The 60,948-nt window shown below is 39.3% G+C and overlaps 4 protein-coding genes across 5 annotated transcripts; all 4 read right to left on the bottom strand.

The window, feature by feature from the left end:
• Nucleotides 1-422: 422 nt before the first annotated feature.
• On the bottom strand, nt 423-9,342 carry LOC129411619 (trichohyalin). Its single transcript, XM_055162971.1, has one exon. The coding sequence runs from the start codon at nt 9,278-9,280 to the stop codon at nt 608-610; it is 8,673 nt and encodes a 2,890-aa protein (XP_055018946.1). The 5' UTR covers nt 9,281-9,342; the 3' UTR covers nt 423-607.
• Nucleotides 9,343-17,022: 7,680 nt separating this feature from the next.
• drgx (dorsal root ganglia homeobox) lies at nt 17,023-21,017 on the bottom strand. The gene is made up of 6 exons (XM_020921123.1): nt 20,960-21,017; nt 20,283-20,383; nt 19,823-19,924; nt 18,309-18,481; nt 17,564-17,673; nt 17,023-17,396 (listed from the first exon to the last, which is right to left on the bottom strand). Exons 1-6 carry the CDS (start codon nt 21,015-21,017, stop codon nt 17,023-17,025), a joined length of 918 nt encoding a protein of 305 aa, XP_020776782.1.
• Nucleotides 21,018-22,460: 1,443 nt separating this feature from the next.
• ercc6 (excision repair cross-complementation group 6) lies at nt 22,461-33,900 on the bottom strand. Of its 2 annotated transcripts, XM_020921435.2 has the most exons (22): nt 33,823-33,900; nt 32,966-33,174; nt 32,660-32,888; nt 32,309-32,429; nt 32,117-32,234; nt 31,323-32,031; nt 30,146-30,277; nt 29,851-30,009; nt 29,034-29,169; nt 28,756-28,926; nt 28,499-28,675; nt 27,422-27,538; nt 26,916-27,011; nt 26,050-26,268; nt 25,429-25,539; nt 25,018-25,137; nt 24,787-24,881; nt 24,212-24,357; nt 23,736-24,131; nt 23,510-23,672; nt 23,359-23,437; nt 22,461-23,290 (listed from the first exon to the last, which is right to left on the bottom strand). In XM_020921435.2, the coding sequence occupies exons 2-22, from the start codon at nt 33,156-33,158 to the stop codon at nt 22,856-22,858; spliced, it is 4,122 nt and encodes a 1,373-aa protein (XP_020777094.2). In that variant the 5' UTR covers nt 33,159-33,174; nt 33,823-33,900; the 3' UTR covers nt 22,461-22,855. The 2 variants fall into 2 exon arrangements, with proteins under 2 accessions (XP_020777094.2, XP_055019006.1); XM_055163031.1 differs by lacking the exons at nt 22,461-23,290; nt 23,359-23,437 and having other exon boundaries at nt 23,516-23,685.
• A 19,071-nt stretch (nt 33,901-52,971) lies between these two features.
• Nucleotides 52,972-58,385, bottom strand: cxcl12a (chemokine (C-X-C motif) ligand 12a (stromal cell-derived factor 1)). The gene is made up of 4 exons (XM_020921483.2): nt 58,266-58,385; nt 57,136-57,253; nt 56,143-56,226; nt 52,972-54,727 (listed from the first exon to the last, which is right to left on the bottom strand). The coding sequence occupies exons 1-4, from the start codon at nt 58,330-58,332 to the stop codon at nt 54,700-54,702; spliced, it is 297 nt and encodes a 98-aa protein (XP_020777142.1). The 5' UTR covers nt 58,333-58,385; the 3' UTR covers nt 52,972-54,699.
• Nucleotides 58,386-60,948: the final 2,563 nt, after the last annotated feature.

The raw sequence follows: 60,948 nt of genomic DNA, 5'->3' as shown, positions 1-60,948 counted from the left end.
TTTTTTAAGTGATCATAGTGTACGTTTTTATTCCATTTTTAGTCAGCCACACAGACAAAAACAAGAAAGGAACTAAGAAATGTAATTGTTCAAAACTGAATTATTATAATCACATCATTTCTTACACTGTGTTATATTTGAACAGTGCTTCGTACCATTTCCAAACTTCTTTTTTGTTGGACACTCTTTAAAATGCCATGCAGATCAAAAATAAGTACATTTGTGTGTCACTATAGCTTTCAGTATAGGCATTGCACTCACATACAACCTGCTACAGAATACAATAAAATGTAGCTTCTCAACATTCATAAGTCAAATGGAATGGTATTTTTTCTGTAAAACAATAAATAGCATAATAAACTCAAAAGCAGCAGCATTAAATATAACACACCAATGCAATTTTTACTAAACCATGTATGGGTTCCGCAGCATAAAATTTTTGAAGGATACTAAAAATCCATTTTGACCTTTGTGCCAGTTTTATGGTGATAGGTCCAGTAACATCTGCATTTTGATGTTGTAACAACAAATTCACTCTTCCAGCTCACTTTTAAGATATTGTCCCTTTAAAATTAGGAACGCAACCTTGTCTTTTATCAAACTCCTCTCACCAGTCAGAAACCTCCATAAAATCTTCCAGTTCACTCATAGTAATAATATCACGTGATCCATATCTTGAGTTTACTAATTGCCTGTCACCTTCTGTTATTGCCCCTTGAGATCCCTGTGTGTTGTAATCTACATGGTGTGCTTTGTCCGCTTTATTAACTGTATCCATATAAGGAGTCTTATCTGGGCTGTAGCTAGTTTCAGAGCCTCCCTGTCGGTGGGCCATGCTTGATCTGATTGTTTGTTGGTCCTGAATGACAGTCGCTGGTGTCATTGACTGGCCAGAGGAGGTGGCAGCAGACTGGTTGCCTTTGGAGTTGCTAGAATAACTTTGATATTGTGCATTGCTTGAAGTGTTCGGTTGTAGGTTGGCATGTAATTTAGCTTTTAGGTGAGGTTGTGGGTACCCATGGAGGGGTTGTCTTTGGGGGGCATTTCTACTGGACTCACGTACATTCAGCTGAACATACTTCCCTGTTTCTGGGTCAAAGAATGTCTTTGTTTTTACCTCAACGGGCACATCCACAACATAGTACTGACCAGAGCCTATATCTTGCATCACTCTTCTTTGTGTATAGGATTGTGAAAAGCCAGATTCGACTTGGTACTGTGTGACTGGTTTTGGAGCATGATGGTGAGTAGGAGAAGAGGGGACTTTAGGAATCGACCTTGGGGCGGCAGAGGTGGAAAAGGAGCCAGGATTTTGTAATGAAGGGACAGATACTGGAGTAGAGGTATGTGGGGGTGAATTGGGAAGTGAAATAGGCCCGGTAGCATGTGGAGTATGCAGAGCACGCTGGTGAGAAGGCTCTGAGTGTGACAAGGACACACTTGATCCAGCAGGGGGAGCACGAGCTATGGAAATTGGAGGTGTAAAGTGAGGAGAGGCCACAACATCAGAGTTGGCAACTTCTGACATGGAAGCCTCATATGAGTCCTCTGTCACATCTTTGGACAGTTCCTTTTTGAATCTCCTAGTAGCCAGTCTTTTAGCCCGCCGCAGGGCCTTCTCACTCTTTGGGGGAACTGCAGGAGGTTTTCCAAATGAACGTGATACATCGCTGCTAAAGCTGCATGCCGATTCAGGTCTATCTGAGTCATACAATGCCCTTATATCTGCAAGGTCGGTTGCATTGGTGGCAAAACTCTCCATGTCCTCCGACATATTGCTGATGATGGAACGTGAGTCTTCATCATCTAGAGCAAGGCTTCTTCTTGAAAATGGCCTGTACTGTGGAAGAGGGGTAGAAGGAGTTCGGCACCTTAATGTATCTAGATCACCCTCATTTTTCTCCCAAACTCTTTCCATTGGCGAACCAACCCTGAATTCATCCCCAAAATTCTTATGGAAACGTGGTTTGATGGACTTGGTGAGAGAAGATCCTCGGAGGGTGTTGTCTTTAACTTTGAACATGGAGGGTTTGGTTCCAAAAGCTGGGGAGGCTGTGGTGGAGCGGGGTTGAGAGTGGGCTGGAGATGCAGGAGCATGTGGCCTGCTGATGTCATCTACCATGTCAGGTCCGTTTGCATTGCTTCTTTTTTGAGGAGATGAGGGTTTCTCTGCTTCTGCTGAGGTCAAGGAGTAATATTGGAGAGCTTCTTTATCAGAGATATTTTTTTGTTCCTCCATTTGAGCTGTTTCCTCCTGATTTACTGCTTTCCTTGTGCTTGAATCCTTCTGATTCCGGGGTAGGTCCTGGCCTCTGAAGGGTCTTGTATCTTTTCCTTTGTGTGTTTGATTTTGCGCAGAGCTTTGATGATGCCTTGTCATTTCCTCTTGAAGTTCAGCTTCCCTCTCTTCCTCAATCTGTCTTCTGATTCTCTCCTCTCTAATATAGGCCAGACGCTTCTCTTCCTCCTCTTCTCGAGCGCGTTTTTGCTTTTCTATAAGGGCTTCTTTCCTCCTCTGTTCTTCTATAGCAGCTTTTCTCAGCTGCTCCTCGTGAGCTTCTCTTCGTTGCTGTTGTTCAAGAGCTTCTCTCCTCTCTTCCCCGATTATAGCAGCTGTTCTCTGCTGCTCCTCTTCAGCTATCTTTCTGCGCTGTTCCTCGTGAGCTGCTTGTCTTCTCATTTCTTCAATCTGAGCTAGTTTTTTCTGTTCTTCTATAGCAACATTTCGCTTTTGTTCTTCTAAAACCTCCCTTCTCTTTTGCTCCTCAGTCTCAGCAGCCTTTCTCAGCTGCTGCTCTTGAGCCGCTTGTCTTCTCTTTTCTTCAATTTGAGAAAATTTTCTCTCTTCTTCCATTGCCACTTTTTGCTTCTGTTCCTCTAATTTAGCTTTTCTTTGTTGCTCCTCCTCCAGAGCTGAAATTCTCTTTTGCTTCTCAATCTCAGCAGACATTCTCAGCTGTTCCTTGTAAACTGCTTGTCTTCTCATTTCTTCCATTTGAGCTATTTTTCGCTGTTCTTCTATAGCTTCTTTTCTTCGCTGCTCTTCCTCAACTATCTTATTTTTTCTCAGTTGTTCATCTAGAGCATCTCTTCTCTGCTCTTCTTTCAACACAGCATGTCTCCGCTGTTCTTCAATCAGAGATTCTTTCCTTTGTTGTTCCTCAGCAGCAGCTTTTCTCTGTTGTTCTTCAATAACAGCTCTTTTCTTCTTCTCTTCCTCAATAATGGCAGCTTTCCTTTGTTCTTCCTCTGCCATCTTCCTCTGCTGTTCTTTTTGAGCAGCTCTTTTTTGCTGTTCCTCTAGAGCAGCTTTTTGCTTTTGTTGTTCCATAGCAGCTTTTCTTTGTTGTGCTTCTTGTGCGAGCTTTCTCTGTTCTTCAATAGCAGCTCTTTTCTTCTGTTCTTCAATGATGGCAGCTTTCCTGTGTTGTTCTTCCTCTGCCTTTTTCCTCTGCTGTTCCTCTAGAGCAGCTTTTTGCTTCTGTTCCTCTAGAGCAGCTTTTCTTTGTTGTGCTTCTTGTGCGAGCTTTCTTTGTTCTTCAATAGCAGCTCTTTTCTTCTGTTCTTCAATGATGGCAGCTTTCCTGTGTTGTTCTTCCTCTGCCTTTTTCCTCTGCTGCTCCTCTAGAGCAGCTCTTCTTTGCTGTTCCTCTAAAGCAGCTTTTTGCTTCTGTTTTTCCATAGCAGCTTTTCTTTGTTGTGCTTCTTGTGCAAGCTTTCTTTGTTGATCTTCAATAGCAGCTCTTTTCTTTTGTGCTTCAATAAATGCAGCTTTTTGCTTCTGTTCTTCCAGAGCAGCTTGTTTTTGTTGCTCTTCATATGCAAGCTTTCTCTCTTGTTCTTCAATGGCAGCTTTCTTCTTCTTTTCCTCGATTATTGCGGCTTTCTTTTCCTGTTCTTTCTCTGCCATTTTTCTGAGCTGTTCATGTTCAGCTGCTCTTCTTTGCTGTTCCTCTAGAGCAGCTTTTTGCTTCTGTTCTTCCAGAGCAGCTTTTCTTTGTTGAGCTTCTTGTGCAAGCTTTCTTTGTTGATCTTCAATAGCAGCTCTTTTCTTTTGTTCTTCAATAAGTGCAGCTTTCCTTTGCTGTTCTTCCTCCGCCTTCTTCCTTTGCTGTTCCTCTAGAGCAGCTTTTTGCTTCTGTTCTTCCAGAGCAACTTGTTTTTGTTGCTCTTCATATGCGAGCTTTCTCTGTTCTTCAATGGTGGCTTTCTTCTTCTGTTCCTCGATTATAGTGGCTTTCCTTTGCTGTTCTTCCTCTGCCATTTTTCTGAGCTGTTCACTTTCAGCTGCTCTTCTTTGCTGTTCCTCCAGAGCAGATTTTTGCTTCTGTTCGTCCAGAGCACTTTGTTTTTGTTGCTCTTCATATGCGAGCTTTCTCTGTTCTTCAATGGCGGCTTTCTTCTTCTGTTCCTCAATTATTGCGGCTTTCCTTTGCTGCTCCTCCTCTACCATTTTACTCTGCTGTTCCTTTTGAGCAGCTCGTCTTTGCTGTTCCTCAAAGATAGCAGCTTTTCTTTGCTGTTCTTCCTCTGCCAACTTTTTCTGTTGTTCTTCAAATGCAGCTTTCTTCTTCTGTTCTTCGATTATTGCTGCTTGTCTTTGCTGCTCTTCCTCTGCTATCTTCCTCTGCTGTTCCTTTTGAGCTGCTCTTTTTTGCTGTTCTTCTAGCAATAGTCTTCTTTTTTGCTCTTCCATCTGAACAGCATTTTTCTGTTTTTCCTCTAAAATGGCCTTTTTCTGTTCCTCTGCTTTTCTTTGCTGCTCTTCATTGGCTCTTCTGGTTTGTTCTTCGAGGGCAGCCTTTTTCAGCTGCTCCTCTTTAGCAGCTTTTCTTCTCTGTTCTTCAACTTGAGCCACTTTTTTCTGTTGTTCCTCTAGAGCAGCTCTTCTTTGCTGTTCCTGTGCATCTGAAGCAGTTTTCTGTTGTAATGTCCTGTCCTGTCCATCTGGATTTGCTTCTATTAACAGCTCCCTTTCTGACAGTTTTTGTTGCTCGTCATTATTTACAGCAGACATCACATTTTGCCCTAGAAGACTTCTTTTCTCTGCCTCCCATTTGCCTTTATCATGTTCCTCTGCATGCCTCTCAGCCTCTCGTTGTTTCTTGCGTCTTTCACGGATCTGTGCCACAATGGCCTCCCTCTCGAGAGCACGCTGCTCCTCTTCTCTCTGAGCAGCTCTCTTCTCTTCTTCTGCTTGTTTTGCCCTACTCTTCTCCAGCATGTCCTTAATTTTATCCTCTGTTTTTTTCACCCCATTATTTGCTTTGTCTTTTGATGTTTGGTCCATTGGACTCTTTTGTACCTCTGCATTTTCTTTGGCTTCCAGTTTAAACATCCCAGTTCTTTGGTGTTGTTTATCTGTGATGGGGAACACAACAGGAGTAGGTTCTTTGCTCACTTTAACTTGAGTGCTTGGCTGATTTTGTGAACTTTTCTCTTTCACAAGATCCTCTTGTGAGTCCATTGTGAACACTGGACGTCTGCTATGACGACTCTGAATAAGTGGAAAAAAGCCTTCCTTTTTATTTGGGGGCTGTTCCTGGAGAGTGTCTTCATCGTCTTTAGAAACAATCACTTTAAGTCTGGCATAGTCCGCAAGTGCCGATATCTCAGGTATGGGGACTTTTGGTTTTGGTTTAACTTCAACCTTACTATCGGTACTATCTGGGAGTGTTGCAAAACCTCTTTGTCTACCTTTTGCCATGGGATGTCTTCTGATGTGATGTGATTGGCCAGCTCCTGGTTTCTCATCTTTATCACTTTTATCGTTTGGACTATTGTCTAATTGTTTTGAAGTTTTAATATTCTGATCTTGTCTGCTTGCTGAACTAGGTTGGTTTGGCAGAGATCTTGGGGGTTCCCTTTCCTGAGCGACAGCTTCTGAACTTTGTCCCACGTTTGTGCTGTTATTATGTGGTCCAGTATCTCTTTTGTCAACCTGGAAGTAACCCTCTTCCATTGGAGGGTTTTTGGTTTCATCTTCATTTGTATCATTTGTAGTCTTTTCATTTTCACTACTTTGACTGGTTGTATTATTGAGATTTGGTTGATTTTTCAGTAACTGTGCTTGCTTTCTAACACTGGATAATACTTTTTGAACATCATCATTTGTAGTTTGTGTGTTGCTTTGAGTTTCTTTCTCAATAACAGAGCTATTTGAAGCATTTCTTTGTGTAGCTTTGTTCACATCTTCAGTTACTGCTGGCACAACTCGAATAGCAATGCTGTCAATATGCAAGACATCTTCAGTATTATCATTGCTTGTTGTAGATACAGATATGACTCTCTTCATTTCTGTTGTAGGCAGTACCTGAGGAGCCTCAGGTTTTGCTCTTATCCCAACAATCTCCTCTTGACCTTTGATACCAGTGATTTCCAGGACAGCATTAGGAGGTCTGTTTGCATTGACTTTAGTTTCTTCTGCTATTATGTCCTGTTTGTTGGCAGGGGGTTGTGTTTCAGCCAACACTTTATTTTTAGCTGGTACAGTAACCGTGGGGGGCACAACTTTTTCAGCCAGGTGGTCAGGGAGTAGTGTTTCCCTCTGGGGTCTGTCATTTGGTGAAGAGCTTTTCTGTTGGCTAGTTTTCTCAGTAGTGCTGTCAGTAAAATTCTTGTGTGTCACTGAGTCAGTTTCTTTCATAAAATGCTTGGTTTCAGTATAATCCTGTTCATTTACACTGAGTTTCTCAGAGAGGATGTTTGTTTCAACATGTGGACCATGTTTATCTGTATTATGGCACCTTACACTAAGAACATCTTGCTCTTTGTTTTCCTCCCTCTCTGAAGGATTTCTTTCTCTCACTGTCACCATTATTCCCATGATTGATAAAGAGTTGTCTTGTGCAGAGATTTCATTCTCGAGTTGAATAGAAGGTGCTGTGTTTTCAATATTGACATTATCTCCTTTCCTCAAATGATCTTGTTTTACTAATTTGTCCTCATGTTGTGACTTCATTTTCTTGTCATCTGTGGGAGAACCAAATTTTTTATCCTTTTGAACTGTGTGATTCTCTCTCATTTTAAATGACATTGTACTTGTACGTAACTCTGTATTTGTTACTGTTGCCTCTTTTTCTTTTGCATGCTCATTGTTTTTCATCTGTTTCTGTGGAATCTCTGCAGGCTGGCTTGTAGCTGTAACTGCAGCAGACACTGTGCCATCATTCATTGTCCGTTCTTGTTTTTTGTAGACCTCCTGTGATGGTGGCTTCTGTCGTATGGTCATATTCTGACCTATACTCGAAGGCTTTGTTGGATTTTTAAGTCCATCTTTATTGGCGAAACCTTCTTTGATTGCAGATATTTCTTTTTCAGCATGAGCCTTTATCTTTGACGTCAGAATCTCCTGTTTTGTCTGAGCTTTCTCTTTATGGGTCAGGCCTTTCAATGATGTTTCTTTACTTGAACCTGTCTTTTGATCAGTTGACTTTGTCTTTCTTTCTATAGGAACCTGTTTTGTAACATCTTTTTGTTGAGAAATGTCATATTTCTCTACTTTCTCAACAGGAACATCGTTCAGCTTGCATGCATCATTTTTGAGGACAGTCTCTTTAGTTGCATGATCAGGCAAATTACTTTGTGACATTGTACAGTTGTTGATGAGAAGTTGTTTTGTATCGTCTCTCGGCTGAGCCCCACCTGAGTTTTCTACTTTTTCAATTGGGGCATCTTCTTTGGTAGAAACATTTTCACTAACTTTCTTTGAATCTTCATGAGCTGGTACATTACTAACAACAGATAATTTAAAATCTTTGGATGATTCACTATAAACATATTGACTTCCTGTTGGGTCATCATAAGAATTCTTAGATTTTTCATTGTCATCTCTTGTGTCAGATATTACGTCACTGTTTGTCTGTTTATCCTGGTTTGTGTCCACCTTGTTTTCTGTTACTTCATCTTTTGTGTCAGGTACTGTTGACTGTTCATTGACATTGTCTGTGGTAGAAATTGTGTTTGTAGCAGTACCTTGGCTGTTACCATATTTTTCTCTTATGTGCTCTAAGTCATTTGCTCCCCTGTCTGCCAGGTCTGCGCTTGTGACTTGTGGCTCTTTGGCTAATGTATGAGCACTCTCATTTTCCTGCTCAATAAGTTCATCTTCATCTTTCTGAACCTTCTGCTCTCCCTTCTTCTCTTCCTTTATTTTGGCTAACTCCACATTGGTTTTAGCTAATTCAGTCTTGGTCTGTTCCACTTTATCTAGTTCACATGTTGCTGGCTGTTGACGTTCAAATTTGGATACATTTTCTACATTATTCACATTTGTTGCATCTTCTTTGGGTATTTGTTGTGTTTTTATTTGTTCCTCACATATGAGATTATCAGTAACTTTAACTTTTAATTCTTTTTCATCTTTTCCTTCTTGTGATTTTGGTACTTCAGTTTCAGGTGTTTTATTTTTAACATCAATAATTTCTATGTCTTTACTTTCTTCTGGTTTTGTATTAGCCTGACTCTCCATTATCAGCTCAGTTACAGCTTGTTTGGCTTCGTTCCTGTCTTCCTCTATCATTCTCTCAACATTCTCTGCTCCTACTTGCTTCTCTGTGGCCTGTTCAGTTGTGACCCTCTCCTCACCACTGGGCTCAGGTTTAACTTGCTCTATTCTGGCCTCCTCGCTACTCGCTGCCAGTTCACATTTTATGAGCTCCTCTTTTAGCCCCTCGGTGTTAGCATGTTGCACTATGGGCTGCTGTTTCTCTGGCTTGGGTCTGTGGAGCTCATTCTCCATCATGCATTCCTGTTTGTCTGTCACCTCCAGTATTTCAGGGTGATCTGAATTTGAGTTTTCTCCTCGTAGCTGTTTTATAATTTCCTCTGCTGTGGGGAGGTCCTTGTCTTGAGCATTTCTGTACTTTGTAAATGCTTCTTTTTCCAAATCTTCTTTGTGTTGCTGTGAATTCGACTTTGATCTTTCTTTTATTTCATTTATCTCAGCTTTATACAAATTTGACTTATACTGTTGAGAAGAGACTTGCTCGTTAGTGGCCTGGTCTGTTTTTGAAATATCCTTTACTTGTATTTGTACTTGTTCTTGTACTTGTTCTTGTTCTTGTTCTTGTTCTTTCTTTTCCTGTTTGCTATTTTCAAAGTGTCTAGCTTCTTTCGACTGCATACCTTTCATCCCATTCTCTTTTATGGCCTCCTCTTTTCTTTGGCCTAATTCCTCTGTGGATATAGGCATCCCTGCTTGACTAGAAATGATGGTTGGTTTTTTAGACTCTTGATCATAATATTTATGATTGTCTTGAGGAGCATAATTTTCTTTCATTTTGATTTCCTTATTGAACTCGTGGGATGATGAAGGAGCATAAATGTCTCTATATGTTCCAGGCTGTTGTTGTGTATTATAGACAGCATTACCTGTATTTGCCAGATGAGGTGGGGCATACTGTACCATCTCATTTGAAACATTTGCAGTCCTCTGTGGTCGTGTGCCATAATTTTCCATTACCTTTTGTTCATAATTGTAGTTTTGGACATTTTCCTGCGTGTTTGTTCTTGAATAAGCATTTATATTTTGATAATTTTGTGCTGAGGGAATTCCTGGCTTCTGTATTTGTTGGCTATTGGTCTGCCCCCACATGTCTTGGGAATAAACATTATTATAATCATATTTGTTCTCTTTTAGTTGATTATATCTGTCCACCCCTGTATATTCCCCACTTGCTGCTTCATTAAATTGCTGCGTGCTATTATCTGTAGTTACATAGTCTCTGCTCTGGACGACTGCACCAAACCTCTGCACTTCTGTGCTCTGCTCAAGGTTGTTTACATAATTCCCTCCTCCTTTATCACTCATGCTTTGCTTATATGGAGCAAAAGATGATATATTTTCATAAGGATGTTGTCCATTAGCCAGCTGAGGATTTGCGTAATACTCATGTGTGTATCCAGTAAACCCGGGATGAGGTGCCACTTCACCTTGCATCTGTGCTCTATAGTATTCACTGGAATTTTGTCCCGAATAGAGCTGTTGGGAATTCTGTGTGCTTTGAGGAAATTGTGAGAATTGGATATTCTGCTGCATCCCTGGACTATGAGGCTGGTATCCATATTGACCCACATCTAATCTGTTTCCTCTGTCTTCCATAGGATTTACAAATTTGTATTGGGAGTTTTGCATGTGTTGGGAATTCTGTAGCATTCCTGGACTGCGGGCCTGGTATCCATATTGTGGAACATTTAATTTGTTGGTACTGTTTTCTACAGGATTTACAAAGTCTGGTTGAGAATTCTGCAGGTATTGAGAATTCTGTAGTAATCCTGAATTATAAGCCTGGTACCCATATTGTGGAACATTTAATTTACCCATGTCTATGGGATTTTCAAAAACAGGTTGAGAGTTCTGTGTGTGCATTCCTGGACTATGTGCTTGGTATCCATACTGTTGAACATTTAACCTATTACCTCTATCATCCTGTGAATTGAAAAGTTCATTAGAAGAACATTCTGGAACATCTATAATAAAGTCTTTTGGTTCCTGCTTGTATTTCTCCTGTGCTTCTTGACCTTTAAATGCATTAGGACTGTAGGTTGCCTTGACTCTCTTCCTATTGTCTTTTAGATTGTAAAGCAGGCTAGCAGCTTTTGATTTGTAGTTAGACATTTTGATGTCTGGAGTTGCCCCTCGGCTTTCTGCCCTGACAGGTGCGTGCTCTACTGGTTGTGGTGAAACTGAATGCTGCTGCAATAATTGTTGTGGTTCAGGATGCGCGTAGGCTTGTGACTTTTGTATTTGATATGGGGCTGTGTATGGATAAGAACTCATAGTATTAGGCACCATTGAATCATATGAGTTGAAGTAGTCATTGTTATAAAACCCATCTTGGCTCTGAGTCTCTATATTCTGTTCTGCCATAATCTTGATTTTTTGCTGGAGGGATTTAACTGAGTTGATTGTGTCCCGCACCCGCCTGGACATCTCACTGGAGGGGGAGGCAGTGGAGGGCCGCTGTGGTGGTAGCCTGTTAGCACCCATGCTCTGAGCACGCTTCCTGTATTGTCCTGCAAGCTCCGACTCACAGCGTTTCTCCACTGCTGAAGCTCTGGGCATCGTCGTAGATGCAGAGGTTGAGCGTTGAGGATTCATGGGAATAGCAGGGGCAAATGTGTTCCTGTGATACCCTTGAGAAAACATAGAGGGATGCTGTTGTGGCTGTAATGAGAGTTCTTTGTACATAGGCGTCTCGTACCATTTCTGAAACTCTGAATGGGGCATGAAGCCAGAGACCTGACCCCCGTGGAAGGGAAACCTGTTTTGGTCCCTCCAAACTCTGAAAGGACTAAACTCACTGTGAATGAAGAAGTTAGAGTTGACCTGTGTGGATAGGCTGTGAGAAGATCTCATAAAAGAGGAGGCAGAGTTCATTTGGGAAATGGCTGCCACCTGTGAGGAGTAATAGTTTGTGTTTTGGGAGGAGAATATTCCAGTGGAGGGGAGATATCCTGTGCTCATGTTTTGAGGATAAGATGAGAACTCAGACAGCTCCCTCTCAATACTCATTAGTGCAGACTTATCCCAGCTTGTCTCATCATTATACACTGTCTCGTCCCCCTGTCCCTCTGAATTAAAGGCCCTGATCAAAGAGGAGACTCGTGAATTGCTGCGGCGCTGCTGCTGCAAGCTCGCCTCTGTCATCCCATTGCTAAAAAGGGACAGTTCTCTGGGGGGATACGGCTGCTGAGGGGGCTCTGGTGCCCCTGTCTCCCCATAGACCCCCCACTGCTGACCCTTGTGAATCTCTGCTCCATACGTTCCTCTGTACATCCAGTCCTGTCCATATTGCTGTACTCGAAGGCTAAAACTCTCGTGTGCAGTCCTCTTCAAGCTCTTGTCTGTCTGAGTCCTTCTGTGCGCAGGGCGACACACACAGGTCGGAGTCGTTGTACACAGCCTCATCTCCAATGCATAGGCTCCTGAAGGCCCTGTCCGTCAGACTGCTCACCTCACGATCTGTCTCTGTGTCACTGTAGCCGCCATCATTGTGTTTGCGATGGCCACTTTTCCGACTGGAGCGGCGCTTCTCCACTGTCGCCATGACGCAGCTTCTCTGGAGCACAGAGCTCTGGCCTCAGACTTGGTCATTCAGACCCAGGAGTGTCTGAGGGGGGTCAGTCCTGGGATCAAGCTCCCGGCATTGTGGCCCTCTCCTTAGTCCTCACTGTAGGAGTGTATTTGGGTTCTGGAAAGAAGAGAAATTATTGTTACATCTTTAGATGTTGTAGAAGCCTTCTGACATATGCATATTATACTGCAGTAACTCTTAAAACAACATAATTTCATCTATAAACATTATGCTCCTTATGTGGGAGTAGACCTCTTTTAGAGATCCCTTCTTTCTGTATTAAGCCTGAATGTACCTGATGCAGTTTTGAGAACAGCCTGTAATCCCTATTCTCAATCACTGTGACCTTCACGATCATGTTGTGGATAAAACCAAACTGTTGCTAGGCTCAGTGAAGACAGCCTCACGTGAGTTATTTTGAGAGCAGAGGATGCACCAGTGCAATCTTAGATCGCCACTCACAAACACACATGTCCTCTACAACAGCTCTACAGCAAAAACCTTATTAATCCATTCACATGTGGATTTGTGTATTTGTGGTTTGTTGAGCTGAACTTTGATACAGAAAGCATTTGTGTAGTATGTTAAAAAACAACTCTTAAAATGAGGAACTGAAATATTTTGGTTTAATCCAATTAAAAATGTTACATTTTAAGGTGATAAGGTAATGTCACAGTTAAATCCTGGTTACATTCTCTGCAGCTGCTGTCACTTAGTCCAGAATATCCAGTGATTTATTAATACCTTCTGACCTGGAGGCCATTCACCTCATTTGTAAAAAGTTTGACAGTCAAACTTGAACCTTTATACTGATTTGGTCACAGTCTCAGATTATAGGTAAAACAAATGTTACTTTACAATGTCATGAAAAATTTTTTAATCTACATTAAGTGTAAATTTTTTATTAATTTGTTGACTTGAACTGCCTAAAATTTTTAACACCTTGTATGTGTTTGTACACTATTAGGAGAAAAAATTCTGATCTTTTTACTGCACACTAATTCCTTGGCTTTTTGATTTCTTTTCAATCCTGCATGTGACAAGTTTATTTTTGTCCAGTGACAAGATGCTAAAACATGACACCAAATAGGCCTTGGTTCACAGCGTTTATCACCAAAACCTGAGAAACCAGCAATTCTATCAGCCGAAATCTTAAAGGAATCTAATACAATACCTCACATTACAAGCAACTAGAATGAAGTTTACTAATATATTTTCAGGTTTGAAAACAGTTTTTTGCTTAAACTAAATACATTTGCATCTATTCTAGAAAGAACATATACAGTACTTTGACAGTTGTAACTTACATTCCCACTGTCAAATCCATATAATCCAAACACCAATAGTACAATCCGTCTTCAGTGTAGCCTCTCTTTGAGTCTTGACCAGTCGGGGCAATAATGGAAAAACCTCAATATAGTCCTGGATCCACTGTTTGAGCATTTGACCGATGCAGAGACTTGGGACCAGGGATCAGGGACAGAAATAGAGGAGTCGTCCCAGAGCAAGCGGTCTACCATGTAGGCCAGAATGAGTGTGCGACCAGCATGTGTGCCTCTGTGAGATCCTGGGTGTCAGGTGTCCGACAGATGAAACAAACAGCCTTACACCACACTATTTTTAAATACAAACCGAGTTAACCACGTTGACAGTTACGTATGGGAGAGTAACTGTCAGCAATATTGGAGTTCAAAGATAGAGAAAAGATTTTGAGAAATAAAATACTTTGAGATGTATGTGTGGAGGGGATAGGGTGTTAGGGGGTGCTATTGGGCCTGCAGGGTTCATAAATTATTCTACTGCCCCCCACTAAGATCCTGCCCACAGCACAGACTTGACAAGTACTGTATATGTACAATAACACGTGGCCAGTGGTCTCTGATTGCTGGTATGGAAAATCTCTCAAATTCTTAACTTAGTCTTTAATACTGTGCATACTGTAATCTGCTTGTAAGAAGTAAGCAGAAATTCAGTTTAAATAAAATATAATTATGAACTGCACTTGGTCAGTCTTTTGTCTAGATACAGTTTAACTTGTTATCTTTATTTTAATTTTTGTGTGGAAAAGTGTTGTATCTTTGTATGTATTTTTTGGTCTTGACCATCAATCCATAAAAACTGTAGTTGGACAACCAAATATGCATGTGATGTAAATGTATTTTAATTATTGTACTCACAGACTTCTGCCATATTCTAAACGTTGCAGAAAAGGCCAAAAAGCAGAGGGAGTGTTGACCTCCTCCCCTTGCTCCTCCTGTAGTCCCTCCCCTGTCCCGGGCCACTGTTGCTATAATAAGAGATTGCTGGAGCAGATAGGGTGCTGGCGGGTGCAGGGCTGGTCTGGCTGAATGATGGACACACGCACATGCAGTTAATGGAGACACACGGCTCTTCACTATCCACACACAGATGGAAAAAAGCTCACCGTGTCTGTGGAATCACATTTCTTGAATCACCTCTCACTCAACTTTTACTCCTCTATCAAAGTAGATCTATGTTTAACATCAGTGATTGATATTTTTGTTCTCAAACTATACTAATCCTTCATAGTTTTTAATAATCATAACTGATGGAAAAATAATTATGTTAGTCTACTACATCATATTAATGTGAATGGCTAGACCACTGTGTTCTTGCATGGAGGTTCCTACTGGTGAGCAGGACTTTCTGGCTCACCTAGCCCCCCTTGTGGACAAACATAATATATGCCATTAGTTGTGATAATTAATTTGGGGAACATTGTTTGGTTTGTGTTTTAAATAGATGGGTTGCATTTTTTTCTTATTTGTGTTTTAAGTGGAGCACACAAGAAAAATGTGGTTGCATAAAATATATTTTGTAGTTTGCACTTATTTTCCATTCATAAATGCTACTGAATGATTCTAAATGAAAGTGTTATTGATCAACTCTGTGCAAAGCAGTGATGATATTGTGTCTTTGAGTCTGAATGCTGTGGTTTGGCTAAAGCCTGTCCATAAAGTGTGCAAAGTAAAGAAGCCTGGGGCCCGCCTCTGTCACACCACGGCTGTGTATCTTGTCTATTTTGTTTGTGCTGCCTCTGAATGGGTGAATGCGCTCCGGCCCCTGTTTCAGGACATATTTCCCCACATCGCTGCAAAAATATTTCATTACTGCAACAAAAGAAGCCCATTAACTGCACTGTAAGAACAGAGTTCAACTGCTGTCCCCAGTATTCACCATGTTTGTCTGCTTTTCTGGCTGCTCTCCAGCTAATTTGATATAACAATGCTCCACAAAACTGCCTCAGGACTTTTTTTAGGTGACAGAAAATTATCAATGATGCCACATGCACAGCTGAATGTCAACACCAACTTGACTTGTTTATGAAATATTAAAGCCGTGAATTATGGGCAGCATGCAGAACTTAATGATGATCGGAGTCATTATAACTTCAGCTTCTTTTGTTTTGGCTAATGATTAAATTCCACGACTACTGTATTCAATTTTGAGGAGATTGAATGTGTTTTCTGTATCTTTTGTGCGACTTGGCAGCGTTTGCTTGTCCATAATAGTACATTTTTGGAACAGGAGACAATTTGTATAGGGATATTACGTTATCATTAGCTGCCATGTCATAAGGCTTAACATCTTTACTCCAGGACTCTTTCATGCACTGAAACACAGATTATGATATTATAGCAGATGATGTATTTGTTATTTTGGGAAACGCATTCATACAATAGGACACCTGGATTATAATGGGACTAAATAATTCATTGAAGGAAGATTTTAAATGATTTCTTGAGGGGACATTTTCAAACTTTTTACTGACAAAATGTTTAAATGTGTACTGTATTTGAGTACTTTTTTTCCCCCATTTTTGTTTATGTTTAAGGATATTTTGAAGATGAGCTTGTTGTATACGGGAGGATGCTGAATCTTGGACGACTTTACATGACATTATCCTCCTCTGTGTCACTAGGGTGTTTCCTCATCAATTATTGATCCACTACTTCATGGTAATACATAATTTCCTATTTATTATTTATGATAATGTGTGTGTAGTTTACTTAATTGCATTATTGACTATCAAAAGTAATTTCCTGAAAATCCTCAAGGACGCAAATTGAATCAAGCCCAAATACTACCCCTAGCCTTTGTGAGTTGAGCGGCTAACGATCTGACCAGCTGGAGACTGTGAATTGAATAAAAAAAAAGATTACTTAAATTCAGTCTTAATCAATGAATGTATTTAAATTTAAATGTATTTGAATTAACATTTATAGCATTACAGTTTAAAGGAGGAATCAGTGTTTTTAAGGAAAATAAATAGGGTAAAAGTCACACAATTGGCCCAGTCTCTGCGTTTAGAGGAAGCTGATAAATAATGTATCAGAACAGATGGCTGAAGCGAGAGGCAACAGGAGAGGAACATGAGCGGCTACATCTTTAATTGTTTTAAAGAACGTGTCACAACAGGACTGGTGTGCCCCTGTCTGCCGGCGCTATGCTAACAGAGGAGAAATATACACCAATCTGTCACAACACAACTACTGCACACAAGAGCCAGTAAAGTGCACTCCATAACAGACTCGAGCTGATGCCATAAGCACAATGTTACTGCACATATAGTCAATAAATAATCAGTGTCCTGCATTTAGCTGTATACAGTTACATGCAATAATATTCACAACAAACTGCTGTCTTCAGTGAAAACAAACAGTAATTCACATTATCAGATGGGTGCATCTTAATCAGTCCTTCAAATGGGTGAATAAGAGTGCATAAAAGATCCAAAATACACTTGTGCTTTTTTGGGACATAGCCCCAGATATTTCTCACAAACAATTTAAATTAATTGATAAATAAACATTTGAGTCCATAAATACAGTACGTCCAGTTCAGAAGTCTTTTTCCAGTGGTTTCCTCAAGTCCTTCAATTGTGCTTTGATTTTCAGAAACAAATCATCACAGTTTGAGTTCTTCACTTCTTTTCCAAAGCGTCTTTAGAGCAGTGGCCGTGTTTGTCTCCATGGCTGCCCAAAACTTGCACCTTCGACACAGGACTGGTACTGGAGCTGTCTGGACCCCTCCCCACACTGCTGGGCACCTCTATGGGAGGTCCCACAGCGGGCCGGGGCAGAGAGGGTGCCCCTACACCTGCTCCGGACAGGACCCCAGCCCCATGGCCCACACCAGACCCCAGCAGGTTAGCGGACTGCAGCACGGCCTCGGAGTGCTCCCGAGCCTTCATCCTCAGGGCAGCTACACTGGCGGTACGGTTACCCTGGCAACCATAGGGTGGCAGAAAGGACAAGCCCATCGGGTCTGGTACACAGCAGGAGCACAGACCATTTCCTGTAATTAAACATTCAAAACAAACTTTGATTAGAACTTAAACAAACATCTGACATCAAAACATATTCTAGATCTGAACTGCGAGATTCATAATATTTTGCATACTTTTTGTCTTTAAATGTGCTCATAAACATATATTAGAATACGTTTAAACAATGGAGAATTACCTTTTAGTGTGGCGACCTGAGACAGAGCCTGGGCATATGTGGCTGAATTGAGAAGTGTTCCCGGTATACATGATGGAAAGAACGGACCGGGCCCTACCGTCCTGTTGATACTGTAATAGAAAACAAATAACAATAAAATACAACTCACATTTGAAAACAAAACATACAAAAATAAAACATACATGTCTTGTTTAATGGTTTGTATTTTGAATATTCCAAAGGAGTGGTTCTTAAACTTAGCACACCACCGCCTAAAAATTATTTTGCTTTCCAAGTCAACAAATCTAAACCACATTTGAAACAAGTAGGTCTAAACTGGGGCTAAACCAGGTCTAAAACTGAACCACACCATCCCTGTACTATTGATCAACAAGAACTAACCCAAAAGAGGACAGAAATGTACATTAAATTGACCCTAAATTCAGCAGAAATTTTAACTGCAGAAGAATTGGCATACAGTGTGAAAGCTTGTATACTACAGTTTGAGAACCACTGGTCTAAGGAGGTTGATAAAGGATCTTCTTAAATAGTCAGTAGTCAAGTTAGTAGAATAATGCCACAACCACACTTGTTGGTGAACCACACATTTAAAAAACATATTTCAGACATTTATTTTTGTGACCTAAAGACCTTGTACAGTTCCACATTATAAATCACTTCCAAATTCATCCATTAAACCTGTTTGCGCTTTGAAATGAAAAACACAAAGTCACACAGTGGTGCTCCTGTTGGTGTGTTTGCCCACCTCTGTTGCATCTCCAGCGGCTCCTTCTGCTTCCGGGCCTGGTCCACGGGGGACTGGGAGTTGATACTGCGGGACGGAGGAGAGCCCTCACTCAGAGGCTCTTTACCTCCTTCAGGATCTGCTCCCCCTCGCTCTGTCTTCCTCCATTTAGCTCTGCGGTTTTGAAACCAAACCTAAGGAGAAAACAAAATTATCAGATTGTATTAATTATGTCTTGTTAGTGATGTCAAACCTGTGAGCTTAGATTGTGACAGAGCAATTTCCCCATATTATCCAGAAAACTAACTAGGCACTGAGAAGAGAATGTAAAGCCAAGTTGTGGTATCTTAATCAAATGAAGGTCACTGCCTATAACTACATTTAATTGAGCAATTTTTCATTATCATATTTTAATGACTTCCCAGTGACAGTTGTGCAGCGCCGGCTATGATGAAGTCGTTTATTTCCCTATTTAGTGATTGTTTGACAACATCAGATTCGATTAGGACCAGCTTCTTGTGGGCATTAATCATGATGTGTGTGAATGGAGAGTGGAATTGTGCCGCTCGTGCGCTGCGCTATTGTGGCAGAGGTACAAATGATGTCAACAGCGAAACAAAACCATGTGCATTCATTCGGCATAAAGAAAAGACAACATTTTGGTGGCAGGACAACAATACCAGCTATGGACTTATCTCACCCTTGCACCTTCCAGCGAGAAGTCGCGCCCCCCCATACACACGCTGCTCTGAATGGGCTATAATTGCTCCATTAATCTCAATTTGCTGTGCTCTTAATGCGGGGGAGGCCCATTGACACTTTACAAAAAGGGGGGCACAACACTACAACAGAAAGGAAATTTATTTTCTAATAATAATGTAAGTTTAATATCCCTGCATACTGCTGTGGATTCATGTTCAGATTTAATAATAGGAATGTGGTAATCGGATTACGAGGGGAATAATTTGTTTACAATCCCTAATTTACAGCGCTGGATTCCATTATCAAGCCCGCCATTGGGTTTAAGCAATAGTAAGATGACCCTGGGGAACAAAAGGCAAACTATTATATTTCCCACAATTAGATCTGCTCGCACAACAAAACCCAAAAGCAAATCTGGAATGCAGGAAATTACATACAGGACACATAACTTAATTACATCTGGCCAAGTTTATAAACGCGCGCTTGTGCAGGGCAACAGCAGAATATAAATTGGCAAATTTAAGGTACAGTATATGTGGGCTGTGTACTGCTAGGCTGAGTGTGTTTAAGAACTCCAGATTTGTCTCATTTTTCCTGTTTTGGGGACATGATGTATTCCTACCTTTGAGACGCGGACAAATTAGCGAGGAACATTATCGCTGCTTAATTATGAATGACCGATTAATCAAGCTAATCTAATATTCACCATTATGTTGATGTTATTAAAGTGTATCGCCAGAATGACAGAGTGGCTTAATTTACCCTCTGTCTCGCACGTGGATACACGTGTCTGGGACGCACTGCGCGCCACTGCGCTCCATTCCTGTTTTTACCTGCACTCTGGCCTCGGTCAGGTTGATCTTCATGGCCAGCTCCTCTCGCGTGAACACGTCCGGGTAGTGTGTCTGCGCGAAGACGGCCTCCAGAGCCTCAAGCTGCAAGTGCAACAAAACATTCCTCAAAAACCTAACTGCAAATGGTTCATCTATTGCACGTTTGCTTACTATTTCTGCAGAGCAGTGTGCATCCCACTGCTGTTCTGGAGTCATTTACTTATAATCTAAAGTAAATAAAACATTTGTCTCTTTTGAAAACCTCATGTGAAATATGTTTCTAACTCGGGTCTAAAAATTAAAAGGTCATTGGACCATTTTGTCCATCGAAAATTTTTGAGGGTAGGCCTGCTGCTGTTTAACTTTTAAATGAATTTAAGGCCTTCAGATAATTCAATAATTTGGTTGTTCTGAATTTTAATGTCTTATATATTTTTCTTTAGCTTCTTTCGTAACTTACCTGTTGCAGAGTAAATGTAGTTCTGTTTCTACGTTGTTTTCTGCGTAAAAATCCGTCATCAAAGTCTGTCGGTGGGTGGTTCCCAAAGCCACTTGAATTTACTAAAAAAACAAAAAACAAAATAGTGTTATTCATATAGACTACAAGTGACTTTTCAGATTAAAGATCTGCGAATTTAAATAATTTAGCACGAGATTGCTCCCTCATATGTGACACAGTTGGACTGAACCGTGATAACTTATCTTTGGAATTAGACACACACTCTGAGTCCAAGGGAAAGTGTGGTTAAATAGGAGCTGTGACTTTCGACATCTGTGCGAGCTGGCCGGGACCACCAACCCGCTGCGCCCCGTGCAGCCCCTGCGCCCTTGGGCAGTGTGGGTTTGAGCCAGTAAAAACACACACAGTGACACGAGAAATGATTGCAGAACATGCGCTGATTTTTAAAATGAGACTGGCAGTTATATTTAGACATTAAATAAATTATCTAAGCATTTTTACTTGTCTTTTTTTATCTTTAATATATAGAGAGTGAGAGATGGATTGAAATTTTACAGTCTATACCCTTTGCTACTGTTCTAAAAGAAGGTGTAAAAAGTAAGGCGGAAAATTATTTTTCTTTGGCTTTATTTTTCAAGTGAACAAACATTAACAGTAATAAAAAAGATTGCTCTTACTCGTGTTAGTGCGGCAGCATTCTCCATCCAGCTGCGGCGGACAGTGGAAGTAAAACATCCTGGCGCGTGGAAAAGTTTGAACGAGAGCTTCAGAGCGCGCGGTGCCAAAGAAGAGCGCGCGGTGCCAAAGAAGAGCGCGCTAAAGACGTCAGGTTCTGTGGAGGACTCAAGTTGAAGTGTTACTCCTGACTGTCGTCCCACACACCGCGTGTGTGAGAGAGCGGGATGGGAGGATGCTGTTGATGTGGAGCGGATGCTGCACTTCTTCCTCTCACTGCGCGCGCGCGCGTTTGTGTATGGGAGGGTCCACAGCCTTTTACCCCCTCACACGCACCCACACACACACTCGGATGTCACTCTCTCTGGGGTGTCCAGATGTCTCCATAACTGTATAACTGTCTACACAGTGTTAAGGCTTTCAGCGAGCGTGAAACAATCTCATGCCTAATTGGTCTTAATCGGATTATCAAGGCTTTGTCTCACCCCGAACCCTCGGCCAGTGCTTGTGCGCGAGAGTAGGAAAGACAGAGGAAGGGGAAGTGCACCCGGGTGGCGGGCGGCTGCTCTACTTCAGCTTTGGTACAACAATATTCATCACAAGTGATTGTTATTCCAGAGTCAGGCATATTCCCTGACCATAAACACACGCGCTAGGCCGGTGCACTTTTTATTTGGTTCTTTCATATATTAAAAAAAGCTAGATGACTTCTTTTGGGTTTTAGATTGACTGTCGGGCGCGTTAATGGCTCGTCAGGGTGTGTTAGGGCTCCGCTTTACAGGAGCTTGCGTATGTAGAACACTCACAAGGCCAAATTTTTGATTTTGTTCACAGCAAGGGGTCCCGCGATTTATTTCGCTTCCTCAGATAAATGATGTGCTACGGGACCCTTTCAATTAGTTTTAAAGCGCATCTGGGACGACAGAGCGCAGACGCCATGCGTCTCTAAGGTGAAGGCAAAATGAGGCTGCGAGAAGCTGCTGAAATTTAGAAGAGGAGTGTGGGATTGGACTAAACCACATAAAGTGCAGAAAATCCCTTCTAATGGCGCGTAATTGGTTCTGTAATATCATTACAGGCGTATAATGGCCAGTTACAGGGCCCCGCGCTATTAAGGCTTTCCCTGGCGTGCAGCGTTTATGTTATTAAAGGGGGAATATAATGATATTTTAGTTATTAAATGCGCGTAATTAATTTATGCACCACTGAAAATAAAGTTGTTATTATGACCTCGGTGAGGTACGTGTAGAAAATTGAAATCAAATAACGGTTGATAACTTTATCCTAATATTTGGTCTAGACAGCTCTGACAATGCAGGCCTGAAGCGCACAGTCCGCGCCTTCTCCATTGTCTTGTGAAGTAAACCAAATCGTGAATGAACAAAGTTGGGCAGCTGACTGTGGTCAGCATCACTTTAACACCACCTAGCCTTTTGTTTTAAGACTTCTTTCCTCACAGTTTTTTAGTAATTTACAGTAAACAAAATCACTACATCAACGCAAAAACTCTGAATAGTTTATTGCAAAATATCACATTCCAAATTCCTCTTGTTGTGACACTTCAACAGCCACTTAAATAACATCACCTTATATTTCTATCTATGACAGACAAGTTTCATGAACAACGCTGAAAACCACATAGTAAAATATGGCCAAATTGAGGCATTTATGTTAAAATTAAAGTAGTGAGTATAGAACTACTCAAATCAGTGTTTATGAAAAACAATATTTCATTTCAAGTATGGCCAGACACAAAAAGAACAGTATTAATGTGGATATGCCACACTACATCTGATACAAACCCCTTCTTCATGATGAAAAAACAATGCTGTTAACATGAAAGTATAGAAAAAGAGATTTTTTTTTTTGTTATATACAAACAATAAGTAGCACTTTCATTAGCGAAAGTGTGGCTTGAGTTTCCAGAGCCCCTCCTGACCAACTGTTCGGTGGAAGTCACAGATGCTTCGGAGCAGCTCTCTGAAAACAGGAGCCTGTGCCTGAGTCAGTCGTGGTTTAAAATACTCTAGCAGTTCCTGAGTACTAGCTTGTCCGTCTACATGGGCCTGGAAGGCTATAAAGTTACGCAGATCAACTAACAGCTCGTCGTGCTCAGTGTGTTGAGCTGGTGGTCCGCTGGTTTGCTGTGCATCAGCTTCCTCTTCCTCTTCTTCGTCTCTTTGACCAGAGGGGACACTAATGTGATTGCGAGCTCTCATCTTGGCCAACAGGGAGGAGGAGGAGAGAGTGGCAGATGCACCATCATTGTCAGCCTCTCCACTGAAGTGTGCTCCAGAACCTGGCTTTTTCAACTTCTTTACGATTGCAGCATCCTAAAAATGCACATTAATGCATTTAATACCAGTATGCAAAACAACACAGAAGTACTATATGTCATTACCTTGCACTTGCTTGTAGTGGGGACGGACTGAACAGTCGGCCCAACTAGAAGAGAATTTTTCTTCTGTCCAAATCTTTTTCTAGATTGAAAACATAAATGTATAAATAAAGAAACAAAACAACAAAATTTATTTTAAAACAGAAAATCACACTTTTTTGGAGGAGTGGAGTTGTAGGAGAGCCTGCACTGCTGACGAGAAACTTTAAGGGCTTTTAAAGCGTCTTTGGCGACTCTGTTGGCCTCAGCTTCCACCAGAACGTAGTCAGGGTTGGAGGACTCCATGATGGTGTCATGTTGCATCACACTGTGAATACCTATGACAAAGAGCTGACAGTCAACAGAGATGTTGACAGATGTTAGACATCTTCAAAACTCACCTGATTTCTTGAATAGCTTTGCCAGAACATAATCATCAGATTTCCCCTGGTTGTCTTGTTCATCTTCACCATCGGCCTTCTTGTAGTCTCTTTTTTTCACCAGGTGAGAAATCCGGTGTCCTTCGAAGCGTGCGTCTTTGGAGTGTTTCTGTTTCTTTTCACTGTGTCTCTTGCTGTCTTTTGTGTTACAGTGTTTTCTTTTTGCCTTATGTTTCTGTGGACTGCTCAATACTGAGTCTCCACATTGGCTGTTGTGAGACAAGTTGTGAGATTCTTTATTGTGTAGTGCATTTTTTGACAAGTTTGCATTTACTGAATGTTGTGTCCTTATTTGACTCTCTAAATTAGCACTTTGTTTTGAGGCTTTCGTTGGTGCCTTGACATCTGAGCCAGTGCCTATAATGTAAAAACACAGGAAAGTTACTTTATCCTTTAACCACAAAACTAAATATTATAACAATTATGTAAAAACGCACCAGCAAAAATGGCACTAGTTTCTGTTCCCTGAGCACCAGTAGGGTCTGACAGTGTGAATAGCTCATAGATGTCATTGGACTTGAAAAAGCGTCTTTGTTTAGGGTCTTTCAGCACGCGGTTAGTTAGGAACTGCTTGAAGATTTGCCTGCATTAAAAACACAAAGAACATAATTGGATGATTGTATTTTATTTTGGCTCAGCAGGAATCCCCAATCCCCTGTCACAGGAGAATACTTAAAGTGATTGAAGAGAAAATTAGTCAACTTTCATATTATAGGTTAAGCTATACAGTGTTTTGTTTTTGCCTTTTGAAATTTGGGTATAGACCTAAAATCAACAAAACATAATTTTAGGGCTCCTAGAGCGGTCATTTAATAAAACACAGAAAGCTTTTCAATTACAGGGCTAGAGAATATTCGGCAATTATTAGCTATGGACTATACATCAGTGTGTGAAATCAATAGCAATAAACAATGCAAGAGAAAACAAAAGATTGAGAAGAAATAATTATGCTTTTATTTGATTATATAATTTGCTTTAATGTGTAAATAAACAATGTGAAATGCAGTCTGACCTGTGGTAGATTTTCTCCTCAATGGTTCCAGCAGTCAGCAACCTGTAAATAGTTACTTGCTGTTTCTGACCAATCCTCCATGCCCGCTCACGTGCCTATGACAATGTATTTGGTTATTATAATACAACATCTGAGACACATTAACAGCAATACAACTTATTTTTTCTGAAATAAATAAAAAACATAACTGTACATTTATTCATAATATGCTTTATTGGAGCCGGAACAGACCTGTGTGTCAGTGCTGGGATTCCAGTCTGGATCATAAATGATGACCCTGTTGGCTCCTGTCAGATTGACTCCCAGGCCTCCAACTTTTGTGGTCAACAAGAAAATAAAAATTGATTTATCCTGAAAGTGAAATAAGGGAGAAAGAAGCATTTATAAATTGTGTTATAAAATCCTCCAAAATAATGTAATGTATAACCAAAACACATGACTTTGTCTTTGGGTTAAAAATTAAGTTCTCACATATAGCCAGATGTACTTTATTGACCTACTGCCATAAAAAATGAGTGGTCCCAGTTTAACGGATTGTCAACATTGGTGCCCCCACCCTGGGATGAGTGGAGTATCACTACAGCTTGCCTCAGGAGGGGACTTTCAAAGGAAACAGAGCCATTAGGAGGGACTAATCCTTACCTCGTTGTAGCGTGCGATGAGGGGCTGCCGGGACGCTATAGTGGTAGTGCCATCCATCTTCAGGTATGAGTAGTTATTCTCTCTCACAAAGACCTCAAAGATGTCCAACATCTGAGAAACATATGAGAGGTGAAGACATGGCACAGACACAGACTAAGGAGGGGTCTGAGATTTGGATTATCTCTAAAAGGATTAGAGCAGATTAATATTACATGGACAGAGATACCGACGGGAGACTCTCAGGTTGCCTCTGAGGTATAATCTCATTGGTATTGACTACAACAGCTGGGGCCACACTGACATGTGCCACTCGCACACATACAACCAAATGATCTGAACTTTGGAAACAAAGAAAACTTAAACCCAACTAAACACACAAAAGATGACTATTACATTATAAGACATTAGGAATCTAGGACAAATAAAGCAGTTAGCTCATTTTGAAGAGAATGTAGAGCTGTCACATCTGGCATATATATAGTTTATTGCATTAGATGGTATATGTCTTATAAATAACTCAAATTAAATTAGTAATTAGGTCTATAATTGTTTGTTTTACTTTAGAATTCTGACTAAAAGATAGACCCAATGCACACCCAACCATGTGTCTGAATGTCTCACCTGTCTGGACTGAGTGAAGAGCAGCACTCTCTGACCCTGTTTGAACCAGAGCCGCAGTAGAGACTCCACCACGATCAGTTTGCCCGAACGTTTCCAGTATCCAAAGTGCTCCTCCTCAGTCAGCTGGTCCTCTGGGATTCCCCTCAGCATCCGGGGGCCGCCAGAGAACAGGTCCGGGTGATTGCAGATCTTTCTGAGAGCAATCAAACCTGAAAAAACCTAAACATCCACATGAATATCCATAAATGTTAAACAGTGCAATGCAGTTAGGGGATGTAATTGATACTGAAGAGTGGCATGTTTTACTGTTGCACCTTTAAACAAATAAGCGCATTTACTTTAGGCTAGAGAAATGAGTTACATAATTTATTAACACACAAAAAGGGTGCTTTTCTTGATGAAGGCCCAGTGGTCACTGCATTAGTAATGGTGGTTAATGGACTGAGAGTGACCACTGAATACGCCTGCAAAAATGAGTGTGTGAGCAATTTACTGTGGTAACCTAAGGCTCTACAACCACGTCCATTTGGTCAGTAGTGATGAATGGTCAAATATCCGTTCCTCTCGGGCCTGGCTAATGCTGGAGTACAACTTCCTGAAGGGAAATATTTGCAAATATGCTAAAAGCAATTAGATGTTTAACTTAATTCACACACAACATAAAATATGTGATCTAATTTCTACTATGTGGTTTCTATAAAGAAGGGAAGGCTAAAATAAATTTGAGGGCTCATGGGTAAAAAAAAAAGAAATCAATAAGTGTTTTCCATCAGTTCATTACATCACTGTATTATCAAGTAGTATTTGTGTGTGTGAAATTGAACAACATAAATAAAAGTGCATATCAACACATTTTATAATCTTACCTGCATGTCTCCATTCAGTATCTGGTAAACCTCTTTCGAATCCAAAAATCCCTGGTACACTTGCCGTTGCTCATCTGTTAATCTGCAAAACAGGACCTGCGTACAGACAAAGGCTGTGTAAGAGTGGTAATGAGCAGCAAACATCCCCTTTAAAGCCCCTAGATGAAATGAAGTGTGTGAAAAAGAAATTAGAAGGAAGTGGTGTCTTTTTTAGCGCCACAGGTTCCTCAGGGATGCACTTAATGAGCTGAAGTGGACTGAGGAGTCAACCAGCATCAAACCAGAGGACAGACCAGAGACCAGAGCCCTTAATGAATACCTGCCCGTTTTACTTTAACATGACTTTATTAGGTGAGTTCACCTGACAATTCATCAAATGTACGATCATCAAATACTCTTTTAGATGTGGCAGAAACACTCACAGTAATCAGATAAACATGACTTAAAAAGATGAGTTAATGCAATACTAAGACCAGGGTCAAATGTCTTTCAAGACTTAAGAATACCTGCTCATTCTTGTCAGGAAGAGACAAGTTGGCCTTAACGTCTGCCTTCATTCTCCGGAGCAGGTAAGGATTTATGGTGTCTCTCAGCACACATGCACATTTATAGGCGGTCTGAACCTGTAAACAAACAACAAGAGCGTTAACCCTCTAAGCAGAATGCTATCAACATATTGCTTCAAAACACACACATAATTTAGTTTAGTCTCTTAAACAACACATCAACATCTGTCATGCGGGTGTTTCCTGGGGCAGGATTGTTGTTCAGCCCGATTCCAGCAGCCCAACATCTCGCTGTCCCTCTCAGCACAAAGAGCCATTAAACATTGATCAGAGCGCTGTATTCTTAGGGGACAAAATCCCTCCCTTTCATGACTAGTGCTGGTCAGTCGTACAGTAGTAAAGTGGGCAGGAGTCATAGCCTTTGCAGGGAATACAGATGGCCTGCTACACCTCATCCATGGCCAGTGCTAAAGGCCAGTTAGCTTTAAACATTAACTCACTGGGGGTCCACAAAGGCATCAAAGAGACATCAAGGAAGCCTGGAGGGGACAATTTCAGTGGGACTAAGTCATAATGGAAGTAAAGTAAAAACAGCAGATGACCCAGTACTCAGTGCTGCTGTATTTATGTACTCAGTTCAACTCAAAAGGCCAGTCTACTGTATCCATCGCTCTGCGCTCAGGCCTGCTCTGTCTGAGTATAAAGCAGCAGAGCACAGCTCTCTCTGACCATTTAATAACATTAATAATTAGTAAAGGTTTTTATTATCGACAGCGGAAGGAGCATCAATAGCTGGCTTAAATAATTAAATCCATACAGTCAGTGGGTTATTAACGATTGGACACTAATGACAAAGGGCCACAATTTAGCTCACTGCCGTCTACTTTAGCCTCCTCTTTCCACACACCAGGGATTCGGTTATGTTTCTATACACTTACATTATGTTACTCAGTACTAAATGCACTGGTATTCACGTTCTGCTTGTGTTTACATTATATAGTAGTGTACTGTACAATGTATGGAGTTGCACATATATTAACAAATAAAGAGCAACTACAAGGCCAATATTTTCATTACCTGAACAGGTGAGGCATTGCTGTAGCCACCCATAGTGATTGGCACAGAAAACTGCTCCATAAACACAGGCAGTGTCCCCAGTTTACCAGGAAAAATAAAGTCAAAAAGAGACCAAAGCTCCTTCAAATTGTTCTGCATGGGGGATCCTGACAGAATGAACCGGTGAGGAGTGCGAAACTAAAAAGGAAGTGAAAGAAGAGTAGGATCAGGTTAAACCCCATCAATAACACAGCAAACAGTTTTGATAAGTAAATCACCTGTTTGCAGGCCACAGTAACTCCAGCATTTGGATTTCTGATTTTATGGCCTTCATCCAAAATGATATAGTGCCAATCATAGCGCTGTAATACGTCCTGCATGTTCCTCACAGCTGAATATGAGGTTATCAGGATACCGTGACAAGAGGCAATCTCTGGAACAAGTTTCTCCTGCAATGAAATAAAACACATTTGACTGAACAGAAAGAGGCTGAAAGTTCAGTTGAACAGATCTCTGGTGCCCTCCAGAGGAAATATATCAAACATGAGGCACTCACCTTGTTACTTGTGAAAGAACCAGTTTCATGAAGCACAGCCACTCGAAAAGGGGGCCACCAGGTGTGAAATTCCTTCACCCACTGGTGCATAACTGTCGCTGGACAGACAATAATAGTAGGCCCCAAACCTGCATACCTACAACCAAATGAAAAGTGTAATAATAAATATCTATAAAACATTTATTGACTACTATGTATTTGACTTTTTATGCTACAGTTGCCACTTGTATGGCTGACTCTATAGAAATATATCAGAATTGGCATTATTGAAACAAAAAGGCTTGATACAATTGATTTACAAGGGTTTATTTGTACAGAATTGTGTGAACATCTTGTCAAACTGAGCTTTGTCAACACACGCGCACACTAATGGGCTGGTATGAACCTCTGCTTGGGAAAAGCTATTGATACAGGGCCATAATTGAGTTTGCAAGCAATCAATTTGTGGGCGTCTATAGAAGACAGAGTATTGATCATAAGGGAAGCTCCACCCTCTAAATGCACAGTATTGTGCTGTGCAGTAAAAGCACATTATTACCGTCAGTGCATCATCTTTTCAGGGCCTAATTTATTGCTCTGCACCTGCTTCAACCACAGTTTAAAAGACTGAAAATTTGTTGAGTGTTCACAAGCAGACACAACTCAACACTATCCACACACACAGATTTCTCTGATGTCTGCAGTAAGAAAGTGAAGAGTCTGATAATTGAAACATGTTTAATAATTCAGATGAACACTCTCAAGCCGAACTTCCCTGATCAAATATTCATACCATACAGACACACAGTCGCGGCCCACAGATTGTGTTGGTGCGTACCTGTAGTTAGACCCTCGAGTCCGAAGTTTGCTGTAGCTCAAAGCGGCCAGAAAGCTGATGACCTGGATGGTCTTACCCAGTCCCATCTCATCTCCAAGGATACCCCCCGCCTGCTGACAGTGGAGCTCCCACAGCCAGCGTACGCCTGTCTGCTGGTATCTAAATGTAATAGAAAAAGGGATGTACTGTATTTATAGTGTTAATATGCTAGACTAGACTGGATGCCAAACACTGAATTTATATACTGTATGAAAAGCTCTATTGTTGATAAAAAGTTGGAAAAATTGGAATTTACTTGTAAAGTTTCTTCCAGAGAAATCCAGGTACTTTGAACCCCTCATCAAATTCAGCATCACTGTCATCGGTGAGCTCCCCGTCTCTCTCTCTTCTCTCCTCCCTTTCCCGAAGGCGCTGACGCTTCCATTTCCTAATTAAAGTATAAACATTTTAGTGAGCAAAGTTTCATGAAGCTACACTAATCCTCAACACTGTTTAAAAAGGTTTAAATGTAGTTAATGTGTCAATTGTTTTCTAGCAATAATTCTCTCATAACAGGTATATTGTAGGTCTTGCCCAGCTTGCCAAGTGCAGAACCAGACATAGTGAAATCTGTGGTTTATTTTAGAATCTGCCTACAAAGGGTTATCGATAGCAAATGTTTTGAACTGCAGGTATTTCCCTTGAGTTTGGAGCTTTTAGAGCAAAAAGGAAAGGTAAAGGAGTTTTAAGAGTGCAGAAAAGAGGGCAGTTAGAGCCACAGTCGTCGCACAGCAAATGAAGATTGATATAGACAATTAGTAGTGAGAGTTCCCCAGAAAGGTGTGAGGTGGATAGGATAAGAATCCATCTTCATTTGGGCCTGGTCCTGTCACCCTGCCTCAGTACTGGTCCTTTAGCTGGGCCTGGGAGACCACACTCTCTAATTAAGTCAAGACTAAGCATTGGTTCAGTTAATTACACTTTTCTGCCCCCTCTCCACCCCACCCAACTACAAATACTGCCCAGTCTAATAATATCATTCTTCATATGAGCTAGCCTCACCATCCACGCCATGTCTGTGCTGGTGAATTGACATTCAATCACTGTACTGTAGGAAAAAGGACACATGCCAACACAATTTATTTGGCCGCTATAAATATGAAATCTCATTAGGGCTGCTCTTCCATTAATTTGAGCATTAGGGTGAGTGTATAAAACCATGTGCGGGAGGATAATTAGGCCGATGTGAGTGCAGAGAAAGAAGTCCAACAGGGAGTGAATTTGCTTAGTCAAGAAACAGCTGCCAATCTCATCTGGGATTAGTGCTCCCGCTGCATGAACAGCCAGCACAGACCAACTGCATTCTTCTGAACTGAGGGGAATAACAATGGCACACTCACACTGCACCCCTAAAGACCTAACCGGGTATTTGTCAAGCAGGGTAAAGAGATGGAAAAGTATTGTCTAGCATTTCTAAAGACATAGTTTCCTACCTTATTCTCTGTCTGTAGTATTCAATATCTCCATCATCTTTAAATCTCTTTGCTTTGCTCTTCTTCTCACAGTCTTCATCGTCTGAACTCTCAGGACTAAACTCCTCATCACTTTCTTCTTTCACTTTCTTCCTCCCTTTGCCCACCATCTTCCTTTTGTATGGTTTTAATTCATATTCTTCATCATCATCTTCACCATAACCCTCCTCCATAGCCTCCCGCTCCTCTTGGTCCGGATCCATGCACTCATCACTCGGCACATACTCTGATTCTTCGCTGTCAGTTTCTCCATTTTCATTTTTATGTTTTCGTTTTTGTTTGGGAATTGTTAGATCAGTCTTTGGCCGAGCTTTGGGATGAGCTTTCAAAGCAGTTATTTGAAGCTTGCGTATCTTCTTTTTAAGCTTTTTATCTTTTGGGGATAATGTTTTGTTTTTGGTCTTGACTTTTCCATTTGCATTGAGGCTTGAGGTATGTTTTTTCTTTAAAATCGGTGGCTTTTTTCTTTCTGTTGCAAGTTTGGCTTGATCAGCCAAGTATTGGTCAAAGGCAGAGTTTTCAGCTAGCATTAGTTTTCGGGGCTCCTTCTTTTCCTCTTTTTGAGGCATACGAGTACCAAATGGTGTCATGTGTCCTTTGCGAATTAGTTCCTCCCATTCTGTCTCTTGCGCTGGCATAAGCATACTACCAAGTGTTGATGGGCCAGCTTCTAGTATAAAACAGACATACAACTTTATGAATATAACAATGCAAAAATGTTCGAATTACAATGCACAATGGAACACTATATTTACCTTCTTCGGCATCCTCTTCTTCAGCTAAAAGCTCAAGTTCAAGTTTCAGAGAGTCGTCTCCACCCAGAATCACCTGGAGTCTTTTCTGTTTGGCTCTTATTTTCTTCAGCTGTTTTTCCTAAGATCAAATAGAGTTTGAATAAAGCAGGCCTATACACTAAACAAACAAAGTAAACTAGACTGTCAGGTTACCTTATTCTCTTTTTGTCGTTTCACAGATTCAATCTTTCTGCTGATATCTTTACTAGAGGCAGCATAAGGTCCAAGCTGATCAATTATCTTGTTGATATGTTTTAATTCAGTTGTGATTGATCTTAAAGCAAACACAAAATAGATGAGATTACTTGGAAAACAAAAATATGTATACATTATATGTATAGAAAATATTTTATGGTACAGATTCAGACTCTAAACCAGAATATCAAGACTGGCCAACCCTGCATGAATGTGGAATAATTTATGAAAAAGGATAAATAAGGGTTTCTGTGAAGTGTTCTTGTTGTGATGCTATTATTAGTTTAAAATTTTCATTTCATCCTTTACCTGACATCATCAAGTACGGACTGGTAATCTTTTTCTGCCTCTGCTTTAGCAGAAGCACGACTTGCTTCCTGGATGGCTTCATCCACCTGTTGAAGTACACCTTGCTCCAATACCTCCTGGTCATAGACTGCCACACCAAGGCCCTGCAGTTCATCTGCCCCCGAACTGGCAGATACTGCTTGGATTCGCTGTCTGTCAATGTGCAGTAAAGCCCCAGACCGCTTTGATCCTAAAAGAAAAAATTTGAAAAAATTGATGCTTTATGTCGATCTTGTTTGTTATGGCTTAATTGGCATTTAAACACACCAGGTCCCTCCTCTGGTCCTGAATTAGCAGGATATGTGGCAGCAGACTCAGAGCCTTGGCTGCTCTCTGGAAAAGAGAAGGATGCTGTGCCCCCTGCAGCCCCATCCTCCTCTGTACCACCCAGAGTGAGAGCTGCACTGACCGGGCTGGACAGCGAGGCAGGGGCTTGGTCCTCTGTACCCTCAACTGGCATTGTGCAGCTGCAGACCCTGTGTCATTCACATGTCAAAACGTCAATGGAAAAGTACCTGTCGGTCCGATTCATCTGGTCATTTAAAGATCTATACAACAGCCATCAGAGCAAGCAATTTGTACAATAGTATATATATATATATATATATATATATATATATATATATATATATATATATATATATATATATATATATATATATATATATATATATATATATATATATATATATATATATATATATATATATATATATATATATAATTTCAGACATATAACAACTGTTATAACTGTTACGAGAACAGTGTATATCTGAAGTTTGGGTAATTGTGATTTTAATTCATTGCTCAGACAAAGACATAAAATACTAATTAAACAAACCGTGAAAAAACATAAAAAACATATTCGTTGTGGACCGCGACACGATAACAAAACGCAGTGTTGTATATTATATATGATCTCAATAATACACCCTTTGTTTACGTGGCTACTATGCTAAGCTAACACAAGCAAAGTACCAGCTGACCATTTAAAGAGACCGTAGTCTGTCTAAGACACGTTTTGACAAAGAGACCGATTTATAACAGTCGTGTATCGATAATAATTCGTAGTATTATATTATGATTTTAAAAGGATGGAGGCAGTAATTATATTCAGTACTTACAAAACGGGCAGTTACACAAGCATCACTAGCCGATTTTCATAACATGTTCAAGAGCTTCCTGCAGGTTTCCGGTGACAGGAGGTTGCGCTCAAAGGCTCAGAGGCGTCCAACAGCGCCCTCTGCTGGGTCTCACGCCTCTCTCCTTTTGCCTGTAGATGGAGCCACAACATTAGATTTGCATTTGAACAGCACAGGTTTGAGTCACACCAGCTATTTGCATGTGCACCCAAAATCTGATCATGATCATGATCAGATGTCTTAGTATTGAAGTGTCATGTAAACAATGAAATGGGATCTGAGTAATCGGCTTTCTTCTGGTTGTTCACACTAGTGCAGGTTTTGGCAAGGAAAATGATGGAATAAACTGGCAAACTAATGTGGGAAAAATGGAGGTTAAAATTTTCATTATATAAAATAATAATAAAAATGTTTGTTATATATAAGACATATATTTATTTAAACATTTTAATCAAATTAATTGTACTCTATCTCCTAAATGCAACTCTATTTTACTCTAAAAAGATGGCACCTATGTTGACGCACCAGAAATGTCCCTATTCAAATACACAATAAATGAATAAAATCAAATCTAATTGGTAATCTGATTACACTTATTATCATTACTGGCCATGGAAAAGCACCCAATAAGTCACGCAAACTGCATCACTAGGCGAACACTTCAGTTTAAAGATGCGCTATGTAACTTTTCTTGTTGAGAGTTTTTCCACCTGCTTGTCCATGGACATGTAATAGTCTTGGCTCAAATGCTCCACGATGCTATACCATGGCTCCATGGAGACAAACACCACCAATCCAAAGTCACAGGTCGGTATCTAGCAATAAGACCCTTGTAATGCAGTATAGATATGTTTAATACTCTTCTGTCAAACGCTCAAGGCAAAGCAATAGCATCTCAAAGAAGAGACCTCCACCAGTTACATTGTGTGCGCTTAATGAAGGTTATGGCTTTTGTATGACTTTGAGCAATTTTGAATCTTTGTTTATTTCTTTTCTCAAACAACTCTATAATTTTACAATTATGTGAAGAGCATAGTGCCAAGAAGTCTAATCCACATCATTTGAATGTTTATTTTTTGAGTCGTGCAAAAATAAAGAAAGGCTTTAGTTAAAATATTTTTTCTGTTCCACCATAATGAAATTGCATTGCTGAGAGACTATTTCTGTTACCTTTGACTTTCACATATTAAGACTGAGTGCAAATACTTTATTTGCTTAGAAATGAGGGTCACCCCTATTGGTCTCCATTGCTTTTGACTATGTATCTTATATCTGAACTTACAGTGTCAGTAACCTCAATAAGCCCTGAATTTACTTACAAATAAACATTGTTTTCAGACAGACAACTATGTAGAAGGGACCCAGTGGAATGTAAATGTACTGTATTCACCCTTAGTCTTCACTGTGCTTTTAATTTACATCCAAAATATTATCACAGGGTGCAGATAAACATGCAGTTAACAGACCCCACACATATAGAGATTTATTGGGGGTAGACATGACTATATTTGTGGACAAGCATTTGTGTATACAGTGCTGGAGTCAGTTTCTTAATGTGTAAAAGGTCAGTGGATTTATAGGCTGTAAATCCCTATGACCCCAGTATATGATGTTCACACCGCTGCCTTCTGTCACCATGTCATGACAGTGCAATAACAACTGGAGAAATGAGATGTAGGGAGTAGGAGTATGACAACTATAAGGGAGACATCAGCAGTTTTGATTTTAAGCAGAAAAAGTGGGTAGACGGTAAAAGTAAAAATAGAGCTATATCTTAAACATCTTTCAAACAATCTCCTCCTCTAAAGAGTCTCTGTCTGGCCTATGTTATTAGATGTCTCGAGCATGAATTAGTGTTATACATTTGTCACTTAGATACAACCATCTTCCTTTTTTTTAATAGAAAATTCAAATACTTGTTTATCCACTGCGATTATAGCATTGATCAAGAATTTGAATTCTTATTGTTTTGTGGCAGAATTGTCTTGTTTTTAATTGTTACTACTTTAATTGTTATTACTGGAAAGAGTCTGTTACAGATTTACCATTGGCCTCCTTTAAAGGTGCACTGTGTAGCTTTCTGGTTGAGGATATCACAACTACTTGTCTCTGTAGTGATGCTATTTGCCTAGAATGGTCCACAGTATGGCAAAAAACATATTTATCTCAATGGAAACAGGTAGGTGACACCACTAGGCCACATTACTGGTCTAATCTGTGGAAAGGCGTGCCCACTATGAGTTGTCATACGGTGGAACATTCCAGGCCAGCAGGTACCATATCCCCTACAAGGAAAGTTAGACCTTTAAAGCAAATAGAAATAAACTACTATGTGTACTTTTCTTCCTGCATTAGTGACAATCAATACTTTCTTGAATAAAACATAACAGTTTTCTCTCATGCATCCATATTGGTACTAACAATGGACTTCCACATGTTTCTGTGTGTATGTCTGCTAGTCATTACAGGGGTGTTTATCCGGGTGCTCAGCTCGCTGCCGTGCCACAGGCTTGGTCCAGCTGCTTGTGATTTCAGACATCAGCAGGTGGGTGCCCATAACACAAACATAGCAACAGCTCTTAATAAGGAACTTCCATCTCAGTAGTGGAATTATTTGTACTAGTAACAGATTACTAACATTAATAAGAGAAGAAGCAAAAGTATGGGTAAGTTTTTGTTTATATAGCGCTTTTGACAGACATGTCACAAAGATGCTTTCCAGATGATTATTCATTCACTCCGTACCTGGTGGTGATAAGTTACTATTGTAGCCACAGGTGCCCTGGGGCAGACTAATGGAAGCGTGGCTGTCAATCTGCGCCATTGGACCCTCTGATCACCACCAACAGTCAAGCACACTCCACTTTCATATTAGGCAATGTGGATGAAGTACCTTGCAGTGCCTTGAAGTTTTTTTTTGTCCTCATAGTGGTAGAATGAATAACATTTTGTTATCTAAATATACACATAATCAAATGTTTTAGCCAATGCCACAATTTTTATTTATATAAGTTGTAAATTTTGTGCAATAAATTGGCATCAAAACTTGTGTATCAACCTCAGACTCAGCAGGACAAAACCCCAACAGAGGGGATCAGGAAGGAAGCTGTGCACTATAGCGACACTTCACATAAACCAAAACCCACAATGCAATTCTGTGTCCTGAGTGCAGTTTTGCATGTGGATGTGTGTATTTGAATGAGTCTTAAATCTGCCCAAAGTATGCATTACCGTTCAGTGATATGTCTTAGCTCAGATGGGGCCTGGAGTGACTGGAGACCACAACAATGGGATCTGGTCTATTTCTAGTGATGTACAGTGGCAGCTCTGGCCTGACTCAGACGATGACTGAAGCTGAAAGAAAAACAGGGGGACAATAGCCAATCAGCATTACGGGAATGTGCTCCAATAATGTGGATTTTTGTTTACCTGGCCAACCAGACCAGAATCACATGCTTTGAAACAACTACTAAGATCAGTGGATCTGGAGCCATATCCTATCTCCCTGATTTCAGAGGATTTGATTGACAGGTAGATTAACCAATCAGAGAGACACATGCTCCATTTGTGTCAAAAACAAACATTGCTGCTTACACATAAAAAAAGAGAAAAATCTACATAAAGGTCTGAGAAATAACACAGAATATTACAGAATCATCAACCAAAGCACCAAACTATTATTGCTATTATGTTCCGATATTTTTTGAAAGGAGTTGTCTTCCTCATCTGAGAGACACGTGATACAAATTAGCAGCTGTGGTTAGATTGTTTTAAGTTTGGACAGAAGTTTTTCATGCTCTATCCTTCTCGATCTGAACAGAATGTAGGGACTGGCTGGTCAGGCAAGATTTATGTAAGCGATAGGTGGAAAATAACAAAAATAATCTATCTGACCAAAGTTAATCACATCACAAGTTTAATTGTTTGTAATGGTTTTGACTTGATACAGTTTTTAAGTACATTTCATTTTGGGGGAATATCACAGGTACTGATACACTTATATATTTTATTATTTTATATCTATAATGGGAAATGAAAGTTACAATGTTAATTACAATGTCTCTTGTGCTATAGTTTATAGTTTATAGTATTAGTGCTATTAGGAATTTCTGTTGCCACTTTTTGTATAGCTGATGTTATTTCGCCCACATGAGACACATGAGGCTTAAGCTTGTTTGCTTGAATAGTTGTAAGCAAAATTTGTGAAAGCATTTGATTTATTGTTAAAAGGCCTCAAGGGAACAATGAATGTAGATTTGGACAGAGCTGGTGGCTTGGGTCAGGTCAAGTCTCAAGTTCAAAATTCATTGCTCCTTTCAAAATATTAGGAGATAATCTTGGGACACTTTCTGGGAATAGGATGCACATTTTGGCAACTCCACAGTTTCACTATTAAATGAAAAATCCCCCAAATTATTTATTAGGCTGGAGTGAATTATTATCCCCCTGTATTTGGCTCTGGATTTGGACTAGCTCTAAATATATTTATGTAATGTATACTTTTCTCTAGAGTAATGTTCTGCTTATAGATCTCTGCTTAAACAAAGTGGAATTTAAATTGGAGGTTCTAGTTGTAACACTATCCTGTCTCGGTTTATGTCTGCCCATATGTATCCCAGGAAAAGTGAAATAAAAGCATGTATTGATACTGAACAGGGAGTTTTACGAGTCTGGGGACCTCTGTCTTTTGTCCATCACTTTGTCCTTCATCTGCTGCTGTCTCTTTCTGACACTGATTTACACCAGCTCTATGAGGACTCAGGCTGCCTGCTCCGAGTTCATCTGCATTTTGAGGGCTTGATTTACTCCAGGTTGGTATCACAGGGTGTTGAGGGACTGAGACTGGCCTCCCATCTGTTTAAAGGGGTCATAAATTAGCCGGAAGCTTTGTTAGCAAAAGACTTGTTCCTTTGCTTTCCGTCTGCCACACTTATCCATGTCAGTGTAGCCCCAGTCCATGCTGGGTCTGATTAGTAACCTCCAGGAGCTTAATACTTTTCTCCAATTATGCTAAGGAGCTGCTCTTTGTCAGTAGATGTAGGCCTGTCACAATAACAAATTCTGAAGTACGATATATTGCTTACATAAATATAGACGATAAAGGATAATACTGAAACAAGTTGTAATAAATAAATAGCAGAATGAAACTCTTTAATGCTTAGTTTGCATCTGCAATGAGTCATAGTCCTATTCAACCTTCTTTGACTCATCATGAAGTCAATAAGTAACCAAAAATCCCCAGTATTGCAAAGAAGAAGTTCTCCCCAAAAATATTGTTCAGCTTTTATATATTGAGTGATAAGTCAATATGGTAATTATCGTGACAGGCCTAAGTAGACGGACACATGTGTTGTTGAAAACTGTTCTATATAGACAGATCAAATTTAAGTCAATCCATGTCCAGTCCTATGCACCTCAAGTCTGAGTTGAATAACTATAAACCATTCATACTTGTGACTGAAGTTGTGTTGCATATTAATTTACAATTTGTCTTATATCCTTAAACTTTTTATTGTCAGTTTCTATATATATAATCACCACCATTTCTCTCTATATAAAATCACCGCCCTTCAAAATCTAACCTCCAGTTTATCAAAATATTCTAACCCCAGAAACCACTATATGTTATTTAATAATCCTGTAATCCATCCAAAAATATGATGTGCTAAAGCAAATACATTTTATATTTTATCAAAGCCAGTTTATAGGTGACTTGCATAGTTCTCTGTTTTCACATTTCCTGATTTTTAGATCCAACGAGATCTTGGCAAATGTAAAACCCATGATTACTTAGCTTTTATGTTTGATACTGGTAACTGAGAAGTGCATTAAATTTATTTTCTCAAGGTTAGGATGAAGTAAGATTGCAACCCCCATGTGATCCTGCACAAATCCAAAGTACAGATTTATGTAGTAAGTCCTCCAAAGACTTCACTGAGTCTAGCTGTGAAATGGAAAGAGAGCCAGGCCGAGTCAAGAGTCTTATATCCACAATCCAACACAATCCAGTATCATCAAGGCCAAATGACCAGAAGAGATTTGTCTGCAAGAAAAATACATACTTATGGGCAGTGATGGGAAGAATACTTTAAAAATGCATTTAGATACAGAATGAATACCTGCATTAAAAAGCATTTTGTTACGTATTCCAATACAGAAGCCTGCATTCTGAAAACTTAGAATACTTTCACACAGAGTTACATTTAAATTACAATGTAAAGACAGGATCAAAAACAACTTTATGTTTGTTTCATCATGCATTTCTACTAACTGAAGAAGGAAAAACTACACTTGCACACGCTATAAGAATAATGGTTTCTAGCTTTTGTCACTGATTTTGTGCAGGTTGAAGCCTAAATCTTGTGATCAAGTACTACCATATATCCCTTTCATTTTAGAAAAGTAACTGAATACCACCAGATGAAAAAGTAACTGTACCAGAATGCAGTTTCTCAAAAATGTATATTCAAAATGTTCTAGTATGTATTCATGTATTGAGTTACTTCCCAACACTACTTATAGGTTGGTAGTCAGACATGTGAAGTCCAATTGGAATACAGGCAAATGGATATAACATAGAGAGTAATATAACAAAAATATTTTCTGTATAATATGATTATTGACTGTGTGATTTCTTCTGTTAGTCTTTGTCTGAGTGACTGACTGGTAGATTTAACTAAATATGTCCTAAAAGCACTGTGTGTACATCAGTAATTAGAATAATTATGGTATTAACTTGTGTTGCCTACTTATGGCTCTGGGCTATTTTACAAGGGACATTTACATTTGATTTTGAAATATGTGGAAAAGTATGCATTGGGCACAAAATTGGGTAAATAGGAAAGCATAATAAAAAGGACAGTGAAAACAGTGAAATTTTGATGGCATTTGTGATAGCCCAGTTGCATTAAATTTGCTGTTTTAATTTCCTCAAATGTATTTTATTCTACATAGTCACATTCTTTGATACAAAAGACGGATCTAACATGGAAAATATTATTCCCTGCTGATTGTAAATATGTTCCCTTCCTCCTCACTGTCCTTCCTTCCTACTTTTGTCTTGGCATTCTCATAATTCTTTATGGACTAACTGAGCTATAAACACATTACAAAATATACAAATATGGAAACTTCAACTATTTTGTTATTACTTTTGATTAATCTCTGAACTTGTAGCGCTGAAGTTTCTCCACTATGACCCCTTGTGCCATTGTTAATTTCAGCGTGATTTTTCTGGTGTAGAATGTTTTTTTTTTTGGCCTATTTGCTTTGTCCAGTAGAAGCCTGATGCCTGGTTAGTGGGGGTCTTCTTTATCACAACCTCAGGTCCATTTAAAGAGGCAGATTCTGGCTGCATTGTTTTGGTTTTGGTTTTTAAAGTAAGTTCAGTAAAAAAAAAAGGAAAAAAGTATTAGTTAATAATTAGGTTGCCTTTATGTGGGAATATCTTTCTCAAGTGTCGAACATATGAGTCTGACATAAAAGGACTTCATTAAGCACTTCCACTTTTAAATTTTCTCAGCTTTAGTCATATTGACTTGGTAAGTTAGACGTTATTTGTCAAAGCTCGTATGACGTATAACATTTATTTTTAAACCTATGTAGGAATTTTACGTAAATATCGTTGATTTACTAAGTAACTTAGCCAGTGTTTTGACTTGTAAGGTCTAATTTCCCATATCACCATTTTAGAAACATATATGTTATAGTGGAAGTCCATTGTGGTAATAAATACACTATGAGTGACACTGAGCAAAAGAAACTACCTCATAGACTCCCTTATGTTATCACATAACACTGAGCTCAGGCCTTGTAACTCCTCCCATGTGATTGGATAAATTAGGTTAAAATCCAGAAATCTGTAGCTTTCATTGAAGGTAATACTACCAACAACAGCTAATCAAGTAATTTAAAATTATCTGTTTGACAAAATTTGACATTTTATGCTATATTACATAAGAAGCAGTATTGTGAATTTGAAGGCACTGTCCAAGGAGGAATTCTTCAAACAATTAACTACAAGTTACACAGTCTGAAATACTGGCTATATTGTGTTTGATAGTGGCTCTAATGGGTGCTGTTGTCATTAGGCTTGCTTTTAACCCATCCTTCAACGCTGCTGGGGCAACCTGACAGGAGTAGGGACCTAGCTACAGATCTTGAGTTTGTAGCTAGGCTCCTAGCTACAAGATAGGGACCGCTTCAGCTGGAAGATTTTGCCTGTTGTGCTTGTTTTGGGTTGATCGGGGAAAACCAGAGTGTCTGGAGGCAACCCAACCAGACATAGGGAAAAACATGCAAACTTCACACAGAAATGCCCGGGTGGTCGAGTCGAGGACTGTGAGGAGAGAGTTCAAGCCAGTCAGAAAGCATTATCTAGTGGTTCAGTGGTAAGAAACTTCATAACTAAGACCATATTAGACCCAAACTATTGTATCTCACATCATTGTTCTAATCCAACTGTGTGGGGTCTCACCTGCTGCCAGTCCAAGATGTGTCTGAATGACGATCATGGGTCAAAGCAGCTGATTTAACTTGTCTTAACATCTGCTGTTTGCAATCCAAATATTTTAGGTAAAGCGAACAACTTTTTGACTCCCTGGGAAATGAATCACAGATGTGATTTCTTTTGCTCTGTGTATTTGTCCAGTGTGATCTAATATGTCTGCCTGGTTCAGTTTGACAGTTCATAAAACCATCAGGCTGTTTACTGCTCGTTGGCATAAGTCACTCACCACTCAGATGTTTTCTTATTAGCCACTATAAATGTATTTGTATATTCTTCATATATGTGCATGAGTCAGCGTCATATGTCATGAGTTTGTCAGTTCAAATTCAGCACCAGACTGTTCAAATATTTTTGATGTTGAAAGCTGTTTAGTCACTAAAGATAAATGACTGTTATATTCACAATGTTTCTGAACCAATAATGTGTGTTGGTCTCTGTTAGATTCTAATATGCACCACAAATTCTTCGGAGATAAACCCTCTTTTGTTTACACATTGCTTTATTCTTATTTATCCGTGTGTGACACTTTTCCCATTTTTATTAATGATATTTAAGATTTCCTTTATTTATTAAGAAGGTTGACACTGAAAGGGAAATTATATGGAGCAAATTTACCCAAGCCTGTAACAGGGCCTAAATTGTTCTAGCTTTATGTTAGCCATTAATATTGATTACATAATTTCTTATTTTTATTTGAAGGGCCAATCAGATTATATGTTGAGGAAGACTTCCCACTGGCCTGCAGGTATGTGCCTGTTTCCCGTGATGTTGTTGTTGACTCAGCTGGGCTCATGGAGGGCTGCTGTTAGAAATCCTCTCATTTGTCCTGCTGTTATCCACGACAGTCACTCAGAGCTGCTAAGCTCCACTTTATTATCCTTCACACTCTTGTCAGGCCACACTGGCTCTTCCTGTCCCATCCGCATCAGCCAAACCTTCTCTGCTCCTTCTCAGTATATTCTGCACTCTTGTCTGCCAGTTTTACCTATGGTGTCTCTGTTTTCAAAGTCCTTGTGAAAAGGTCAGAGGTCAAAGTGATTTCAGGATAGTCGATTGCCAATTTCCCCCACTTTCCGTCCCATGGACTGATATATAAACATCCTTGTTATCCTCTGTGGCCCAAAGGAGCTGCATTTTGGGGGGTGTCTTTTTGGTGTCTTTGCATAGCACATCAGGCCTTAGTTCTGAAAATAAAAAATCTAACTATCACCCCTGAACATTTTATAGCATTTAGAGGTTTCCAGTATATAAATCTTTTCTTTCCACAACAATTTCCACTCTTACAACAACTGTAATTTTTATATTGTTTGCCGCAGACCACATACAAGCTGTAAAGATTTACAACAAATGTTATTTCAGTGATCCAAGTCAAAACTGATCAAAATGCCTCCAGACGCTGTCAACAGATTATGCTCAAGTTACTTACTGTTAATGTGTGTTTGCATGGTCTACATTTAAGTCATATTTTTTTGTTGCAGCAGCTAGCTTCATGCACCTCCTTTGGGTGTCAGATGTCTACCACACACCTGCAGGTGATATTTTAATGGCCTCTTTTATTGGATTAAGACTAACTATGGAAAAGCTGATGGTGATTCCTGGGGCCTTTAAAACTCTACTGATAAAAGCTGCTGTCAATGAGAAAGACAAATAAACATGGCAAAGGTAGCATCCCTGCGGCTCCCATGGAAAACAGATCCCCTCTGCCTCACAGGGATAAAAATAACAAAGCGAGATGTGTTAGAACAGATACGGTTGCCTCCAGAAGAGAGGTCCTCCCTGTGGTTCTGCTCCTGGATTCACTGCACAGGAGCTTACCTCTTACAACTACTTCGAATGGGTTATAGTCAATTTGTAATGAAGATGAAAATCCAAAACAGTGCAAAAATATCAGCTTTAGAGTAGTTAACATAGTGAATTATTCAGGGTTTTTGGGGTGTCAGCTTTATTGAACAGAATGAATAGACAAAAGAGCAAACTGGCATTGTCTGGAAATCACACGTAATAACAAACTAGAATTTATTGACCGTGTAGGGAAATTTGTCCTCTGCATTTAACCCATCCTTCAGTGCTGTTGAATGTTGCCCCTGTCAGGAGCAGTTCAGCACCATCTCCAGTTCTTGAGTTAGGCTATTTCAACCTACCTGCAGTGAATGTTTTTGGGTTGATGCCCAGTGAAAACCCACCCAAACACAAGGAGAGACATGCAAACAACATACAGAAGAAGGCATACAAGGGAGTGGAATCTGAAACCTTCTAGATATGAAACAAGAGAGCTTGTAACTCTGCTGTCAAGTGGAGATAAGACAAGCTCCCCATACAGCTATGCTATTTGGAATTATGAAAGCACCAAGGCCCTCTTGTGTATTTGTTTGATAGTTTAATTATTCTTGTCAAAGTTATAGTGGTTTGTTTTTAGTGTAATCCAGGCCTGAGTGCTGAATGAGTAATGCCATTATTGTATATAGCCCATAGCCTTCCAAGACAAATGTGACAACTCTAAACATCTTTTATGGTCTTTTTATTGGAACCAATAGGACGAGCGTTTTCAAATCTCACGGTTCGTTAAGACACTGACGCTACTGGCCCACCACAGTTGTGATTGTGGGGTAACTCAGGACAATAACAAGATGTCTGCCAAAAATAACTCAGCAAACAATGGTATCAGTTTCCAAAACCTGCAGTACAAATCTGTTGTATCACAACTGTGTCCCTCTGTGGGGTTTTCTAACATGATACATTGTCTTGGCTGTTGACCCACTACCATTGAGCAACTACATTTTGTGTGTTTAGGGCTAAGGGTGATTGTAATTGAATCAACACGAGACCAAACATAGACTTGGTCACAAATCCAAAGCATATTTTAATCAACTACTTTGCAAATTTGTGTTGGCTTCTACTAAACTGACTTTTCTTTTGCAATAGAAGTGAATTGTTTCACCAGCACGGAGTTGTAAAAAAATAATGGTAATAAGAACAAAGCAGACATTACACATACTTCTTATACAAAGTAGCTTTAAAGGTGCACTGCATAACATTTCTAGTGGAGGGTCGACCACCTGTTTGTCTTCATAGAAATGTTATTGCAATGTTATCACAAGAGAGACAAGCAGGTTACAGCTCTAGGCTACATTACTATTCAGATTTGTGGAGACTCGCCCCGATATGTTTAATGTTATACCATGGAACATTCAGGCAAAACAATATTATGGGAACATTCCTGTTGCAATAACATCTCCATGGAGACAAGCAGGTGGCGTATATAACATAGACCTAGATATAGACATAAGATGTCAATATTGTCAGTACTGATTGGGATTCTTTGTGCTCTGTACTATTGATATGGTCTTGAGCAAAGTATATTTAGGTAGAAACACCCGTTATGATTACATTAATTTCGCATTGTTTTTTAGAAGAATGCTTGTTAGCGGAAACATGTTTTTAAGGCTTGGTGAAAGTTTATAAGCAGAATAAACACTGGTTGAAGCTGTTTACATTATATCAATTAGATCCTGTTTCACATTCATATAAACTGAAAACTCTTGGAGCCACTGTAATGAGTTTGACGAAACAGCCTTCAGAGCAGTTTTGGGTCTCGTGGGCTTGATGTGGGGCCCGGCTAATGCTGGTATTTTTTTGGGAGCTGTGTAATTACTGAATGGCACTCCAATAATGGCACACATCTCTGGAGTGAGATTAGTTCAGCATGAAAAGGTGTGAGCTGCACTTTCACCTCACAGGAAATTACTCACAATGTGGCCACTCATCCCAGACCCACACATAGCCATGCACAGTGCACACTGTGGTGGGGAGGCCTTTTTAACATGGTGCCAAAAATACATGCTCTTTAACTACTTGTTCATAAAAGAGCTTCAGATGTGTAAATGGCATCTGAATTTTGCAAGTGAAAGAACACTTAAAGGTTTTCCTTTTTTGTTAAGAAAAATTAAATATGTTTAAATAAAAATGTTACTGCATGAATTTTGTGTTAATTTTGCAGACATCGCTGTACACGGACATTACATATAATCAAAGCCAGATAAAATGATTCCATGTGTCTTGAGTGGCCCAAGACAAGACATTTTGTAATGTAATAAAACTGAGTCTTTTTCCTGTTTATTTCTACAAAACCGCTCAAGAATATTGTGGTATAAAATTTGTCAAATTGAATTTTATAGGCATCTTTGACCATTTTGACAAAATCTAAACATGTTTTCCACTTGCCTGTAGTTTGAAATTTTACAGAGGCCAAGTTGGCAATATCCATTTTATTATTGACTCTCAGATGTAAGTAATATGTTCTTACTGGGGAATTGTGGCTGAACAAATTGTGTTTTTATGGAGAATTCAAAACTAAGCAAGGAACAAGTTATCACAGTGATTTTTCCCTGGACAACTGGAAAAATAGAACCATCTTATGTAGCCTGTTGGACATGCATGTTGTTCAATATTTCTTGGTATGTTGACATTGCCTTTGCAAAGGGCAGATGTGATCGACTCCTCTGTTGTTAGTTTGACACAGAAGAAAATATGTCTGTGATGGCCAAACCTAAAACTGAAAATTCTCTGAGTGTTTGCTTTTGTTTCGAAAAATATATGAAGTCGGAAAATGTGGTACGAGGTCAACTAAATATTTTAGATCAAATCTCTGTCCACTTTGGATTGGAAATGCATGATGTTCTTTTGTGCTATTTTTGTGACTTTGCTGAAAATGCTGAAAATACACGTGATAAATATTGACCCCAAAAAATATAGTTCCAGCTTTCATATACTGAATGATAAGTCGATATAGTATTTATCGGGACAGGCCTATTTATCCACACTTTGAAATCTGAAGCTGTTTTATATTATTTTCATGACATGTCAGGCCCAAGAAGAAGCAGGTGTGCGATATCTTGAGTTACATATTGAAACCAAGCATTAACAATTTATGGCATGTGAGTGTGAGAATTTTCATGTTGGGTGAATATTTTGTGATTAACTGCACTATTGCATTACATCGTGCTACTACTTTTTGTGAGATCATTTCGCTCATTTAATCCCTAATGTGACATTTTCTAGCACTTAACAGTAGTAATTCCTCATTTTTATTACCTTTATATTTCTCTGTTAAAATAACTATCTGCTATCTGTGCCAATGTACACACAGTCAAAGAGGGAGGAAAATGGTTTATTGCAACTTTCAAAAACTTTTGCTAAGTTTACAGTGAGGGAGTGCGCTATTATTTGTGAGTTGTTTAAATAGGCTATACTAAAACACTTCTTAAACTTTTGGATTTAAGCCTATGGACAGTTTTGCAATTCTTTATAATCTTCTACAGACCTACATTACTACATCTCTGTGCAATAAACAAATATAGTTTTAATCCAAAATGTATGCACCAACAATTTATCACGTTTTAGTGATGATTTGCTATGGCCACTTCTGAAGGGAAAATGTAAGTTTTGATTTGTTATGTTAAACAGAATTACTGCTTTCCAAAGAGGTGAAAATTGTAACAGCCAAACAGGGATTTCTCCGTTTCAGGGCCAGCATCTAATAATTCAGACCAGACTGATAGAAGAATTCCTCTTCTAGTGCCTGTTTGACAGTTCCTCTCTCTTTGATGGGTTTCCTGTGAAATGTAGCTGACTGTGGTTTTCAGACCAAGAGTTACCTTTGGTTCCTATATACACCGTTTTGCCATGTCTGTGTGATAAAGAGTTTAAGAGATTAAGTGTGTATTAGGGGCTTTAATGGGCATAAAATTATATTGACCAGAGGGTAATTGTTATTTTTTTGACTAATTATATTGAACATTTAATAGTGAAAGAGGGATATTTGTGAGGTACCATTACAGTTAAATATAAGCCATGTGTATTGTAGAAGGAATGCCATTGTCCTGCCACATATTTAGAAAAACCTGGTTTTGGGGATGTACAAAGTTGGTGAATGGCTTTAGAGAGTAAGACTTTTGAATCAGTTACATGTGGCCTGCAGTTAGTCAGAAGCTTACGGTCTTAGTCAGTCTTATGCCTACAAACCCTTATATGTGAATGGACTTTCTGTGGTTTGGATCAATCAATTAAACTGTCTCCAGATAATTTGATAGATATCTGAACTTTTAGTTTTTCCCGGTAAGAACTACATATGGACAAACAGACCATGCCCAGAGGCACCGCAGATACGTCCAGCAGTGAGAATGCGGATTATAATAATGAAAGGAATGGTGGTAAAGGGAAGCACAATGTGTGATATACAGGCCCAGTTTAAGATGGCCTCCTCCCGCCTCCAAGTCCTTTGTGCACTCTTATCCATAAACAGCAGATTTTATGGGCTTAAACCCGAATCACAGAGAAGGAATTTGGAGAGTGGTGCTTGTTATTGTGCTCATGAAGGCCCCATTCACATACTAGCTACACATGTATACACTCACTCTCATACCCTTATTCATGTATGTGTGTCGAGAGAGATGGAGTTGGGACTCATAACCTCCAAATATTAGCACATGAAAGATACAAAGACTGCAGGGGGCGCGATTAACTGTTAGCATGGGCCCCTCTATTAGCCCCCATTCATTCCCCATAGACATATATCTATGCACAGCACAGAGGTATAAAGTAAATAAACATTAAATATAATTTTAAATGAATAATGCTTCTTCTCATAAATACATCTTTCAATGCAGTACAAAGTACAAAACAAGTAAATGTGTTTTGTATAAGAACTAAGTTATATCTTTACACAGGCAGTAATATATTCTGTGGTAGGTGTAGTTGTAATAGTAATAATTGCATAATACATCATTGGATCAAAAATATAAAAATTTGTCAAACTTGTCCTTTGCATGTGACCCATCCTGCATTACCACTAGGGTCTTGATTTGGCAGGACTACTATGGCTGGAAGATTTTGGCGATTGTGCATCTTTTGGGTTGATGGAGAAAGTCGTAAAACCCACTCAACAACATGTGAGCTCTGTACATTAAGGCCTGACATGGCCCAAAAGACGGACCTATGCTTTGTTGCTGTGAGGCAGGGAGCTTGCTGTCTATCATTAGAACTACAAGTAGTGCTATTGATGCAATGACAAGGATTATTTTAGACTGTACTTTGATGTACTTTGCATGAAAATATTTTTGAACAGTACTTTTTGTTGATTCAGACTTCCCTTTCCTCTTCTGCAGGGGTCACTCTAAACATCTGCACCCTACTCATTCATTTAGTCATAACTATGATAAATATGTTGGCAGCTCAGCAGCATTGGTGATGCAATTAACTACATTAGGACAATCAACAAGTCATTTACAAATCATTACCTTAAGCTTCAAGAGAAACAGTGTGCTAAGGGCGATCCGACACAAGAGCAGCTATGACTGTGTTAATGGGCCCCTGGAGGACGATCATTGGGGTCCACGCAGGCCCATGGCTGTAGTGTAAAAGTAAGAGCTGAGGCCAGGAAGTAAGACAGACGTTTTGTTTAAGAAAGAACTAAGATTGTAAATACTTTAAGAGCTGCATAGAAAATTACACACACTCTCATACACACATGTACACACACACATACAGATTAGTTTAGCCATTTAAGATTACTTAAACCAGAAGAAAGGGAAAAATATCTAGAGTTTGACAGATGTTTTATGTTTGTCATAATCAAGGGACCATTAGAGGTCTAATGTGTTTACTTATATTGCAAGAAGTGAGGCAGCTGGTATACATAACAGTTTCCTCTTTTAGACCCTTCAGCAAGGTCAAACAGTTGGAGGCTTCATCATCAGTAATAACACACTGTCTAATCGTGTTTGTCAACTCTGCACTTTTTAAAACCTTGGGCTCACCAGCAAGGAAGCATTGCTCTATTTACAAACAACCTCACTGCAAATTATTGAACCTTGAAGCTGACCTGAACTTGGAGTCATAATCACAGAAATTTGTGACTAATCTGAAACGGGACGTTGTTGTTGTAAATTTACTAAAAGCACACAAAGTACATTTCTGTGATGGATTTTTGAATTTGCATTTAAAAAAAAAAAAAAATATATAATATATATATATATATATATATATATATATATATATATATATATATATATATATATATATATATATATATATACTTTTTTTATGGATTATTAAAACCTTGGCACTTAGAACTGATTTCTGTCCAGTGAAAGCATCCTGTCACTTTCCCTATGGTCTGTGTGGTAAAAACATGAGCCAGGTTGTTTATTTCTGATTTCACTCCAGGATGTCAACTTTTTTTTTTCATAGCATTGTCACTCATCATTGCAGGGCACAGACTAAATAAAGTGTTGGTAGTTTACATGTTGTCAGATAAAACATATGCACTTAACTGTAAACAATCCATAAGCTAAAGAACTCAATGACTCAGAAAATGTAGCCCCTGATTTTCTTTCCCTCCTGAAGATTGCACTGCAGCTCTTTGCTCCTCAGTTGTCTGACCACAGTGTTGAAGGATGCCTGGGTTCTGACCACCAAAGACACACAGGGGCAATTCTCACAGATCCCTCGACATTTAGAGTGGTGACTGATTCGGGCTTGTTTAGCTTCCAATATGGCTGAAGTCTACTTAGTGGCTTCAAACATATACAATACATGCAGTGAACTCAATAGAAGATAAACAAAACAAACGATCCCTGGCTTTTGTATCTTTACTGTTTATAGAAGAAAAGTATGAAAGGGCTAATTTTAAAGCCTATTTTATAGGTATTCTCTGACCTCCATTGCCCTATGACCACATTTGTAGACCGCAATAACAAAATAAAGAAGGTGTAAAGTTGTTAGTTGTTGTAGCAATACACAGACTAATATACTCAATTTGTGTAATGTTGTTCCTAATAATTCTATTAAATATCTACAATGTACATTTACATTTTAGTAAACTTAACGCCAGTACTGAATTCAGGCTTAGTATGAAAATGAGCAATGCCTGTTTGAGAACTCCACAACACCTTAAACGCTTTTTACGTGTTTACAGATGATCAGTCTGATGGACTAGACTGTTCTAAGTGGCTGACCTGCTTTGCCTTGTTACCACTTGGGTTCAAACACATTTCATATTGTACTTTGTATGATCATCTTCAGCTTTCATAATGAGGAACCGCAAAGTGGAGTTTGATTGGCCTCATATGGGAACTCTTATAACCGCAGGTTAGAAGCACAATGAACTGCATACAAACGATTTCTCTCTGTGCAATTCTTTATTCATCATGACAAAACCATATTAATCAGTGGAGGTGTCATCTCTTTCATCTGATGTTGTAGTCAAACCCTGGCTGAGTTTTCAAGGAACTCTGCACCAATGTGGATTTGAGTTTCATATGTTTTCAACAGTTGCGGACATTCCACATCCTCTTCTCACAAACAGTACGGTTTTACCCACATCGAGATGCTGTGTGAATATTTGCTAAATGCTTTTTATTGACCTATTTTTCCCCAGTGGCCAATGCAGGCCTACTTCAATCAAAGACAATGCACTGACTGGCAGAGTTTCTTTATCAGTTATTGACTGGTGGTGTTGAGGGCTCATTTCACACTACCCCAGGGCAGCTGTGGCTACAGCATTATCACCAAATAAAATTGTAATGAAATGAAATGAAACTATAAAATGACTTTGTATTTTGAAATAAGCACTATATAAAACTATTAATATCACTAATATCAGTATTCTTTCTGATATTTTTGTGACAGTGGTTATGAATATAACAGAAGTCTCTCCATTTCACAAATATCCTCCTTTTAATCCTCTTATCTGACCATTTCACATGAGAAAAACAAAACAACATTGATCTGTCTGTAAAACCTGCTCATATAGAGCCGTTTTAAGATATATCTTAACAAGATGATGATTTTTTTCAACACTTTAAGTGTACCATTCACATGACATAATGAGCTGAGCCTTTCAAACATCTTTTGACATTGTGAGGCCAGCTGAGCCACCTGTGTAGTTTTAAATTATTGATACTAGCAGTGACCCCAAGATTATAAGGGGTTAGGACAAAGAGTAAATTACTGTCAAATTAGAGGATTATGTAGCTCCAAAGTAGTTTTACAACTGGTGGCCATAGCGGTTTGTCAAAGCCTGATCCTGTCTGATCTCAGCAGCTAAGCAAGGCCCGGTCTGGTTAGTGCTTGAATGGGAGACTGTTGGGAAAATCAGGTGCCACAGTGAGGCTCTAGTCACAAAAACTGACATTGTGTCCTTAAGCAAGGAACTTCACCCACATTACCTTGTATGAAAGTGGTGTGTGTGTGTGATGGTGGTGTTCCAGATTGGAAGCCTCACTTCCGTTACTCTGCCCCAGGGCAGCTGTGGCTACAATAGCAGTTTATCTCCACCAGGTGTGGAGTGAATGAATAATGCTCTGTAAAGCGTCTCTGAGTGTCCATAAAAGTGCTATATAAAACTGATGCATTATTATTCATTTATTATTACATCTTCTTGCATCATTCTTCTTGGTGATATCAGCAGGTATCAGCAACATGGCTGTATGTGTCTGATTACACAAGTTTGGATGGGTTCAAACCACCTATCCTCAGGTTTGTGGGCAAATGTTCTACACTCAACTGCTGCCACATTAATATGATTTCAACAGACAGAGACTGGAACAAATGTGATATATTTTTATTGAATACTCAATGTTACTCAGTGATACATATTCCAAGAACATTAACATACTATTGGAAGGCTGCATTAGAGTAAGCTGACTCAACCCATGCTTTGATATCAATCAGCTACTGCTTTCGTTGCAATTAAACTAGCCTTCAAAATAACTCAGTCATCGGTGCATAATGGCTGCTCACTCGCCCTCTTTATCTCTGCTAACGTTTCTATCAGCAGACCCCCACTCATCACAATATACATGGCTCTGTACCCTCGGAGGGGAGTTAAAAGTTCAACCCGTTTAGCCCTAATGTTTTCCTAATGGCTGCTTGTTGAGTTAATAGTTAAATCACAGAGAGGATCATTGTCCTTGCCTTTTATTTGCCCTCGCGAGTAAAGCTAAACACATGTTCTCACTTCAAAGTCTTTAAGATTGGCCCTGTTGATCTACACTAACAAATATGTGCTGGTTGTGGAATAAAATGCTATATTGACTGAGCAGCAGGGTATAAAATGATCAAATATGCTCATAAAAAAAAACAAATATGTGTCTTATTTTAGTTTAAAATGGCTTGTGGTTCAGACGTCAACATACATTTCTTCATTTTAATGTTTTGATTCCATACAATGCAATAGAGTACAAAAATAATCTTTTAGATAATTTTAAATTTACATGCAATGTACCTATGATTAGAATCAATCGGTGACATTTCTCAACACAGCAAAGTCACATTCAACATAAATGAGATTACATAGGGATAAAAAACAGTTTAATTACACGATGGGTTAGAACAAGAATACATCACATATAAAGTGCATTGCTATCTGCATGACAGTAGGTAGTCCATTATATGTACAAGTGAATGGTAGTTTTGGTAGTGGTAGTGAATTCTCCAGGTGACTAACTGCCGTACAACTTCCTTTTATAGTTTTGGCGTTAATTCATTTGCACCAATGTGATTATTCTTGCCCAGCTGACCAATTTTACGATTCCAGTAAATTTCTATATATTGGCTGCTCAATTAAAATGCTTAGAGATCCAGATGTTCAACTCTTTATATGCGTTGAGTAATGAGGCCTGCTCACTCCAAGCCACAAGACCAGCTCAGGAAATGCCCCAGCTTTCTTGGCATCCAAATTTCCATCGCAAAACATTGTAATTGTAATTTTTACTAGTTTGTGTACATGTCTGACAATCAAGCTAAAGTTAGCAGGCAGCCACAGGTTTTTCCAAGATGCCAATTAAATCAAAACATGAAGGACTTAACTCAAAATGTCTTTGTAAGCAACCAACTTCTTATTGTAACAAATGGAAGACACTAATGACTTTTAAAAATTATTTTCCTGGCTCAGTTAACTGCAGGGATAACCACTTTCATACTGACCTACAATATCCTTACTACACCATTGCTCCTTAATGACAGAGGCCAAAACAAGGACATATCAAAAATAGCTCTTTACTGGTGAAGTCCATAGACAAAGTCTATATACAGTAACATTAGAAAACAACGTACACTCATATAATTGCACTAATAATGTCATATCTTTATAAGTGGTGATAGTGCCCACAGTCTTGGTAGCCAGGTGACGTAATGATGATTTGTAGGTAAATTTTCCATACAAGGCCGCAGCATAACAGCCAGAATAAGTGCTGTATAATATATATATCAGATGATCTCATGAATAAACAGGCTTCATTATTGTGATGGTGGCCCCAGCCCAGGGCAAAGACATGGGTTCACAACACGGGTTAGATGGCTTGCTTGGATTTCTTCATCCTGCAAGAAATAAAAACAGATAAAATGAGCAAAACACAATAGTTTGGATTGTTTAAAGGTGTTTGTTATTTTTTGTAATGTTATTTCATACATTGATTTTTTTTTCTAATAGGGGGGTTCACTAACTCAATAATTCAATTACAGTTATTTTTTATTGCTTGAAAAACCTGTTTGCTAACTGTGAGAGTGGCCAGATGACCTGCAATTTGTCCTGGTGGCACTGCTTGTTTCTCCAGTAAAATAGATACATATAATGCCATACTGTGGAATATTCCAGACAACAAAATAACATCTCCATGGAGACAAGCAAATGAGAAAATTTAGATGTTGTACCCTTAAGAATCAGCATATATGGTTTATCAACAAAAAGAAAGACACAATATACAAACTAAATGAATACAATACCTAAAACTACTATTACAACAATGTCTGCAAACTGTTACTGTGTACATAAAGTTACCTCAGAGAAATAATTACTTTCACTTTCTCTTTATTTGTTAATTTAGTCCTCACTAGTTTGTCAGTTCATTAGTTATATTGCTCATAACCATGTATTGTTCTGTCCATTAAGAGTTATTAAAACATACAAAAGACAAAATGTGTAATCCTGTGAGGTGAGTTTTTTGACGCCTGGAGAATGAGCACAGCCCTCCTCCCTTTGTGACCAGTGTGTAATTGAAAACACATTAGGTCTGATCCATTGTTAATGCGCTCCATCTACTTTACTACATGGGCTGTTTTGTTATGCATAAGACATTCACACCCAAAGGACTCCACAACCGTCCCAGGCCAGACGGACCGACTGCAAGCCCCAAAAAGACTAACTGTTCGATGGGTATTCGGAGCGGACACGCCTGGGCATTCACTAATTTTGATGAATGACTAGAATTAGTGCAGAAAACAGGAAATTATCTTCATCAAAATCAAATCAGAATCTTCATAAAATTAGCTGCAAACCACTGGACATGTATTTACAACTAGAAATGAGTCCAAGAAGTTCTCGATGGAAACTTGAATCCCTCTACAAACTTTACAGTGCCAAGTATTTTTAAACAGTGCTGCTCTTGCAAAAGACAGTAAATGTTAACAGTGACTTCTGGGAATGCTTCTTGGCACTTGACGATTGGCAAATTCCGTTTAAGGACATGGTCAAATCTCAATCTAAGAGATAAAAATCTGTTGTTGCAATACGTCATGCAAAAGCATGTTCTGCCTCAAGAATTGGGTATTTAAGGCTTGTCTCATTACCAACAGGCTGCTATTCACATGTGTGCGCTTACACGTTTAAATGCGTCTTTGTGAATATTTGAATGTCTATAGGGTGGAAGTCATTATACAGACAGACAGACTTAGGCTAGTAAATGGGAGACATTGGAGCTGCATACACATTTTACAACTCAAAATACTGTACTTACTTGTTGATAGCATTCTGCAGGTACTGCTGCAGCCACCTGATTTCTGGGTTCACGCACACCTCTTTGTTATTCTTCAACTTTGCACTGATAGAGAAATAAAAAGAAAATAGATGAGGATTTGGCAGTTATGCTATAGCAAAAGATGAAAGACCTATTTATGCAAAAAACCTGGCTATCAGCTTTTCTGACACTTTCTTATCACACAAGCTGACTTGACACAACACTGTGAAATTAACACTTAGAGATACCGTCACAGCAGTCTATTTGTTTTTGGGGGCCACTCACACCCCTTCTCACCAAAAATGTGCCCTGGATTACATGTTAGCCAGACATGCCATTCTTAATTGTGATGGCAAATTGATGCCTTGTAAAAATATGAGTTTTGACATCAAAGGACCATGTGTCATAGAGGAATCTCTATAAATGTGACCGTGTGGCTATTTACAGAAAGGTCAAGACCAGATCATATGTCTATCAGGGGGAGATGATTGCCATAGTAACCAAGATTTTGATAACAAATGACACAAGTATTTGATTTTCTTCTTCTTAAATTACTATGTCTTCCTGTCTCCTTTAACCAAATACAGGCCTTGTTCTATAAAGTTACCACACACTAGCTGTAACATTGAATTAAGTCTGAATCGTAACACAAGGAAAGACGAAACCAACTACGCAATCATGAAAACCACAACTATTCTTTCCCGCTATAAAAAGTGCTTGCAAAATCCACCTTTCTTTCATTCTACTAAAAATGTCCACTTCCCGGATATGCCTTTAGTTTTTTCAGGGAGACAAAAGTTAACGGTTTCTTAGGATGTGTGAATGTCAGTGCGAGTGACAGAGGGGCGTATGGCTAAAATGCTTTTCTCAATCCTGTCAGCGCGTGGAGATTGATGGTGAGAAGTATCTAGGAAGGAGGAAACCTGACCAATAGAGTGTACATGTGTGCATTTGGGCAGTTGAAGAATGAAGAAGAATAAACGCTGCACTCACATCACTTGGAAGGGGCAGTTAGGAGTCTGGATAAACCGCAGCTCCCGGATGTGAAATTTGGAGATGTTGTTGACTGTGGAGCGGCAGTAACATCTCTCCACCAGGCTGATGGGCTTTCCTGTAAAGAGGGTAAACAGATTAAGACTTAAATCCTAATAGAAATAACTGCATGCAACTTAAAGACAACAAGTAAAATAAACTTAAACATTTGGCAAAAAGCAGGACCTCTCATCTCATCCTAATTCTATGTACCTCCAAACCAATTACTGCTATAATCTAAAATCTCAAAACTCTCAAAAGAATATATACACAACTGCCATTTTATCTAAAACAATGATTAAAGGAATAGGAGGATGCTCTGAACAAGCGTGTGGTCCCCATATGTGTGAGATAGAAGGACTTGTTGCCAACACGGACAGAACTTTTTGTTCAAGTTGACTTCAGTTGTTTTTTTATTCACATTTGATTGTGAGACAACACAAATCATGCCGTACATTAACCTTTTCACGAAATAAAGGGAGGGGGGAAAAAGAAGGTTGTAACGTCAAATAACTCAGAGCAATGTTGGTTTAATGGATGCGCTTTTAGGCTTTAGGCTTTAAGTCTTAATGTTAAATCTTTTTGCACTCGTACGCGCGTATTAACATAATAATGAACGGAGCACCAAAAGAAAAGTAATCAGTTGGATGTGTGATGTCGCCATGAAGACTAGCTGCACTGATGGCATCCTCATTTGTGCAAAATGAAAAGGGAAAGTAGAACAAATACACACTGATGTGTGGGTCAAGCGCGCAGCAATGCGCGCTTTTACGCACGGAGAAAAATGTGCTCTGTCTTGAATCAAGAGCCCCCTAAATACATTGTTTTTGTAAAACTGCAATTAATAAAGAACATAGTCGAATTATTAAATGGAATAATGTGGTTCCAACGTATTACGCATCTGTCAAAATTTGCGTTTTTTTTTTTTTTTTTTTTTTTTTTTTTAACTTAATCAATTTAACTGTGTTCAACTGATTGATATTTGCATTTCACAGCTATAAATATGTCTTTATATTTGCCTGTTCCATGCTAGACTGATAAGTAAAATCTGACTTGATAACTATGATATGAAAAGTACATTTGTTCCTTACCTTCTGATTCGGGTGCATGTGCTATTAACATAAGCGTAGCCACGACTGCCAACAGCTTCAAATCCATCTTCCCTCAGTACCAGTATCACCGCTGTTTGATGTGTTCTCAGTAAAGTCCAGAGGAACTATGACAGACGGCGCGCTGCTGGAGTGTTAAATTACGCACAGCCAAACGTCAAGTGCCGGAGAGACATCGCGTCACATCCGGTTTGTTTGCAAATAAAACCCACACGAACCCTAATAGGGCTGGTTCAACGCTCATTTATCGATTGCCATTCACCTATGTTTACTTTATCACTTTAAAAATAAACGTATGCACACGCAGGCATTCAGCGCGTTAAGCTGAGCTTTTGTTATCCAATGTGTGAATCCTTCTGAAAATGTATATTATGAGATTTTGTTGTTCTGAAAGTCACCGTTTCCGTTTTCACACGTACATTTTTTCCCTCTCAACAGCAGAAGTGCGCGCTCCCAATTAAGATGCATCAAATCCCCAGAAAAAAGACCTCTACGTGCTCCGGATGTTGTGTCTTTTCCAAAGAATTAATATCTAGATTTGATCTGTTGGCCTGTAGCCTAATCATTTAAGAGGAAACTACCGGCCACTCATTCAGGTATATGATTACACAATTTGATTTCCCCCCCCCAAAGCAGCAATGATGTATCCTAATAGGCCTACTCTGCTGGTGGGAAATACATATATATATATATATATATATATATATATATATATATATATATATATATATATATATATATATATATATATATATATATATATATATATATATATATGTAGTAGAAACTGAGTTGATAATCACCTAAATCCATTTTTTAAAAACCGTAAACCCTAAAACAACCGAGAAGGCGTGTGGCTTTGAAAAGCAAATACGGATTTAAAACAACAGGCACGTCAGTCAGGTCATGTTTGGGTAGAAGAGTATTTTTTTCGGCCCAGGGATCACCTCCACTTCTACGGGAAAGTTTCCACTGTGACCGTATACACATGTACGTATTTGTAGGCGCGTGCATGTCGTCGCTGCGGGCGCAGGACGCTGGTGTTATTAGTGTCCTTAACGGGATGCAGATGTGAGGCAGGCATTTGGCTTTCATCAAGAACCTTAGTGTGCAGGCACTGCCTCTGTTGTGTGAAAGTCACTTAGTTACTTTCTTTTTTCTTGCTGAACTCAGTCACAAAGCAATCTGTAGTCTTGTAGCCAATGGGTCATCTCAAATGAGAATGCAAATATATGAAGTGTTATGATAGATGTGGTGCACAGAGTAAACATGTGATATTGTAGTGTGTATTAGGCCTCTTTATGAGTAGGCTAATTGGCTTACAGCTTCTGCCTCCTAAAACTGTAATGTTGAGACAGTTCTTTTACATGTGAATAAATTAACTAAAACGTAAACAGAAATATTATCAGGTGTACCTAAGTGGCCAGTCAACATACTGTTAGTGGGTCATCAACTTGGTGGTGTTTGAGATGTTGCCATGTAAACCGGGCAGGCAGCTCATGACGAGTGCTGGGCATGCCGTTGACAGCTGAAAGAACATATTGACTTCTCTCACAGACCTCAAAGAGTGTCTGACTCCAAGTGTGAGAGAGGAAAATAGACCAAGAGTACAAGTCATGGCCCTGTGGCAGCAGATCTGTCTAAGAACCTCTTCTGAAATGTTGGCTTTTAAAACACCATCTTAAGGCAGGACTACTCTGGCCTACAATGTCAATTTTTTTTTCTTAATATTTTGTCTGATGAAATTATTGTTAAATAAAACAAATACAAACTGAATGGGTCTGAGGTTGAGATCCACAGGTGAAAGTGAGACTAAATAGAAAGATACTATATAAAATAAAAAACACATTAGGACTAAGCAACACCAAACCTTTTAGAGAGAGTTTGTCTTGCCTCTCCTTGTTCTCTTCCCATTTCCTGCTGTGTTCCCGTTCATTTATGGATTTATTATACTTTTAGACACTGCTGATTCTGAAAACAACAATATCAGTCACTGAACCCTTGCCCTAAAGTGCAGCTGGATTCCCATACCAGCTACAGTTTTGTTGATGAGGAGAATTTCTTTCCCCTAAAACTTTGTGAGCTTGACACAAACTTGTAAAAACACAAATGGAAGTAATTTATTCTCAAAAGATAAATAAGTCAAAGCATGCTCTTAATGGTATCGGCCTGTGACTTCTCATGGGACAACATAACATCTTATTTTGCAACTGCTGAGGTGAATGGACCAAAGTAGAAGGGTTACATAAGCAACACTTGGCACCAGTTATTGTTCTATTGTTTCTTTCCCTCTAACCTTAACAACTGTGGGTTTTGTATTCCCTGAAATAAAACACACGCTTCTGTTCTTCTGCCATGATTTACTCTATACCTTAAATCTGAAAATGTAGGAAATGCATTAGTTCTGGTGATTTAGGTACACGCTAAACTTAAAGTGTATGATTCCAGCTCCAGCGGCTTTCTCTGCCACCTGTGCATGTAGCACTGTTTATGAGATTGGAGCTGGCTTCCATGTGGTGCCCATGTTTTGGGAGGTCCCCCTCCAGGGGTCCATCTCCTGTTCTCTGTACACCCCATTTCTTACTGTACCCTCAAAGAGCATCACTGCACACTTTTTTGACCGTGACTGTAAATTACAAACCCGATTCTCTGAAGATTCTCAGAC

This window comes from Boleophthalmus pectinirostris, unplaced genomic scaffold, assembly GCF_026225935.1.
Source record: "Boleophthalmus pectinirostris isolate CB_2022bp ecotype Guang Dong unplaced genomic scaffold, ASM2622593v1 HiC_scaffold_5, whole genome shotgun sequence".
NCBI classification, from domain to species: domain Eukaryota; kingdom Metazoa; phylum Chordata; class Actinopteri; order Gobiiformes; family Gobiidae; genus Boleophthalmus; species Boleophthalmus pectinirostris.
Note: the sequence above shows the minus strand (reverse complement) of the source record. Positions and strands in the feature narration are given on the sequence as shown.

What these genes read in the sequence shown, in the direction of transcription:
- cxcl12a (XM_020921483.2), bottom strand. Translation starts at nt 58,332, where the DNA reads ATGGATTTGAAGCTGTTGGCAGTCGTGGCTACGCTTATGTTAATAGCA. An exon ending in ACATGCACCCGAATCAGAAG is followed by an intron (nt 57,254 to 58,265) that starts GTAAGGAACAAA and finishes CCCTCTTTACAG; the next exon opens with GAAAGCCCATCAGCCTGGTG. An exon ending in CTGCAGAATGCTATCAACAA is followed by an intron (nt 54,728 to 56,142) that starts GTAAGTACAGTA and finishes TATTTCTTGCAG; the next exon opens with GATGAAGAAATCCAAGCAAG.
- drgx (XM_020921123.1), bottom strand. Translation starts at nt 21,017, where the DNA reads ATGTTTTACTTCCACTGTCCGCCGCAGCTGGATGGAGAATGCTGCCGC. An exon ending in CCGCTGGAGATGCAACAGAG is followed by an intron (nt 17,674 to 18,308) that starts GTGGGCAAACAC and finishes TTTCTATTACAG; the next exon opens with TATCAACAGGACGGTAGGGC. An exon ending in TCAGGTCGCCACACTAAAAG is followed by an intron (nt 17,397 to 17,563) that starts GTAATTCTCCAT and finishes GTTTAATTACAG; the next exon opens with GAAATGGTCTGTGCTCCTGC.
- ercc6 (XM_020921435.2), bottom strand. Translation starts at nt 33,158, where the DNA reads ATGCCAGTTGAGGGTACAGAGGACCAAGCCCCTGCCTCGCTGTCCAGC. An exon ending in TACTACAGACAGAGAATAAG is followed by an intron (nt 30,278 to 31,322) that starts GTAGGAAACTAT and finishes TACTTTAATTAG; the next exon opens with GAAATGGAAGCGTCAGCGCC. An exon ending in ACTCGAGGGTCTAACTACAG is followed by an intron (nt 29,170 to 29,850) that starts GTACGCACCAAC and finishes ATTTGGTTGTAG; the next exon opens with GTATGCAGGTTTGGGGCCTA.
- LOC129411619 (XM_055162971.1), bottom strand. Translation starts at nt 9,280, where the DNA reads ATGAAAGAAAATTATGCTCCTCAAGACAATCATAAATATTATGATCAA.